Source organism: Lactuca sativa, chromosome 5 (genome assembly GCF_002870075.4).
Source record: "Lactuca sativa cultivar Salinas chromosome 5, Lsat_Salinas_v11, whole genome shotgun sequence".
NCBI lineage: Eukaryota > Viridiplantae > Streptophyta > Magnoliopsida > Asterales > Asteraceae > Lactuca > Lactuca sativa.
Genome location: NC_056627.2, coordinates 91,417,100 through 91,489,188, shown reverse-complemented (window position 1 = coordinate 91,489,188; position 72,089 = coordinate 91,417,100). Strand labels below are relative to the sequence as shown.

The 72,089-nt window shown below is 39.3% G+C and overlaps 2 protein-coding genes across 3 annotated transcripts in view; one reads left to right on the top strand and one right to left on the bottom strand.

The window, feature by feature from the left end:
- Positions 1 to 1,480, top strand: part of LOC111917540 (uncharacterized) — a 4,297-nt gene extending 2,817 nt beyond the window's left edge. For both annotated transcript variants that reach the window (XM_042902506.2, XM_023913216.3), the window contains 6 exons: positions 74 to 157; positions 256 to 320; positions 412 to 601; positions 692 to 780; positions 1,050 to 1,164; positions 1,251 to 1,480. In XM_042902506.2, the coding sequence (XP_042758440.1) occupies positions 74 to 157; positions 256 to 320; positions 412 to 601; positions 692 to 780; positions 1,050 to 1,164; positions 1,251 to 1,295 (588 nt within the window). In that variant the 3' untranslated portion in view covers positions 1,296 to 1,480. The remainder of the gene's footprint in view (positions 1 to 73; positions 158 to 255; positions 321 to 411; positions 602 to 691; positions 781 to 1,049; positions 1,165 to 1,250) is intronic.
- A 34,961-nt stretch (positions 1,481 to 36,441) lies between these two features.
- LOC111917539 (uncharacterized) lies at positions 36,442 to 42,918 on the bottom strand. The gene is made up of 18 exons (XM_023913215.3): positions 42,647 to 42,918; positions 42,375 to 42,527; positions 41,972 to 42,131; positions 41,566 to 41,887; positions 41,337 to 41,474; positions 41,070 to 41,262; positions 40,851 to 40,981; positions 40,558 to 40,770; positions 40,306 to 40,472; positions 39,885 to 39,963; positions 39,247 to 39,747; positions 38,470 to 38,876; positions 38,245 to 38,382; positions 37,983 to 38,159; positions 37,816 to 37,884; positions 37,265 to 37,462; positions 36,973 to 37,176; positions 36,442 to 36,903 (listed from the first exon to the last, which is right to left on the bottom strand). The coding sequence occupies exons 1-18, from the start codon at positions 42,741 to 42,743 to the stop codon at positions 36,573 to 36,575; spliced, it is 3,678 nt and encodes a 1,225-aa protein (XP_023768983.2). The 5' UTR covers positions 42,744 to 42,918; the 3' UTR covers positions 36,442 to 36,572.
- Positions 42,919 to 72,089: the final 29,171 nt, after the last annotated feature.

The window sequence follows — 72,089 nt, the reverse complement described above, 5'->3', positions numbered from 1 at the left end:
ATATATAGCTTCTAATTTATTTTAATGATATTTTTATTTTATTTTTTTCAAAATTTGTTGGTTGTATTTGTAGGTGTCTTCAGTTACTGATCATGTTACTGCACAAGACACAGGAGCAAAAGCAGCAGACTTTGATGATGATGATGGTGGAGGTTTGGTGAGTCCATATACTTCCAATTTATTTTTTTAAAATTTATTTATTTAAAGCAATCTTGCTTTTAAATTCATTATTTTTTTTTTTTTTTAAATATATAGGCACTAAATGCTCAATCAAGAGCTATGCTTATGGCAAAACTTGATCGCAGTGGTATTACCACAGGGTATGTTTTATGATCTTCAATCAGTGTTTGTTTAGTTACATGGGTCAGGGGCATTTTCGTCTTTTTGTCATTTTTGGATGGTTATTTGCAGTATTCCTGGGGCTATCGGAGCACCTATAGTTAATGGATCTGGTCCAATTCAAGGAGGTGGTTTAGGCATGAATGTGGCAGCAGCAGCAGCAGCTACAATTCCAATTTTGCCCCCACAAATTGTCTCAGAGCCAATTGGAAACCCTAGTGAGTGTTTGCTGCTAAAGAATATGTTTGACCCTGCTACTGAGGTATGCTCTTTTCTTTCTCAAAAATAAAATTTCACACAATATTATTTCTTGGTTTGGAAGAAATTTATTTATTTAATTATTTTTTTGCAGAGTGATCCAGAATTTGATTTGGACATCAAAGAGGATGTGGGAGAAGAATGCTCTAACTATGGAAGGGTGAAGCATATTTATGTTGATAAGTATGTCTTCTAACGTAACATTGTTTTTTTTATTTGTTTATTTATCTGTTTCATTGTATATAAGTTGTCAAAAATATGCATCATTATTCATTATTTCATATTCATATTATCACCTAATGAAAAAAGTATATATATATATATAATTGGATAACAAATCAAGTTATTATGTGAACAAACCAAACCGTCTAAAAAAGATAGATAATCTAAACAAGTTGGCTATGCAAAGAAGAAATAACCAGGGGCAAAATTGTCATTTCCTTTTAAAATAGGGAAAGTGCTGGCTACGTGTATCTACGATTTGAGAGTGTGGAGGCAGCCTCACGAGCTCAACAGGCAATGCATAAAAGATGGTTTGCCCGCAGATTGATTTCAGCCATTTTCTTGGTATTATTATTATTATTATTATTATTATTATTATACATTCAACTATTTTCTTATTAAGGCATTGTTTGTTGTAATGAAAACTGCAGCAACCATATGAATATGAGGCCAAGTTCAAAGGTGTTGCTGCTTGATGAAGAAGATAAAAGTTTTATTATTATATTATTATTTTCATTTTAAGGTTTTGGTTTTTGTTTAGGAACCTGGAAACTGTAATCTATGCATGTATAATGAATGATTCTGAAAGTTTTATTTTTCTTTACATTTATGTAAGAATCATATTCAGGTTGCTTTATCATATCTTTGATTAAGCCCTGCATTTGCATGTATCTCAGATAAAGATGCTTAAATCATTTGTTAAAGAGTAAGTTACAGTTGTATGGAAAACCAAGATTTTGTAGAACATGAGGGCAAAACGGTCATCCTTATAAATTGCTATGAATCAACTTTAAGATGAAATCACAAACAATCAAAAATAACAAAAGCTTTGCTGTATTCATTTAAACACTCACAATACCAAAAGAACAAAACGATAATCTGATGGTTTGCTCTTTGGCAAGGTATGAGATACCAGATTTCTCACAAAGTAGATGATATCTACATACCATCTACCCTCTTATAAACACTGATGCAACAAACTTAATGTAATAAATACCCAAAATACCCCTCCCACATAAAATGCTCTTTATTTTGATGATTTCCCGTGTTATCTCTATCTCAGTTATTTGTCTAATTAGGGGTGAGCAAAAATCGAACCGCAAACCAAAAAAACCGCATAAACCGAAACCGAAAAACCGAAACCGAAATGAAAACCGATGGTACGGTTTTTAGTTTTGCAAAAACCGAAAATACTCGGTGCGGTGTGGTTTCTAGTCTCGCAAAAACCGCAAAAAACCGAACCGCACCGTATATATATATATATATATATATATATATATATATATATATATATATATATATATATATATATATAAAATGTTGATATTTGTAAGAACTTATGACAATTAAAATTTTTATAAATGTAAATATCTATCTTATCTATCGGAGGATGATTGTATATTTTTAAGCATACATTCAGTGGTATTTACAATAACAAATAATGTTTATGACATGTTTTTAACATTTAAATATGAAGAGTACTAGTGATATAATATCATTTTTATGAATACATTAATTGATATTATCGTATGTATTTGTGAAACAAATATTATATTAAATTCGCATTATATTGAAGCATTAGAAACATGTTGAATGAGTGGTTAAGTAATTTGATTTCAAACCAATAGGTTGTGGTATGAATTTATCTTCAATAAATGATTACCACTCCTCATTTGAGTCAAAGTAACTCGCTGAGTTACTTGAGTTTTAGTAAAAAGGCAAAATAGGAAAAAAAAGAAAAAAAACCCCCGCAACAATACCGAACCGCAAAATACCGCAATGAAAAACCGCAAAAAACCGAACCGCATAAAACCGAACGGTGCAGTTTCTAAATTTCAAAAAACCGAAGTTGCGGTTTTCGGTTCGGTTTTTGCCAAAAACCGCACCAAACCGCACCATGCTCACCCCTACGTCTAATATTATATTGGAGGTATAACAATACCCCCCCCCCCCCCCCTCCCCACCCCCACCCCCACCCGCACCCCAAAGAATCACCTTGTCCTCAAGGATGGATAAAAAGTTGTATAGCATCCAAATTCTCCCATGTTACCTCTAAAAAATCTATATGCTTATGAATTATTATAGAATGATATTTACTAATAACATATGATCATATTGGATCATATCTTATATCTGATAGAAACTTATTGATTATTTACTAGAATTTGGTTATTAATAAATATTATCAACTCTTGTATTTAATTGGAAATTATAATTTTATGAAACTAATATTTTCCAAGAAAGAACAATTAATAACTCACAAGGTATGATTTATATGTTGTGTACACTATTTTACACTAGTTAAAGTTCATTTATATAATATTACATGACACATACACATGCTAGTTAAAGAGATGGAGTAAAAGATACTATTCTTTGACTTTTTTTAGTCAAAACCGTGGTCGTCCCTATGATGGGAGAGTATTGCTTGTGAAGTAATGTCTTGTACTCTCATGCTTCTCTTTTGAGCCATGCTTTCATTTAATTAAGGTATGGTCCATAGTACATGCATGCAACTATATAAAGAGATTAAAGGATTGCCAATAAGTTCGATTATTCCTTATCTTTTATCCCTAGAACCGTGGGTTCTTCTTCATTCTCATTGGTTTCCTTTGAAGAACTAGTGAGTTAGTTGGTGATAAATAAGTGCTTCTCCTTAAGGCTAATTCGGTATTAGTTCTTAAAGGTTTAAGAAGTACTTAATACTAGAGGAGCTCTACTTTGGACCTCTCTTGTCATCTTCATCAACTTTCAAGCCTCCAATTGAGGAATCAAAGTCTACAAAGTTTGTTATTATTTTCATTTTATGTTTGGTTTAATATTTATGTGTTTGCAAAATGATCATTGGTGGGTATAAAATGATTTTAAGTTTAATTTAAATCTTCAATTGCCGTTTTTAGCATTTTTAGAAAAACCGTGTTTAAATAAAACTCAATGATTAGTATCAAAGCCATTTTTGCATGCATGGTTATATTGTAAGATTATTTGGTATAATCTTTGTTTTTGAAAAACATTTATGATTTTCTTTTAGAAGAAATATCATACATATTTTCTATGACAATTTTAAAATGCATTTATGGTTATAAAAGTTGTCATACAAAAACAAAGTGTTGTTTTATGTGTGAATGAACATATTTAGCGCATAAACTAGCTATGAACCATTTGTGATGATGTTTGTGTTGATTTGTTAAAATAGTTGTAATATTTATTTATTCATATGGTATGTAATAATTAAATAAATAGTGTTCATTTTGTTTATATTTGTAAGTAATAAATTAGTTTTAGAATAATTTATTTTATAAAAATGTAACAAGATTGAAGATGATGCCCATTTTGAAGATCAAATGTACATGCACTTGATTTTAGTAAAGTTTTATAAACTTTACAAATCATTTCATGAAATTGCTATAAAATGTTGAAACAAGTGGGAGCATGAAGTGTTGGATCAGGTGTCTAAGCTCATAATTATAATTGATATAAACTTGAATTGATAGTAGCACAATCCTTTTGGGTTGCCCTCAAACCTAGCAATTGTACATGATGATTTTTTTATAGAGAGGTTGATTTATTATTTGATTAATAAAGTTGAAATAAATAAGTTGTTAATATATTATGAGAATAATATATTAATTAGAAATAATATCATTTAATTAATAAATAATTATAAATTAATTGGAATTAACTTTGGGATTAATGAATTTAATTAAAAGTACAAAGTCTAAAATGAAATTATTCAATAGTTGAACAAAAGGCTCCAGAACCTTCCACCAGGATGGTGGATGGTTTCTAGGGGATAATATAGGGTTTCTAGATTATCCCATGTGGATAAATATGGAGTCGGATAATTACCAATTTGAAATATTATTATTATATTCAAATTAGGGTTATCTAGGGCTTCCTTGTACCACTATATAAAGGACCATAGCCCTTTATATTTCTACCACTCATACTCTTAGAGAGATAGACGCAAAATTTTCATCCCCTCTCCTCTCTCCATAATCTTCTTCTTGCTAGCTTGGGTGTGAGCCATTAGAAGCACGGTATTTGTGGTGCTTGTTTTCAAAGGTTCTACAAGTCAAGGATAATTATTATTTACTATAATAACAACAAGGTATGTAATCCTAAAACATTTGTTATGTTTTTCGAAAATTATCTAGGGTTTCTATGGTTCTTATTTTGACGTTCTTAGTTATAGGCTCAATAAAGAAAACATAGTTCATGTTTTAGGTCGCATACACACTTAAGAGTTTTAAGTAGGTTTTTGTTATGCCTAAAACCCATCAGTGATATCAGAGTGAGGCTTGCTTTCAATTGAATTTGCTATAATTGTTGAATTGATCAAATTGGGGTTTATGGAAATTAAACCCTAAAAGGCTTAAATTTTCGAAATTAGGGTTCGGGTTTTGAAATCCTAACCTTCCTCCCTAAGTTTCGAAATTAGGATTAGGGTTTTGAAACCCTAACCTTCCTCCCCAAGCAATTTCGAAAATTGATAGGTTATTAGGGTTTTTCAAATTTTAGTAATTATCATTTTACTTGCCTAAAAAGAGATAATTAAAATGGGATAAATCCAATACTGTATATTTTCGAAAATTTAGAGGGTATGGATTAGGATTAAATTAATTAGTTAATCCTTAATTGATTTAATATATTTAATTAATTGTTAATTAATAGATAAATATTAAATCATTTGGTTTATTTTTTAAATTTAAATTATTTATTAATTTTCAAAATTTAATTATAAACCTAGTATTTTGAAAAGTTTTAAATTACACCTTATACTATATGTAAAATTAAAAGTTTAACAATTACTATATGTATAAGACTAAGTCAGTCGAACCACTAGTACGTCTCATTCACGAAGTTAGTCTATAAGGGGGTATAAGGAAACTGCCTATAAAATGGTAGTTAAATGGGTGTCCACTCTCGCTCACCGCTTCCTCGATTAGTAGAGGGTCGTTAGCCAAACGGGTTTGATAGGACAATTAATTCCCATTAAAAGTACTAGAACCTTCTTTTATTAAAATCTCAAATCTAGTTACTTTAGGAAAAATCTGAATTTATATATTAACCAATGAAATTGCACATTACACTTTATAAGTCGTTAATAGAGCGTGTGTGGTTAACCGGCACATTAGTAGAGACTAATAAAGAGTTGTAATGGGTATCTCATAAATTATCATTGTTGATGGAGCATGTGTGGTTTACCGGCACATCAATTGTGATGATAAATGACAATGAGGTTACCAAGCACATTTGCATGGTTATTCACATCTTGTTTGTGATCCTCGCTATCCCATTCACAAATAGAAGAGCATAATCAGATATTAAAATGCCATTGAATAGTTTCAATAAATCTCAAAAGATCTAGGAATTTTATCAAAACTTAATTTCTTTTTAATTCTGTTTCTTGTTGGTGGAATTGGTTAATCGTCATTTACCTATCTTTATATAATTTACAATTAGATTACGACATCCATTTTCTATGTTATGAATTATTTAGTTGGATCCTAGCCTTAATATTTCATTTTTGGGTTGCTATATTAAGGATTATTCTTATCTAACTAAAACTACCTTCCTTTTATAGATGTCTACTCCAAATGATGCTTTTGGTTTCTCGTCCTCCAATCAAAACTTCTTGTTCTTGAACATCAGCTCAAAGGTGACATTGGATGGCACCAATTACAACGACTGGATGTGCAACATCAAAATGGCCCTTCTTAGCACATAACCAACTATCATGCCTCATAATAAAACTTCAGTTGGTGTACCACATAACATGAAATGAGCCAGCCTTGGTGTCTTAGACCCATTGGTATGGTGAGGAGACTCACCTTTGTCTGTTGAATCTGAAAGTTGCTCTCCTAACAGTCTGTAACCACCCGTGCTGAACAATAATAACATTACCAAAGGTTAGGAGTGAACACAATCCAATTGAAGAACCCAAACCCAAGTCCTTTCATAATGGCCCAAAAGTCCTCCTTTGCTAATGAGCCTAAAGTCTATGTCCAAAATCATTAATGGGCCTCATGGCCCAATAAAGCCCAACCATAGTTCCCATGGCCCAAAACAGATAAGTTGGCCCACTAACTCCAAAACGTGACCAATCCTAATGACTAATTAACTCCCAAAAGCTTACAAGCCCAAAACAATTACGAGCCCTTCTGAGATGTGTACGCCTTGCGTACCACACTGGTACGCGCAGCCTACTGAGTCCATGGATTGTACGCACGGCGTACTCTAACTTACGCCCAACGTACCAACAGATTAAGCACTTTCTTCCATTAAGTGCATAACACTCGATGTTCTAACGTCCAATATCATATTTGAGTTCATTAAGACGTCCTAGGGCATAAAGTTGGCAACTTTATGCCCTTGCATGCTATATAGGACTTAAAAACTTCATTCTTCACATTAGAACATTATATAAAGATTCAAATTCATTCATGGAGTCTAGATACTCTTTAAGCTAGCACCTTTATGCATCTAGCATGCTCACAAAGTTCAGATCTAACCATTTCATCCTTTGGAGTTGCTCAACTCTCAAGAGAAGGTCCAAAACTAACTAAAGGGACAAAATAGAAAACCCTAGCTAGATCTAATGAATAAGATGGTAAGAATAAAGCTTTATGTCACACCCCCGAACCATCAGAAAAACAACGGCGTAAACGTCCGGGGGCGGGTGACGTCATACGTAGTATCACAACAATCGTATCATAGCAATAAAAGTAAACTCAACCATTACATTACAATATGAATATTTACATTTGTTAGAGAACATAGTTTGTATACATCGATATAAACAAACCACACCCGAATTTCCATCCGATAAAGGGCCGGCCTTGGTGCCGTAGACCCTGTCGATATAGTGAGAATAACTCACCTGCAATTGCTGACTGAAAAGATAAGACCAAGCTGCTCCGATCTCCGACACGATCGCCGCCACTGAACACTACCAAAGAACCAATTTGTCACACCCCCAAACCAAGGATGGCGGAAACGTCCGGGGGTGGAGGACTTCATGTATAGTATCATAACAACAAATGCAATAGTGATTTAAGCAAACACAAGCAACATATATATAATTGAAAAGGTTACATCATTGTATGAATTACATATTTCCAAATCAATTACAATATGTTGACAAAATGTGAAAAGTTTGACGCCTTAACGTCCCATCCTCAAAAGCACTTGGTTACCTGTTTAGTGATTTCCTGAGAATACAAGTTGTTTGAAAAAGTGTCAACACAAAGGTTGGTGAGTTCATAAGCATTTGTAGACAGTTTATGAAAAGCTTTTTCTTATAAAAGAAGTATTTGTTTCAGAAAAATCCAATATTTTCCTTAATATGTAAAAGTAGTTTTCAAACCCAAAGACCGAGGTGTACAAGAAATTTGTTATGCTTATGATGAAATATTGCAAGTTTAAATCTACGTAAACTCGTTTGATCTACATGAATTCCCCGTAAATTCTATGTTTGTTAATACTTAATGTGAGCTATTATAACCATACTATGACCTAGTTGGCCTGAAACGACGTTCTTCAGGCGTCGGAACTGTTATGACATTTGTCACCACAGACCTGTCGGTCTCGTTGTTGCAAGCAGATCAGGTGTGGGTTTGTCAATCCCAATATAGATATATACACAACTATCACGCTCTCCCTCCAGGAGACTCTGGTTACAATACATGACTTATTGGTAAAGTGAAGCGAATGTCTCACAAAAGCCATTAACGAATTCACGTGTAATGTAATGGAAAATTCCCTTTTTGTATGAATGTACCCTTTTTGTATGAGTGTGTTATGTGATGTATCATAAACTATACCTATTATAGTTTATCAAAAAAAGGGTAAAAGTGGTAATGTACATAAACTATACTTAACATAGTTTATTCAAATGTTTGTATGTAATAGATGTACTTTGATTATAACAAATTGTTATTTCTATGCTTTGTCTAGAGAAAATCCATTTGTTAACTGATGTATGTCTACTTACTAAGACAATATTGTCATTTATTGCAATAACATATAATCACATAAATATATACACCTTGCTCAACATGTTACAAGGTGAAATGAAATTGATAGCATTTTTCTGTTGTTAACATTTTGATTTGTTGTTCTTAGAAAATTTATAAAAAATCATCAAAGGTCCAAATCAGAATCCAAAAATTCTTAGAGTTTGGAAAATGAGTCTAGTTTCTCCATAATTTTTCTCATGATTTTTAATGACCTCTAACTTGTGTGAACAAGTCCATAATCGCAGACTGGTCCGGATTGATGTTTGAAATGATAGGCAGTTTTGTAAAAATCACCATAAATTGTAGAAAAATCGTATGGAGATGTGCAAGTAGTCATTTTAAAGTTAAGAACTTGAACTATTTGCAACTAATACAGTTTTGAAAACTAAAATGTTTAAGTTGTCCAAAACAGTCCGTGAATGGAGTCCAACTTTTCTGATGAAGGCTGTTAGAAAAGTTTAGTTATGTTCTTGGTGTTTTAACTTGTATTTCCCCCCTAAAAACTTGAGAAAACATGAAAATGTAGGGGTATGAACTCACCTTGAGTGATTTCAGTAGATGATTGTTGAAGAATGGAAGTGTTTAACTCAATAACACTTGAAGATGCCTTGAAGATTTTCGAGAATCTAACATTAAAGTGATGGAGTTTGAGTAAGCAATGGATGATTGGAGTAGAATGAAGGATAGTAATCTCATGGAGGATGTTAATACTTACCAAAGGTAGAAGAAAAGCTTGGAGAATGGCCTTGAATCTCGAATTTTAGAGAGAGGAGATGAGAGAAAATGAAGTTTGATCTTGACGGAAGAATGAGAGAAGTTAGGAGAGAGGATGGGTGTTCCAGCCTTATGGACGTGGGGAGGGCTGGTAAATGAGTGGAAAGGACATTGAAGTGACCTAGGTAAGGTGGGGAGGTGTGGCTGGTCATAGAGTGGGTGTGGGGGTGGTTGCTTGTATCATAAGGTAAGGCAAAGTCAACACTCAACCTTTGTACTTCACCCACTCATTTCTTGGATAATATTTATATTAAAAACGTGATTAATCTATATGTAGGGGGCCTTATACGTTAAAATAAAGTTTTGGGTGAAAATCCCGCGTTAAAACGATGAAAAACGAAGCTAAAATGAAGTTGTAGTCGAAAACCGGGAAAAACTTAGTTTTCTGCGAGGCCTCTCGGTCCTGGCAGAGGTTCGGTCCTCCTGATGCTAGGCCCAAACGTGAAATGGAGTGAAAGCAGCTAGGAGCGAAATGGAGCGAAGATGACTTTGGTCCGAAGGGGAGGGTTCGGTTCCTTATGCGAGGTTCGGGCCCGAGAGGACTTTCGGTTCAGCAGCTTTCGGGTTCGGTCCAAGAGGGTTCGCTTCTGATGCCTTCGCTTCTGACAAGTTCGGTTTCTAAGAGGGGTTTCGGGTCCTTAAGAGGGTTCGGCTCCTTAAGAGGGGTTTTGGGTCCCTAAGTCCTTTTTATCCGTTTTTGCCCCGTTTTAAGCGTTTTTTTACTTGGTTAAGGGTCGGGGTGGCCCGAAATACTACAAAAAGTTTAAGGAACTTTTGAGAGAGATTTGGGAGAGATTTCTCATACAAAGAGAGATTTGGGAGAGATTTGACATACGTGGAGAGATTTGGGAGAGATTTCACATACGAAGAGAGATTTGGGAGAGATTTGACATTCTTGGAGAGATTTAGGAGAGATTTGACATTCTTGGAGAGATTTCACATACGGAGAGAGATTTGGGAGAGATTTCACATTTTTGGAGAGATTTCACATACGGAGAGAGATTTGGGAGAGATTTGACATTCTTGGAGAGATTTGGGAGAGATTTCACATACGGAGAGAGAGATTTGGGAGAGATTTCACATTCTTGGAGAGATTTCACATACGGAGAGAGATTTGGGAGAGATTTGACATTCTTGGAGAAATTTCACATACGGAGAGAAATTTGGGAGAGATTTGACATTCTTGGAGAGATTTGACATTCTTAGAGAGATTTCACATATTGAGAGAGATTTAGGAGAGATAGAGTGAATACGATTGAGTGAGGTTTCGATTGTGACATTTTTGAGTGTCCGACTTCGCAATGTAAGTTCCATAAACCCCATTAAGCCAGGTTTTAGGATCTTACATTCTCCCGATGAGTATGCAACATCGTTTTATCATTTTTGTTCATTGTTTAGCACTAAGGCTAAGGAAAATTAAACACACGAATTTTCCAAGTGATGTTTTCTCAATAAAATAGTGAGTTATACAGTAATTACATAACGTAAACCCTAATATTCAAGGTTTAATTGAGTTGACCAGTTGACTCGCTGACTTTGATTAACTTTGAATTGACCCGAAATTGACTATCGTCACACAATTCCATAAATACCAATATTACCAGAGTACCCTTGGAAGTCAAAATGGTCAACTCTTAGTCAGAGTCAAAGTCAACCTTCCTGGGTGACTCTACTCTCCGAGTCACCCCGGCGACCCGTCGAGTTCCCATACCCAGAAAACTCTCATAACGCAACCTAACTCGACGAGTCATCCCAAGACTCGCCTAGTCCAACGACCACTGAGTCCCATCCTGTCCGGCTCACTGAGTCGCCAACCGCCTCACTTAATCCAAGGCTTTAACCAAAAGAGGTTGGGATTCTGCGACCTAACTCGTCGAGTCCAAAAACAGACTCGTCGAGTCCAAGTCAATCTTCAACAGACTCGCCGAGTTGTTCTTCCAACTTGCCGAGTCCAAGCTTATCATCATACTCCTCGCCGAGTCACCCGTGCGACTCGCCAAGTTACTACGCGACTCAAAGTTTGATCCTTTGCCCGACTCGCCGAGTCATCTCCCAAACTCGCCGATTCCATTCGTGTATTCCCATAATCTCAAGTCACAGAGCTACTCCTTTGCTCCAAACAATAGATCTGGGTTTCCAGAGTCCATTAGCAACATAAAGTTGCTACCTTTACGTGCTCTTGTCCCATAATACCAAAAACCAAGCTAGAAAGGAACTTAACTCATGGGGAAAGGCTTTTGCATAGAAACCAAAAGGGCTTTCTGCATTTTTGACCTAAATAGAGCTCGGATCTACAGTTTCAACTCCAGATCTAACTTATGCACCAAGATCTTAACATATAATCTCCAAACAAACCCTAAACTTCCATGAAAAATGGATCTAGAAAGGAGAAAGCCAAGGATAACGATTCATTACCTCCAAAACGACCTCCTACTGGAAAGTAAACTGAGTCGCCACAAATCTCCTTGACCCAAGCTTCTTGATCTTCAAGATCTCTTCACAAAACAGTTAACAATGCTCCAATTTGCTTCCAATGGCTTTCACTCATGATTATAGGGCTTCTGGATCTCACAGGGGGCTAGGGAGCTGAGGGGAGGACATTAAGTCCTTTAAATAGGGTGCAGCCCCGAAGATTAGGGTTTTCCTCGTCCAGCACTGACTCAGCGGGTCAGACCACATAACCACGTGCCTGGCACCCGCTTTGACTCGACGAGTCCAGAGGCCTATTCGCCGAGTCCCTTCCTTTTTTTCACCTAGCACCCTTCAACTTCTTGCTTTCGAATCGGGGATGTTACAATTCTCCCCCACTTAAATTAGGCTTCGTCCTCGAACCCTGCGGCAACACAAACTTTCGGATGATACTCTCACAATGCATCCACTGATCTCAACCGACCCAAATTTCTTCAAACACTGCTATCGAATCCTAAAAATTAATCTCTTACCTTGCGGGGTCTTGATAATCGCTTCAAGCCGGCCACCGACGTCTCCTTCCTGATAACAACACTCATCGACCAAATGCCACCAGAAGACATTACCTTACTTCCGACTTACGCATTCATTCGCCACCTGCGAAAAATAGATACCATTCTACACCACCGGGCCTTGACCTGGTGTCAGCTCACTATCTATCACCCAACTGGCGCCTCCTTTATCAATTGTACCGATGGAAACTCATCATGTTTCCTCCCTGGATCAAATCCCTTACCATGCTGACATGATGAAAAAATTCACAGCTTCTGAGCAACCCTCCTGAACACCCAGCTATAATGTTCATACACCTCGTACCTGCCCCAAACAACCTCGGGCTGAAAAACCAGGCACGCCTACGATGGTCTAGCCATCCCTAGGATGGAACACCACTACGTCCATAGCTCATGACCACAACCATACTAGGAACCAAGGATCTTATCCTTGCATCACCCTCGAACCCTTCGGTTCTACTCAACGGAGTGCAACCTACTCACACCTCCCTATCACGACCTCTAGGTCCTTGACCTCCGACTATAATATCCTCATACAGTCCTCAGCACCGGTCCAGACTACTCCCGAGTCTGTTAACCTGCTGTCTCACCTTCCTTTGTCCAAACCTCCAATCTGGAACCAGCATCCTCCTCCTGTCCCAAGGAGACTGAAAACATGCCTGCGCATCATCCAACATTGCTACAACCTCAATGGGCATCCAACCCGTAAGTGCTCCCATATATTTGGTACAACCCCAGTTCTTAATATCAATAACTGAAGTACTTTCGATCATCCATTCACACTACTGTTTTCCTTTCAGAGGACCCACACTCCTTATGGAGCTGTATACCTTCCCTTTCCAGGGAATCTACTCAACAATCCTTGCCACACTTGCAAGTGCCACTGTGCTAAACTCCACTCTACACTATCCATGTAGAGAAACTGCTATTCTCGAACTCCCATATACTCCGAATCCGATCACATACTAACTAGGCCCACGCACGGCCTCCAGCCAACTCCATCATCATGATCAATACTTGGGTCCAGACCATATCGATTACCATCTCATGGCGACATATTCACTTATACTCCTCATACCGACCCAATAACACATACAGAGTCTTCAGCATGACTGGACCGCCTTCCCAGTCCTTCAGCCTATCTGGACCACTCTCGGAACCTTCAACATGTCTGGACCGCCCTCCTGGGCCTTCAGTATGTCTGGACTATTCCCCGAGCCTTCGGCCTGACTGGTACGCCTTCCGGCCTTCAGTCTATCCGGACCGCTCAAAACTATCGTACGCCACCCTGAACCATTCTTCCTGGGAATCTCTCCCATGCAGTTTGTTCTAGCCCTCTAGGGGTTCCAAACTCTGAATCTGTCCCTTGAATTTTTCCCCGACCTAAACCCAGGCCTCACATCGATCAACTACCTTATCTGAACCCATGGTCTGCTCCCTGCCCTATGCGTCTATCACATACGCTAAATAACCCGCATACCCGTGCTGCAATGTTGTCGAGCCCTGGCAGCTATCTAGAAGACGTGATACACATAATAGGGAGTTTTACCGAACCCCCCGACTCACACAACCCTGAACCAAGCAGCCACTAGGGCCTCCATTCTCCTTATCAGGTTATGAAACTTATCCCCGTTTCAAAACCTCTCCTGCTTCCGCATCGTGGGGTAACACTCCCCCACTTAGATTTGACTAATCCTTTCATAATACATGAAAACTGGAGGATTCTCAATCCTTCTCACTTCCCGACGACCGATCTGAGGCCGACCAAATCTTTCCCACTAGTGTTCCATTACTAGCCCATCCTGAATGATCACACACCTCCAAGAACCAGATGAGAACTTGCTAAACTCTAGAGTACCCGTCAGCCACTAATGCTTGAGCGACCCCACACTCATGCCCTGAAGGCCAAGAGATAAATGCTCCAACTAATACCTCGGCAATGAACCCCTTTTCGTTGGCGCTTTCGTCCGTCAATCACGAATGGTTGCTAATACCACTGAGTCCCGAAAATGCTGAATAACCATCCTGAGAAACCCTACCTGTGGACTTCCCACATAATACCCCTTTTTTCCAAAGGTGTTCCAATAAACTTCCCGCTCCCAGGCTCTAGAATCAGTCTCTTCAGAGTTCGCACCCTGACCCAATTATTGGCTCAAACATCCATAGCTGAACTGCAGCAGCTGAAACAACCTCTACCCTAAATCGGGCTACAACTACTCCCAAGGCATAATCTTCACTCCTAATGTGCAATAGATTGCACAATCAATCCTTACCGTCTGATGCAAGAGATCCAAGGCAAACTGGACTCCACATTTACTTATGCCAAGTCGACCCACCTGCACTTACCGGTGCTCGAATAATGTTGCAAACCTCTGCAACCAACTGACCCTAAGCTGGAGAACAACCTACCCCGGGTCACAAGTCTACTTGCTCCTTTGAGCTCGAGAAACTGAGAGGGCACAATCCTTTCCCTACCAAACACCAATCCAATTCATCAACTAGCCATTTCACTTCTAGCTGCAAAACCCCAGCTGAACATAATCATCACTCCTTTCCAGTGTCCTTGAGCCCTTGGAGGTTCCGCTCCTTCCTGACCTTCTCCTGTAGTCCTCAAAGTGGCCAGTGCTGGAGCCTGCACCAGTCTCGCAACAAGCTGTGGACAGTTGAACCTCAAGTGTCCAACCTGATGAAAATGATAACAGATCCTCATATCCTGAGTCGGGACCGACTAACGACAATCCCTCGCATAGTGCCCTGCTTTCCCCCACTTGCGACATGCGTCACCGGACCTACAAACTCCGGCATGACCCTTCCTGCACTTCTCACAGGTGCGGCTGCTCTGACCTCCAACCCTATAGTCAATGGTTTTGGACCGTTTTGGCGTCGGCTGCAACTGCACCGGGGCCTGCCTCTGCTCTCATAACTGCAACTCCATCTCTAACTCCTGCCACCTGGCGGCCTCCTGCAGCTCTATCAAGGTATCACAACTCTGCGTGGACATAACTGCTTGATGTCCCTCTTGAGCATACTCAGATATCGGAACATCTGAGCCTGATCCTAAGCAAACTCCAGGCAAAACATCACCCTCTCAGTGAACATCCTGGTGATCTCCGATACCAACTCTGAATCCTGCTTCAGCTCCAGGAACTCCTGAGCCAACCTCTCTCTCTCAACCCATGGAACACAGCGAGTGCTGAACATCTCTCAGAACTGATCCCAAGTAACCGTAGCCCACTGCGCATTAGAATAAGATCCCGTAGTCAACTTCCACCAATCCTTCACCCCGAGCCTCAAAGGTTCAGAGCACATCTCACCCTCTGATCCACAGGGCATGAACACGTGAAGAAGCATCCGTCCACGTCTGACAACCATCTCATAGCAATAATCGGATCCTGAACTCCATTGAAAGTAGGGGGCTTCGTATTATCGAAGTCCCGATACTGAAACCTCGACCGGTTCCTCCCCCTACCGTCGTTACAGCTGCCAAATTTGTCGCGGCAACTGTCTCCGTAATGTCTGCATGACGCTCGACAAGATACTCAACCATAGCGGTCTTGACCGACCCAAACATCTCCGGCAACTCAGCCTGGAACATAGCAGCAACCTCATCATGCAGGATCTCACGAATCATGGCATTCAACTCATCCGTACTCATCTGACCAATAACCCGAGGTGGTACTGATCCATCCTGATCACCCTAACCTGATCCCGATCCCGAACCGGATCCTACCCCGAGACGTCTCATAATCACCATACAGAAAATACACCACAAGACATTAGGCATTCCTCATAATAACCCTGAGAACTAGCTCCCAACAAAACCCTAGGGGTTGTGACTTCCTAGATACGCGTATGGGTCTTGTGCTTTCAGTAGTACGGACCCATACTACCTTCCACACCTACCCATATTTGTATCAAGTATCACCACAACACCCTAACAATAGCATATACATAAAGAACACTCGATCCCCACTCCTAGAGGAGCACCATTATCCCATAGTCGATCTACCGGTCTCGCGCAACCCTCCCATTCATGAAACTTCCACCAACCCTGTAGCACTAGTGTATGCTAGTCATACATAACGCTGGACCCTATAGACATTCGAATATACCATCCTACCCTAAGCTCCCAATCATACAAGAATAGAACATAAGGCCAAATCAAACATTCTCAAGCTATAAGATCTTAATTATGTATAACCATGATGCATACACTAAATAACTACAGTAATGATGTCAATTTCATACAAAGGAAACTAGGCTAGCAGGCATCATATAATCAGGCAGTTCTATCATGCATCTCCTGAAGATCCCTAGCCTAGTACTAGCATGTTGTTCTAACATATCACATAATCAAATAACTTGTATGGTATTTTAGGGTCTACTTACTGGCTCTGGCTGATCGTACCCTCTTCATCCTCCTTTACTTATTTCGAAAACCTTTTGAAAACCATTTTGTAAATCCCTCCTTGATTTGAGACTGGATTCACACGAATGTTCCTCCAATTCCCTTAAACCAAGGCTCGGATACCAACTTGTAACAACCAAAAATTTGAGCCAATTTAAAACATTTTATTTCATTCAAAAACCATTAAGTTCATACATCTTATTTTCAAAATAGTTTAAACATCAGAGTATCCCCCAGAACCATATCACATGAATCATAAAACATGAGGAGCGGTACGATCACGCCTTTGCCTTGCCACAATCTCCTGAAGTACCTGAAACAATACGCTGAACATACTCATAACTTATCACAAATAGAACAGCCATGTACATCGGGTATACTGTGTGACTGGTCTGCCCACACCGGGCCTTCAGTCCACTTGGTCCACCCTCCGTGCCTTGGCACGTCCGCCCTCTTGGGGCCTTCAGCCTATCCGGACCGCTTGCTGAGCTTTCGAAATGTCCGGTCCGCCCTGGGTATGTTGGCCTACAGCACAAAGCAGGACCCGCCTCAACCCAACCCCCGTCAAACAACCATGTGCACATAAAACAATTAATCACATAACAATTCCTTAACTAGACAAACAGTCTAACAGATCATATAGCATATCAACATCCTAACTAGGATTCCGACTAACCGGTCACTAACATAACATTACCCTATACACCGGGTACCAACCTTAACCAGGTCACTAACATAACACCATCCTAAATACTAGGATATAGATCTAGCAAAGCAATAACATAACAAACCACACCCGAATTTCCATCCGATAAAGGGCCGGCCTTGGTGCCGTAGACCCTGTCGATATAGTGAGAATAACTCACCTGCAATTGCTGACTAAAAAGATAAAACCAAGCTGCTCCAATCTCCGACACGAACGCCGCCACTGAACACTACCAAAGAACCAATTCCATAAATACCAATATTACCAGAGTACCCTTGGAAGTCAAACTGGTCAACTCATGGTCAGAGTCAAAGTCCTCAGCCAAATTCAACCTTCCTGGGTGACTCTACTCTTCGAGTCACCCCGGCGACCCGTCGAGTTCCCATACCCAGAAAACTCTCATAACGCAACCTAACTCGCCGAATCATCCCAAGACTCGCCGAGTCCAACGACCTCTGAGTCCCATCCTGTCCGGCTCACTGAGTCGCCAACCGACTCACTTAATCCAAGGCTTTAACCAAAAAAGGTTGGGATTCTGCGACCTGACTCGTCGAGTCCAAAAACAGACTCACCGAGTCCAAGTCAATCTTCGACAGACTCGCCGAGTTGTTCTTCCAACTCGCCGAGTCCAAGCTCATCATCATACTCCTCGCTGAGTCACCCGTGCGACTCACCAAGTTACTACACGACTCAAAGTCTGATCCTTAGCGCAACTCGCCGAGTCATCTCCCAAACTCGCCGATTCCATTCGTGTATTCTCATAATATCGAGTCACAGAGCTACTCCTTTGCTCCAAACAATAGATCTGGGTTTCCAGAGTCCATTAGCAACATAAAGTTGCTCCTTTATGTGCACTTGTCCCATAATACCAAAAACCAAGCTAGAAAGGAACTTAACTCATGGGGAAAGGCTTTTGCATAGAAACCAAAAGGGCTTTCTGCATTTTTAATCCAAATAGAGCTCGGATCTGGAGTTTCAACTCCAGATCTAACTTATGCACCAAGATCTTAACATATCATCTCCAAACAAACCCTAAACTTCCATGAAAAATGGATCTAGAAAGGAGAAAGCCAAGGATAACGATTCATTACCTCCAAAACGACCTCCTACTGGAAAGTAAACTGAGTCGCCACAAATCTCCTTGACACAAGCTTCTTGATCTTCAAGATCTCTTCACAAAACACTTAACAATGCTCCAATTTGCTTCCAATGGCTTTCACTCATGATTATAGGGCTTCTGGATCTCACAGGGGGCTAAGGGAGCTAAGGGGAGGACATTAAGTCCTTTAAATAGGGTGCAGCCCCGAAGATTAGGGTTTTTCCTCATCCATCACTGACTCGTCGAGTCCAGTCGTTGACTCGGTGAATCGGACCACATAACCACGTGACCGACACCCGCTTTGACTCGACGAGACCAGAGGCCTACTTGCCGAGTCCCTTCCTTATTTTCACCTAGCACCCTTCAACTTCTTACTTTCGAACCTGGGATGTTACAATATGTAGTTTTATTAATTAAAATAAAACTACAGAAAAATGAAATCCCGTAAACAAAGGTTAGTTTATACTCATTGTGAGTCGTATAACCATACTAATATGACCTGTGACCTCCTTGACGTTTCTTCAGGCATCGCACGATTACAAAATTTGTCACCCCAGGCGTGCCCGCCTAACTGTAGCTAACAGTTCAGGTGTGGGAGTGTCGGTCCCAAATACATCTATTCACAAATTTCACGCTCTCCCTCCAGGAGACTCTGGTTATACTACCGGTGAGGATTTATTAGTACCCCGGGGGGTATAACGAAGATGAGTCTCACAATCTTGTATTAACTAGTTTACGTATCGTTCGGTTGTTCTCGAGTTCGAGATCGTTTGTAACAGTGTAGGGTATGAATAATTATAAAAAAAATAATTATTTAGCAAGACACTCTAGGTTTGTACTCGTACTAATGGATAAACTAAATCCAACATAGTTTATATGTCTGATTTTGCATGAAGTTTGAATATGTAAGACTGGTAATGAAATCCCAAACTATACCTATTATAGTTTGAATGTTTAGTTACGTTCATGAACTGTTGTTGGTATGATAACTGTTGTTGTAGGAGAATTCGACCAAGGGCAAATGGGTGTCCCACGATTTATCAAAATCAATGACACATGCTCCCAACATGTCTTCCAAGGTCTGTTGTTTCTTGGAAGGTTCCTGCGAAGATTGACCTTTTCGCTGCTTCTAGAACTTTCTCTTTTCGCCACTCTCTTTTGCTGGCTCGGGAGCGGCTGTCACTTTGTCAAGATCAACGTCGTGATCTATGAGAGTCTGCGGCAGACACTTGGCGCTATCAAAAGTATTTGGCCTGGCAGCCAAGACATTCCCTTGAGTTGGGGGTGTCAATCCCCAAATGTATCTCTCTATCTTTTTGCCTTCCGGGGTGAGCATTCCCGGGAAAAGAAGTGCTCGGTCTTCAAACCTAGAAGTGAAGGCAGCAATATCGGAACCCTTCATTTTTAGGTTCCAGAGTTCGTGTTCCAACTTCGGCATTTCGCCCCGAGGGCAGTACTCAGCAAGCATGAGTTCCTTCAGACTCTCCCAACCCATAGCATTTGCTACTGGCAGGGTTAAGGATTTAACCCGACTATTTCACCAGGTCAGTGCTCTGTTGGTGAAAGTGCAAGCAGCGAATTTCACCTTGTTAGCTTCAGAACAAGAGCAAATCTCAAAGATAGACTCGATCTTCTCGAACCATCGAGTCAGGGAAATAACACCTCCAGTACCATCGAAAGATTTGGGTTTTGCATTCATGAAGTCCTTATATGAGCACTCCTTCTGATGCCCTTGACTTCCTTCATGACTTTGAGAATGATTACCACTCCCGCAACCACCACAACCACCAGAATTTATTTGTGATAAAGCAGCAGTCACAGCGGCAGTAACGGCTGCTTGGAACATAGCGGGATCGAAGTGAGGAGGTGGTGGTGGTGTTGGATCCGTCGAGGAATTGTTGTTCTTTTTGTTGGGTCTTTTCTTTGGGGCTATCTTATTCTATATCAGGAAGAAGAATATGATAAGTCCCTTTTTACTTTAGAATCAAGAGATATGAAACAAGGTGTATCTCTATCTGATAGATAAAGTGTTCTACTAAGCAATAAACAGGAGAGAGTATTAAAACAAGTAATCTATCGCTAAGAAAGAATGAGTAGCAACACTTGAAGTGAATCTCTACAATGTATTCGGATCTGACTAAAATACTCCTATAGTATTTTTGTTGAATGTTTTGTTCTATTGATATCTTGTGGTAGGAATACTTGGTAAGTTTTAGGCCTGCTGCAACACCACAGTCACTCCCAAGCACGTGTTAGTCATGTCTCGAATGAATATAGTTGATCAGGCTATATTGACCCTAGACATGATTACATAACTGCACAGGTTTAACCGCAGTATCCAACATCCAAATACATTTGTTTTGTTCTACTATGATATTTTTTCTGGTATGTAGGTATACTTGTATACTTTTAGTAAAAATACTTATATTTTTAAAGTATGCTTTTAGTTCAGAGCGCTTCGGCCCTTTGTGTTTATACTTGTATACCATGTAAGGTTCGGTATACTTAGTACACTATAAACAATAGCTCTGATACCAATCTGTCACACCCCGGAACCGTCAGAAAAACAACGGCGGAAACGTACGGGGGCGGGTGACGTCATACGTAGTATCACAACAATCGTATCATATCAATTAAATTAAACACAACCATTACATTACAATATGAATATTTACATCTGTTAGAGAACATAGTTTGTATACATCGATATAAACAAAAGATTAAGACGAGACTCCAAAATGCTCCGTCTTCTCCAAAAGCTGGCGAATGTACCTGTCTATAGTTGCCCTGAGAATACAAGCGATTTTGAAAATGTATCAGCATAAAGCTGGTGAGTTCATAAGCATGTTTTTATATGGAAAACTAGTCACTGAGTTTGTACAAATGGTTTCTTTTCATTATAAGTAAAATGTCGTTTGTATCGAAAACCGTTGTGATCAGGTTCTGAAATATGAATGCATGTTTACCAAAAAAATATCCCATATTTTCTAACATGTTTGTATGAAGAGTATATTCCGTTTGAAAACCCTGGTTACCATCAGTATGTAGATATGTAGTTTTATTAATTAAAATAAAACTACAGAAAAATGAAATCCCGTAAACAAAGGTTAGTTTATACTCATTGTGAGTCGTATAACCATATTAATATGACCTGTGACCTCCTTGACGTTTCTTCAGGCGTCGCACGATTACAAAATTTGTCACCCCAGGCGTGCCCGCCTAACTGTAGCTAACAGTTCAGGTGTGGGATTGTCGGTCCCAAATACATCTATTCACAAATTTCACGCTCTCCCTCCAGGAGACTCTGGTTATACTAACGGTGAGGATTTATTAGTACCCCGGGGGGTATAACGAAGATGAGTCTCACAATCTTGTATTAACTAGTTTACGTATCGTTCGGTTGTTCTCGAGTTCGAGATCGTTTGTAACAGTGTAGGGTATGAATAATTATACAAAAATAATTATTTAGCAAGACACTATAGGTTTGTACTCGTACTAATGGATAAACTAAATCCAACATAGTTTATATGTCTGATTTTGCATGAAGTTTGAATATGTAAGACTGGTAATGAAATCCCAAACTATACCTATTATAGTTTGAATGTTTAGTTACGTTCATGAACTGTTTTGAAAACTATGCAGTTATAATTAGAAAACGTCCTTATGCTCTGCATACTACAAAAGCGATAAATATATCTAAATGTTTGATAGAAAACCGTTGTAATTGCATCAGTTTTTAAATTATGAAAACTTTTATGTTTGGTTTGTATTCCCCCCCCCCCTTGAAAACCTGAAAAACTCGGAAAAGCGTAGGGTATGAACTCACTGTTGGTTGGATGCAGAGGATAGAACTGGACGATCCTTGAGTTGATGTATGTTGCACTTAACGGAATCCTAATATCAAATAAATACATATTTGTATTTAAATTAGCGATATCGTTAGATAAAGTGTTAGATAAACACTTGGTTTTGGTTAAGGAATGTTATCGGGAATTGGTTGGATCGAGGAAAACAGGCTTTTTCCCACGAAAGAGTTGTTTACGGCCGTAAAGGGAGTTTAAGGCCGTGAACTGGGTTTGCGACCCAAGGGTTTACGGTCGTAAACACTTGACGAGATATGTGATTTTAGTTGTTTTAGGGTCCTTTCTAGCCTCTTGGAATTATTCTAAGCCTTGTGCAAAGCTCAAAGTAGGGTTTAAAGGCCAATAATCGACCTAAAATGGAGTTTACGGTCATTGAAGGGTGTACGGCCGTACACATGGGTTTACGGTCGTAAACCCATTTCGAGTTCATGATTTAGGTCGATTTTTAGGTGATAAACTAATGATTTCTAGTGGATATCAAGCATAGATGAAAGTTACTTACTGTAAGAGGCTTGGAATGAGGTTTTCGCCACCAAACACTAGTGTGTGTTCTTGGTGTTCTTGGTGAGAGAGAACATCTAGCAATGATGAAGTTATATGGAATGAAACATGGATTCATCACTAGAATGGGATTAATACACAAGAAAGGTGAAGCATCACTTACATTCTTGAGGGTTCTTGATCAAACTCTAAATTTTAGAGAGAGAGAGAGAGAGAGAGAGTAGAGAGACAAAGTTTCTTAGAGTGTGAAAGGGATGAAATGAAGGTTACTCATCCCTTATATAGGGTGATTTTACGGCCAGGGGTGGGAGTCCACCTGGCACTGACCGCAAACAAAGTTTATAGCCGTACACGAGTTTACGGCCGTAAACTCGCCTTGGCCGTGAACTCGTCGTTTTTTTTCGAGGGAATCGTGAGTTTTTCGCGCGATATTTCGTTTTCCGACACGCATGTAGTTATAACAATAACCCTAGTTGATTTACTTAACCCAAGGAGTTGATGGAAAATTTATAAAAATTAAATTTTATTAACAGAAGTGGTTTACAATAACAGAATAAAACTTCGGGTTGTCACATCATCCCCCCGTTAGAGGGAATTTCGTCCAATTTCGTCCGGAAATTCGAGTATGGAATACAAATCGTGGATTTGGAAAGAGATGTGGATATTTCTGTTTCATCTGATCTTCGCGCTCCTAAGGGAATTCAGGTCCCTGCTTGGCATTCCAGCGAACCTTCACTATCGGAATGCGACTTTGTTTTGTTCGTTTAGTTTCTCTATCCATGATTTCGACCGGTTCTTCCACGAAATTAAGGTTCTTGTTGATTTCAATCTCATCGAGAGGGATAACAAGGGTTTCATTGGATAAGCACTTCTTAAGATTTGAAACATGGAAGACAGGATGAACATTACTAAGCTCTAGAGGTAAACGGAGTTTGTAGGCTACAGGACCAATCCTAGCAAGGATCTCAAAGGATCCTATATATCTTGCATTTAGCTTTACACGCTTTCCAATGTGTATCATGCCTTTCCAGGGCGAGACCTTCAGCAGAACACGGTCTCCGACCTGGAACTCCAAGGGTTTTCGTCGTTTGTCGGCGTAGCTATTTTGTCGATCTCGTGAAGCTTTTAGTCGCTCCCGGATTTGTATGATCTTCTCAGTGGTTTCGCAGATGATTTCTGGACCAGTGAGAGTGTTGTTGGGGACTTGTCCATTGGCCAGCTGTGTGTCTCCCACCTCGGCCCAGCACAGAGGGGATCTGCACTTACGGCCATAGAGGGCTTCAAATGGCGCAACCTTGATGCTGGTATGATAACTGTTGTTGTAGGAGAATTCGACCAAGGGCAAATGGATGTCCCATGATTTACCGAAATCAATGACACATGCTCCCAACATTTCTTCCAAGGTCTGTTGTTTCTTGGAAGGTTCCTGCGAAGATTGACCTTTTCGCTGCTTCTAGAACTTTCTCTTTTCGCCACTCTATTTTGCTGGCTCGGGAGCGGCTGTCACTTTGTCAAGACCAACGTCGTGATCTATGAGAGTCTGCGGCAGACACTTGGCGCTATCAAAAGTATTTGGCCTGGCAGCCAAGACATTCCCTTGAGTTGGGGGTGTCAATCCCCAAAATGTATCTCTCTATCTTTTTGCCTTCCGAGGTGAGCATTCCCGGGCAAAGAAGTGCTCGGTCTTCAAACCTAGAAGTGTAGCCAGCAATATCGGAACCCTTCATTTTTAGGTTCCAGAGTTCATGTTCCAACTTCTGCATTTTGCTCCGAGGGCAGTACTCAGCAAGCATGAGTTCCTTCAGACTCTCCCAACCCATAGCATTTCCTACTGGCAGGGTTAGGGATTTAACCCGACTATTTCACCAGGTCAGTGCTCTGTTGGTGAAAGTGCAAGCAGCGAATTTCACCTTGTTAGCTTCAGAACAAGAGCAAATCTCAAAGATAGACTCGATCTTCTCGAACCATCGAGTTAGGGAAATAACACCTCCAGTACCGTCAAAAGATGTGGGTTTTGCATTCATGAAGTCCTTATATGAGCACTCCTTCTGATGCCCTTGACTTCCTTCAAGACTTTGAGAATGATTACCACTCCCGCAACCACCACAACCACCAGAATTTATTTGTGATAAAGCAGCAGTCACAGCGGCAGTAACGGCTGCTTGGAACATAGCGGGATCGAAGTGAGGAGGTGGTGGTGGTGTTGGATCCGTCGAGGAATTGTTGTTCTTTTTGTTGGGTCTTTTCTTTGGGGCTATCTTATTCTATATCAGGAAGAAGAATATGATAAGTCCCTTTTTACTTTAGAATCAATAGATATTAAACAAGGTGTATCTCTATCTGATAGATAAAGTGTTCTACTAAGCAATAAACAGGAGAGAGTACTAAAACAAGTAATCTATCGCTAAGAAAGAATGAGTAGCAACACTTGAAGTGAATCTCTACAATGTATTCGGCTCGGACTAAAATACTCCTATAGTATTTTTGTTGAATGTTTTGTTCTATTGATATCTTGTGGTAGGAATACTTGGTAAGTTTTAGGCCTGCTGCAACACCACAGTCACTCCCAAGCACATGTTAGTCATGTCTCGAATGAATATAGTTGATCAGGCTATATTGACCCTAGACATGATTACATAACTGCGCAGGTTTAACCGCAGTATCCAACATCCAAATACATTTGTTTTGTTCTACTATGATATTTTTTCTGGTATGTAGGTATACTTGTATACTTTTAGTAAAAATACTTATATTTTTAAAGTATGCTTTTAGTTCAAAGCGCTTCGGCCTTTAGTGTTTATACTTGTATACCATGTAAGGTTCGGTATACTTAGTACACTATAAACAATAGCTCTGATACCAATCTGTCACACCCCCGAACCGTCAGAAAAACAACGGTGGAAACGTACGAGGGCGGGTGACGTCATACGTAGTATCACAACAATCGTATCATATCAATCAAATTAAACACAACCATTACATTACTATATGAATATTTACATCTGTTAGAGAACATAGTTTGTATACATCGATATAAACAAAAGATTAAGACGAGACTCCAAAATGCTCCGTCATCGCCAAAAGCTGGCGAATGTACCTGTCTATAGTTGCCCTGAGAATACAAGCGATTTTGAAAATGTATCAGCATAAAGCTGGTGAGTTCATAAGCATGTTTTTATATGGAAAACTAGTCACTGAGTTTGTACAAATGGTTTCTTTTCATTATAAGTAAAATGTCGTTTGTATCGAAAACCGTTGTGATCAGGTTCTGAAATATGAATGCATGTTTACCAAAAAAATATCCCATATTTTCTAACATGTTTGTATGAAGAGTATATTCCGTTTGAAAACCCTGGTTACCATCAGTATGTAGATATGTAGTTTTATTAATTAAAATAAAACTACAGAAAAATGAAATCCCGTAAACAAAGGTTAGTTTATACTCATTGTGAGTCGTATAACCATATTAATATGACCTGTGACCTCCTTGACGTTTCTTCAAGCGTCGCACGATTACAAAATTTGTCACCCCAGACGTGCCCGCCTAACTGTAGCTAACAGTTCAGGTGTGGGATTGTCGGTCCCAAATACATCTATTCACAAATTTCACGCTCTCCCTCCAGGAGACTCTGGTTATACTACCGGTGAGGATTTATTAGTATCCCGGGGGGTATAACGAAGATGAGTCTCACAATCTTGTATTAACTAGTTTACGTATCGTTCGGTAGTTCTCGAGTTCGAGATCGTTTGTAACAGTGTAGAGTATGAATAATTATACAAAAATAATTATTTAGCAAGACACTCTAGGTTTGTACTTGTACTAATGGATAAACTAAATCCAACATAGTTTATATGTTTGATTTTGCATGAAGTTTGAATATGTAAGACTGGTAATGAAATCCCAAACTATACCTATTATAGTTTGAATGTTCAGGCGTCGCACGATTACAAAATTTGTCACCCCAGGCGTGCCCGCCTAACTGTAGCTAACAGTTCAGGTGTGGGATTGTCGGTCCCAAATACATCTATTCACAAATTTCATGCTCTCCCTCCAGGAGACTCTGATTATACTACCGGTGAGGATTTATTAGTACCCCGGGGGGTATAACGAAGATGAGTCTCACAATCTTGTATTAACTAGTTTACATATCGTTCGGTAGTTCTCGAGTTTGAGATCGTTTGTAACAAAGTAGAGTATGAATAATTATACAAAAATAATTATTTAGCAAGACACTCTAGGTTTGTACTCGTACTAATGGATAAACTAAATCCAACATAGTTTATATGTTTGATTTTGCATGAAGTTTGAATATGTAAGACTGGTAATGAAATCCTAAACTATACCTATTATAGTTTGAATGTTTAGTTACGTTCATGAACTGTTTTGAAAACTATGCAGTTATAATTAGAAAACGTCCTTATGCTCTGCATACTACAAAAGCGATAAATATATCTAAATGTTTTATAGAAAACCGTTGTAATTGCATCAGTTTTTTAGTTATGAAAACTTTTATGTTTGGTTTGTATTCCCCCCCCCCCCCCCCCTTGAAAACCTGAAAAACTTGGAAAAGCATAGGGTATGAACTCACTGTTGGTTGGATGCAGAAGATAGAACTGGACGATCCTTGAGTTGATGTATGTTGCACTTAACGGAATCCTAATATCAAATAAATACGTATGTGTATTTAAATTAGCGATATCGTTAGATAAGTGTTAGATAAACACTTGGTTTTGGTTAAGTAATGTTATCGGGAATTGGTTGGATCGAGGAAAACAGGCTTTTTCCCACGAAAGAGTTGTTTACGGCCGTAAAGGGAGTTTAAGGCCGTGAACTGGGTTTGCGACCCAAGGGTTTACGGTCGTAAACACTTGACGAGATATGTGATTTTAGTTGTTTTAGGGTCCTTTCTAGCCTCTTGGAATTATTCTAAGCCTTGTGCAAAGCTCAAAGTAGGGTTTAAAGGCCAATAATCGACCTAAAATGGAGTTTACGGTCATTGAAGGGTGTACGGCCGTACACATGGGTTTACGGCCGTAAACCCATTTCGAGTTCATGATTTAGGTCGATTTTTAGGTGATAAACTAATGATTTCTAGTGGATATCAAGCATAGATGAAAGTTACTGTAAGAGGCTTGGAATGAGGTTTTCACCACCAAACACTAGTGTGTGTTCTTGGTGTTCTTGGTGAGAGAGAACATCTATCAATGATGAAGTTATATGGAATGAAACATGGATTCATCACTAGAATGGGATTAATACACAAGAAAGGTGAAGCATCACTTACATTCTTGAGGGTTCTTGATCAAACTCTAAATTTTAGAGAGAGAGAGAGAGAGAGAGTAGAGAGACAAAGTTTCTTAGAGTGTGAAAGGGATGAAATGAAGGTTACTCATCCCTTATATAGGGTGATTTTACGGCCAAGGGTGGGGGTCCACCTGGCACTGACCGCAAACAGAGTTTACGGTCGTACACAAGTTTACGGCCGTAAACTTGCCTTGGCCGTGAACTCGTCGTTTTTTTCGAGGGAATCGTGAGTTTTTCGCGCGATATTTTGTTTTCCGACATACATGTAGTTATAACAATAACCCTAGTTGATTTACTTAACCCAAGAAGTTGACGGAAAAATTTATAAAAATTAAATTTTATTAACAGAAGTGGTTTACAATAACGGAATAAAATTTCGGGTTGTCACATCATCCCCTCGTTAGAGGGAATTTCGTCCAATTTCGTCCCGAAATTCGAGTATGGAATACAAATCATGGATTTGGAAAGAGATGTGGATATTTCTGTTTCATCTGATCTTCGCGCTCCTAAGTGAATTCGGGTCCCCGCTTGGCATTCCAGCGAACCTTCACTATCGGAATGCGACTTTGTTTTGTTCGTTTAATTTCTCTATCCATGATTTCGACCGGTTCTTCCACGAAATTAAGGTTCTTGTTGATTTCAATCTCATCGAGAGGGATAACAAGGGTTTCATCGGATAAGCACTTCTTAAGATTTGAAACATGGAAGACAGGATGAACATTACTAAGCTCTAGAGGTAAACGGAGTTTGTAGGCTTCAGGACCAATCCTAGCAAGGATCTCAAAGGGTCCTATATATCTTGGATTTAGCTTTACACGCTTTCCAACGCGTATCATGCCTTTCAAGGGCGAGACCTTCAGCAGAACACGGTCTCCGACCTGGAACTCCAAGGGTTTTCGTCGTATGTCGGCGTAGCTATTTTGTCGATCTCGTGAAGCTTTTAGTCGCTCCCGAATTTGTATGATCTTCTCAGTGGTTTCGCGGATGATTTCTGGACCAGTGAGAGTGTTGTTGGGGACTTGTCCATTGGCCAGCTGTGTGTCTCCCACCTCGGCCCAGCACAGAGGGGATCTGCACTTACGGCCATAGAGGGCTTCAAATGGCGCAACCTTGATGCTGGTATGATAACTGTTGTTGTAGGAGAATTCGACCAAGGGCAAATGGATGTCCCACGATTTACCGAAATCAATGACACATGCTCCCAACATGTCTTCCAAGGTCTGTTGTTTCTTGGAAGGTTCCTGCGAAGATTGACCTCTTCGCTGCTTCTAGAACTTTCTCTTTTCGCCACTCTCTTTTGCTGGCTCGGGAGCGGCTGTCACTTTGTCAAGACCAACGTCGTGATCTATGAGAGTCTGCGGCAGACACTTGGCGCTATCAAAAGTATTTGGCCTGGCAGCCAAGACATTCCCTTGAGTTGGGGGTGTCAATCCCCAAAATGTATCTCTCTATCTTTTTGCCTTCCAAGGTGAGCATTCCCGGGCAAAGAAATGCTCGGTCTTCAAACCTAGAAGTGTAGCCAGCAATATCGGAACCCTTCATTTTTAGGTTCCAGAGTTCGTGTTCCAACTTCTGCATTTTGCCCCGAGGGCAGTACTCAGCAAGCATGAGTTCCTTCAGACTCTCCCAACCCATAGCATTTCCTACTGGCAGGGTTAAGGATTTAACCCGACTATTTCACCAGGTCAGTGCTCTGTTGGTGAAAGTGCAAGCAGCGAATTTCACCTTGTTAGCTTCAGAACAAGAGCAAATCTCAAAGATAGACTCGATCTTCTCGAACCATCGAGTTAGGGAAATAACACCTCCAGTACCGTCGAAAGATGTGGGTTTTGCATTCATGAAGTCCTTATATGAGCACTCCTTCTGATGCCCTTGACTTCCTTCAAGACTTTGAGAATGATTACCACTCCCGCAACCACCACAACCACCAGAATTTATTTGTGATAAAGCAGCAGTCACAGCGGCAGTAACGGCTGCTTGGAACATAGCGGGATCGAAGTGAGGAGGTGGTGGTGGTGTTGGATCCGTCGAGGAATTGTTGTTCTTTTTGTTGGGTCTTTTCTTTGGGGCTATCTTATTCTATATCAGGAAGAAGAATATGATAAGTCCCTTTTTACTTTAGAATCAAGAGATATGAAACAAGGTGTATCTCTATCTGATAGATAAAGTGTTCTACTAAGCAATAAACAGGAGAGAGTATTAAAACAAGTAATCTATCGCTAAGAAAGAATGAGTAGCAACACTTGAAGTGAATCTCTACAATGTATTCGGATCTGACTAAAATACTCCTATAGTATTTTTGTTGAATGTTTTGTTCTATTGATATCTTGTGGTAGGAATACTTGGTAAGTTTTAGGCCTGCTGCAACACCACAGTCACTCCCAAGCACGTGTTAGTCATGTCTCGAATGAATATAGTTGATCAGGCTATATTGACCCTAGACATGATTACATAACTGCACAGGTTTAACCGCAGTATCCAACATCCAAATACATTTGTTTTGTTCTACTATGATATTTTTTCTGGTATGTAGGTATACTTGTATACTTTTAGTAAAAATACTTATATTTTTAAAGTATGCTTTTAGTTCAGAGCGCTTCGGCCCTTTGTGTTTATACTTGTATACCATGTAAGGTTCGGTATACTTAGTACACTATAAACAATAGCTCTGATACCAATCTGTCACACCCCGGAACCGTCAGAAAAACAACGGCGGAAACGTACGGGGGCGGGTGACGTCATACGTAGTATCACAACAATCGTAGCATATCAATTAAATTAAACACAACCATTACATTACAATATGAATATTTACATCTGTTAGAGAACATAGTTTGTATACATCGATATAAACAAAAGATTAAGACGAGACTCCAAAATGCTCCGTCTTCTCCAAAAGCTGGCGAATGTACCTGTCTATAGTTGCCCTGAGAATACAAGCGATTTTGAAAATGTATCAGCATAAAGCTGGTGAGTTCATAAGCATGTTTTTATATGGAAAACTAGTCACTGAGTTTGTACAAATGGTTTCTTTTCATTATAAGTAAAATGTCGTTTGTATCGAAAACCGTTGTGATCAGGTTCTGAAATATGAATGCATGTTTACCAAAAAAATATCCCATATTTTCTAACATGTTTGTATGAAGAGTATATTCCGTTTGAAAACCCTGGTTACCATCAGTATGTAGATATGTAGTTTTATTAATTAAAATAAAACTACAGAAAAATGAAATCCCGTAAACAAAGGTTAGTTTATACTCATTGTGAGTCGTATAACCATATTAATATGACCTGTGACCTCCTTGACGTTTCTTCAGGCGTCGCACGATTACAAAATTTGTCACCCTAGACGTGCCCGCCTAACTGTAGCTAACATTTCAGGTGTGGGATTGTCGGTCCCAAATACATCTATTCACAAATTTCACGCTCTCCCTCCAGGAGACTCTGGTTATACTAACGGTGAGGATTTATTAGTACCCCCGGGGGGTATAACGAAGATGAGTCTCACAATCTTGTATTAACTAGTTTACGTATCGTTCGGTTGTTCTCGAGTTCGAGATCGTTTGTAACAGTGTAGGGTATGAATAATTATACAAAAATAATTATTTAGCAAGACACTCTAGGTTTGTACTCGTACTAATGGATAAACTAAATCCAACATAGTTTATATGTCTGATTTTGCATGAAGTTTGAATATGTAAGACTGGTAATGAAATCCCAAACTATACCTATTATAGTTTGAATGTTTAGTTACGTTCATGAACTGTTTTGAAAACTATGCAGTTATAATTAGAAAACGTCCTTATGCTCTGCATACTACAAAAGCGATAAATATATCTAAATGTTTGATAGAAAACCGTTGTAATTGCATCAGTTTTTAAATTATGAAAACTTTTATGTTTGGTTTGTATTCCCCCCCCCCCCCCCTTGAAAACCTGAAAAACTCGGAAAAGCGTAGGGTATGAACTCACTGTTGGTTGGATGCAGAGGATAGAACTGGACGATCCTTGAGTTGATGTATGTTGCACTTAACGGAATCCTAATATCAAATAAATACATATGTGTATTTAAATTAGCGATATCGTTAGATAAAGTATTAGATAAACACTTGGTTTTGGTTAAGGAATGTTATCGGGAATTGGTTGGATCGAGGAAAACAGGCTTTTTCCCACGAAAGAGTTGTTTACGGCCGTAAAGGGAGTTTAAGGCCGTGAACTGGGTTTGCGACCCAAGGGTTTACGGCCGTAAACACTTGACGAGATGTGTGATTTTAGTTGTTTTAGGGTCCTTTCTAGCCTCTTGGAATTATTCTAAGCCTTGTGCAAAGCTCAAAGTAGGGTTTAAAGGCCAATAATCGACCTAAAATGGAGTTTACGGTCATTGAAGGGTGTACGGCCGTACACATGGGTTTACGGCCGTAAACCCATTTCGAGTTCATGATTTAGGTCGATTTTTAGGTGATAAACTAATGATTTCTAGTGGATATCAAGCATAGATGAAAGTTACTTACTGTAAGAGGCTTGGAATGAGGTTTTCGCCACCAAACACTAGTGTGTGTTCTTGGTGTTCTTGGTGAGAGAGAACATCTAGCAATGATGAAGTTATATGGAATGAAACATGGATTCATCACTAGAATGGGATTAATACACAAGAAAGGTGAAGCATCACTTACATTCTTGAGGGTTCTTGATCAAACTCTAAATTTTAGAGAGAGAGAGAGAGAGAGTAGAGAGACAAAGTTTCTTAGAGTGTGAAAGGGATGAAATGAAGGTTACTCATCCCTTATATAGGGTGATTTTACGGCCAGGGGTGGGAGTCCACCTGGCACTGACCGCAAACAGAGTTTATAGCCGTACACGAGTTTACGGCCGTAAACTCGCCTTGGCCGTGAACTCGTCGTTTTTTTTCGAGGGAATCGTGAGTTTTTCGCGCAATATTTCATTTTCCGACACGCATGTAGTTATAACAATAACCCTAGTTGATTTAATTAACCCAAGAAGTTGACGGAAATCTTATAAAAAATAAATTTTATTAACAGAAGTGGTTTACAATAACGGAATAAAATTTCGGGTTGTCACACTTTATACCTCCATAAGCTCTTCAATGTGAACTAGATGCAGATCCTTGAAGCCCAATGTTACTCCAAGCTTGCTTAGAAACTCCTTCTTCTTGAATGGACACTAAAATGACCACAAATACACTCCTTAAGCTCAAAAACACTTTCACAACTTATCTCTGGTGTAGAATGGTGAAATAAGACTAGGGAGGCTAACTAGGGTTTAGTCCAAGAGGCTTAAGGGTGTTTAAATAGGTGTCAAGTCCGAGAATTTGGTTTTTGGCCCTCTGTCGCATATGCCCCATGTACCTATACGCATGCCCTGCGTACGCGGCCACCTTCCGCGATCATGCATCCTTAGTACGCTAAGCGTACTCCTGGAGTATGCCCCGCGTACTAAGGGACCTTTTATGCCATCCTTTCCTTTTCAAGGGTCTAAAGAGTAATACATGAATTGGAGTGTTACGCTCTTTCTCAAGAACAATATCAACAGCTCATTTAATTACTCAATCAAGCAAATGTCCAGCCATCTGTTTCTTATTTTGTCAACTCATTTGTGACAGAAGGCACCATGAATGTTGATGGAAAACCCTTTTCTTTTGCACATTTTCTTCTAATGTGTATAAATCTTCTGCATACCTTCAGCCATATTTATCTTTCATAATTGATATTGGAGCCACAAATCATATGTGCTCTAACAGTGATCTTTTCTTTTCCATGTCTAAATTTCCACAGCCTCATTCAATTGGGCTGCCTAATGGTAATCATCTTTCCATCTCTCATTATGGAGGTTTCAAAATTCATGATTCTATTGTTTTGCAGAATGTATTATTTGTTCCATCATTTCAGTACAATCTTGTTTCTGTTACAAAACTCAATTGTCAACTACAAACCGTTGTTTTGTTTACTGATGAGAATTGTCTCATGCAGGACCCCTCATCGAAGAGTAGCATAGCTCTTGGGATTCTGAGGAAAAGAATCAATGATCGATATGTTTTTGATTTTCATCATCTTAAACACAATCTTTCTTATTGTATTTCTGTTTCTAGTTTGTTTCCTATAACACTTTCTCATGTATTCAGTTCTTGTCCCAGTAATATGTTGTGGCATAACAGATTTGGGCATGTACCTTTGTTGAAACTCAAATCCTTATTGTCTCTTTCTTCACATGCCAATGATGCTTCTATTGAACATTGTTTGATTTGTGCTCAAGCTAAGCAATCTAGATTGCCTTTCCCACATAGTGGTTCTACTTATAAATCTCCATTTGACTTAATACATGTGGATGTACAGGGACCTTATAAACATCACACCCATAATGGTTAAGTACTTTTTAACCATTGTTGATAACTTCACACATCATACATGGTTTTATTTAATTAATCAAAAGAGTTATGCTTTTACTTTCTTCAAGCTTTCATTCAAATGATTAAAACTCAATTTAATGTTGTGGTAAATGTGTTCGAACTGATAATGCAATGGAGCTTGGTTCCAGTAATTCTTGACAATTATACTTTCAAGAACAGGGCATATTGCATCAGAAGTCTACTTCTTACACACCTCAACAAAACGTATTGGTTGAGAGAAAGCGTAGACATATTTTGGAAGTAGCAAGAGCACTATATTTTCAATCAGGAGTTGGGATTGGTTTTTGGGGAGAATGTGTGGAAACTGCAATATACTTGATTAATCGCACACCATCTAGTGTCCTTCATAACAAGACTCCATTTTAATACAACACCCTCATGGGATTTTCTTAAAACTTTTGGATGTTTGTGTTTTGCTTCATCAATTCTAGCTGGGCGTGACAAATTTATGAGTAAAGCTCATCCATGTGTTTTTATAGGTTATCCATTTGGTCAAAAAGCCTATAAATTACTTAATCTCATTGCCAAAACAATCATAGGTTCACGAGATGAGGAATTTTTTAGAACATTTTCCCACTTCATAGCCTCAAAGATTCTTCTCTCCAACACAATCCACCATCTTACATGCCTATGAATGAACAAGACATTTCTCCTTCTACATCACCTACTTCAGCATCCTCTGTTGATCATGGTAGTAATGATCAAGTCCCAAGGAGAACTACTAGAATTCGTGGACCACCATCTTATTTGCAAGATTACATTTGCAACAATGTTACTTCCACTGCTGATCTTGCTTTCTGTGCTCATACAATTACCAATTATTGTGTAAATCCATAAATTCCAAAAATACCATTTTTTTCCCATTTCTCTTAAGACCTATGCTTTTCATACTTCTACTATTAATCCTGAACCAGCTTTTTATCATCAAGCTAAAGGGATTCCTCATTGGTAAGATGCAATGAAACTTAAGTTAGATACTTTGCAAGCTAATGGCACATGGGACATTGTTAAACTACCAAAAGGGAAAAGACCAATCGCTTGTAGATGGGTTTATAAAGTCAAGTATCGTGCTGATGGCTCTATTGAAAGGCACAAGGTCAAACTAGTTGCTAAAGGTGTGTGGCTCTATTGAAAGGCACAAGGTCAAACTAGTTGCTAAAGGTTTTACACAGAAAGAGGGTATAAACTACCATGAAACTTTTTCCCCTGTGGTCAAATTTACAACGGTTGAAAGTCTTATTGCTTTAGCTATCAAGAATAAGTGAGACATACATCAAAACTTCTAACTAACTTGTTAAGTAAGTGAATAAGAATATCCTTTTCAATCATTCTCTCTCTCAAATCGATACATAAACATCGTCCAATGCTAAGTATTTAAAGTGTTCATTTGACAAAAAAAAGGTGACCAGCTTGATACATGAGCCACCAATATTTGATCATTTTAATGAACTACTTTTTATTTTTTTCGCTAAATAAAGTATGGATGAAATACTCCCTCGTAGACAATAACTAAAAAACAATTGCTAATATGACAACACATGTGGAAATAAAAAGAAATAAACTAGAAAATACGTAAAGAGTTTTGACTTAATATACACATCACCAGTTAAAATTAAATACAAAAAACATAGCAACATTTTTATACTTTTACCAATGAACGATTATGATCTCTTCAATCTTCATCATCTATGATCATTCTCAACTTTCGCCTCACACCTCCACTTTTTTGAGACATAACAGGACTTTCATTGTTTCCTAAATCCATTACTTCATCATCAACCAATTCATCATTAAGTTCATCATCATCCATATGATTAACACTTTCACTCATCATCACATCTTCCTCTTCACCATTCACAACTTCTTCTTCTTCACTATTCTTGTCATCAACTAAATTGCCTCTTTTATGTGACAACCTCTTCTTCACAACTTTAACATCATCATCATCATCATCATCATTGGGTGTCTCCTCAGTTGTAACCTTAGTATGCTTCTTTTTGCTCCTGAAATCAAAGTAAATTAGTTCCAATTATACCTATTTGTGAAAAAGGAAAGATGGATTTTATTTTTACCTGAAAGCCGAGCTTAAAACAACATCATCATCATCATCATTATCAACATCATCATCTAATAATTGGTTATTATTTCCATATGGTGTTCCCTCATTTGTGACAGTATTTTGCTTCTTTTTTCTCTTAAAAGATGCACTTAGTACAACCTTGTCATCATCTGAAATGTTGTCTTGTGTTTTCTCAATTGAGACCTTATTCTTGCTCCTAATATTAAAGTAAAAAAAAATATTTATATATTTATTTAAGAAAAAAAATGACAAGTAATAGAATATGCTAAAATAAAAAAAAGTACCTTTTCTTTAGTGATAAAAGTGTTTCACCATCTGAAACATCATCATCATCTCTCAAGTTCATTTTATCATTTGACTTTTGTTTCTTGACACGCAAGCCAAGTTGTGTCAGCTTACGTGTAATTTGTGCTGCTGTGAATGCCACGTCACCTTCTAGTGCACTTGCAATCATGTGACTGCATTTCTTGTGATCTTTAAACCTTTTTTTTAACAAAAAAACATTTTCAAATTTTTTTTAAATTTATATTACTAATCCACATACATTATAAAAGCCCAAGTTTGGCGTGCATTTAGTAAGATGGAACAAGATGGGATGTGGAAAAAGACGTAAAAACCCTCCTTGTCTCGCTGTAAATAGCAACTTTTTGTTCTATTTGATAAGATGGAACAAAGTGGGATGTGGAAAAGACGTTAATGCCCTTCTCATGACAAAAGATGGGACAGGGACTCGCTCTTGATCTGTTGTTTGTATAAAAGACGAAAATACCCTCCTTGTCTCATTAAATAGCCTTGGAAAACTTTGTTAATGCTTTAAATAAATTCAGGAACTTACTGTTCAAATAAAGCTCTGATCTTCATTTCTTGATCTTCATTAAATGCACGTACTCTTTTTCTGACAAATCTAAGAAAAAAGAAAAACAGGGATTAGCAATCTTATTGTATTAAATTCATAAACGATATTAAAATAAATTTTGCACTATTATTATCATAACTACTTACGAAGGTTGTTGAAGTGATGCATCCATGTCTTTTTCATGAATATCTTTATTAATCGTTCGCTTTTTTGGTGGAAATTTTAATCCCAATTCTTTAAGTTTTTTTGAAACTTGAGCTGATGAAACTTCCAAATTAAGTTCTGTTACTATACGTTGACTGCAATCTGGAAGCTCTTTATATCTACAATGAATCACCATATTTCAATATATAGATATTTGTTTTATTTAGAAAGAAAAAAAAAAAAAAAATATTGTAAAACACTTACTTCTCAAAAAGGTCCTTCAGCTTTTCTTCCAGCTCATCATTAAGAACAAGTGGCTTCAATCTTTTTCGTGCTTTTACAGGATTTTCCACTGTTTCAGTTCTTTGAATAAAGTTTTCTGTCCCTTCTCCATTTTCCTCACTTAAAAAACAATTATATAAATTAATTACAGGATGAGGGTATTTTCATCTTTTTGCACAATAAAAAAGGTCATCTGTTTGTTCTTACCTCTGGTCATCATCTCTATCTGTATCTCTCCAAGGTGGAATCACAACATCAGCTTCATCATCACCAAGTGCATCAGCCATGCTTTTTTTAACATATCCATATCCATATCCATTTCCACCAACATTGTCATTGTCATTGTCATTTCCATTATGGGTATTATTGTCATTTCCTCTTTTTGTATACCCATTTCTGCCAAAATCTTGTAGCATTGATTCACAGTTTATATAATGACATTCTTTACGGGACTTCCAGAAAAGAATTTCCACAAAAAGAAGAGGATTACTCTTCATTTTTCTCAGCATTCTCCTAATTAAATCTGTAAGAAATAAAACAATGTTCTTGTGTTCTTTTAATGGACTTGACTTCTGCTCTTCTAGAATGGTGTGAAATATCATAAGAAGCGATAACTGCAAAAAAAAAAAAAAAAAAAAAAAAAATCAATTATTTCAAGTTTTTTTTCTTATTAGAGCCTTATATGTTGAAAAATGGAAGTAAAGTGTTTATTTGTGTATTATTCTTACTCTCATTTCTTTTTATTACAAACTTTTTCATGTATTTGAAAAAATCTATTCAATTATAGTAATGAAAACTGACATTGCTATAATTAGGTAGATTTTTCAATACACAATATACTTTATAATTCAATGACAATGCTATAATTGGGTAGATTTTGTTAAAATTAATAAAAGAATGAAAGAAAATTGCTATTTCTTGAATTTAACACTGTAGATTACAATTCTTGCTAATTTTGATTTTTCAATTAATTGAAGGTTTTACCTGGTATAGCATAGGAGAAAGTTCCAGATCTTGACAAATTCTTGTTAGTGCAGATATAATGTAATGATTTGTTCTAACAGAATTGCTTTTGTAAAACTTCAACAGCCAACATAAATTTTGGATAATGGTGTTGTTTGCAAGAGAAGAAACCAATGAAGATGCCTTAAAGTCAACTTCATTTCTTGCATCTTGTTCTTCCTCATCATCATCATCATCAGAAGATTCATCCAACACATAATCATTGTTTCCTTCAGTTTCCTCTTTATTTGCATCAGGCTTATCAGATTCTTCATGGATGATGTCATCATCACCATCATCATCTCCAATCTTATCAGCTTTTAAACTTGGTGAAGTTTCTTTTTCTGGAATGCTCACATTTTCAGTTTTTTCATCATCATGAACAAGATCCTTGTTTTGAATGGGAATTTGATCTGCAGTATTTGCATCTTTATTAGTGGTTGAGGGTTTCTTCTTTCTTTTCCTCCTTGACTTTTTAGAAACCTAACACATAAAAAAAATGTATTCATAGCAATAATAGAATAACATATATACATACAAGCACATCCCAATTTTATTGTAAAAGAAAAGCCAAAAACATTTCAAAATTATGTAGAAAAAAAATCTTGAAATGAACATACCCTCAAAGTACCACGTGATTGAAGATTTTCCATCAGTCGTATGACTATATGAATTGTTTCAACCAAATCAGCAAGATCACTGATAGACAAACAAGATAAAATTGTAAGAAACTGATGAATTAAACAAAAATTAGCAATATTGATTCTACTGTTCTATTTGCAAAAAATGTCATTTTAAGTAACAATTTGCACTTTTTAAGCAAGACCCCTTTGCTTTAAGAAGCATGTATTCATTACTTGTTGATTATACATGCTTACTTATGTTTTCTATAATTGACTTGTGATATAGAAACTGTAAGAAGTCGTGTTTTTCTGAATTATTTCTTAGGTTTTCTTTATTAGTTCTCAACCACCTCAACTTAAAAAGTTGAGACAAAAAACTCCCTGTTTCAAGAGACTCAATAAGAGAAAAAGAACCAACCTTTTTGGTTGTTTGTGTGCATTAAATGTCTTGATCAAATTAAACAGGAAGTAAGTCATCCCTTGATCTGTCTGATCATAAAATAACTTGTAAAGAAGAACACGTGCAGTTTGAGGCTCCCTAGAATCATCTGGTGACATCTTAAGAACCAAATCTAACATGTTTATCTGCAAAAACAGAGGAAAAAACAGTTAGTAATTTTAACTAAAGCTCCAAGAATCATTTTAAGAAAGAAAGAATCAAAAACCACACCATTATTTTCATGAGAGATCCAGCAGCAGAAAGAAACTTGTAGTCATTTGTCTCCTTCAAACCATCAAATGCAGAACGCCACTTTGATACAACAAGTAGAAACATTGGCTCATTCATTGTTTCAGAAATTGACCCACATATGTTTCCTTCAAACAATGTGCTTTCAGCATCATGATCTTTAGAAGACTCAGATACATTGACTTCAGCATCAGGCTGTTAAAGCATCAAAAACCCATTAAAGAAATATATATTTTCAAGCCTTTTTGAGATGAAACCATTAATAAAGATCTCACCTTTGAAGCAAGTAACTTGTGATTCTGGAAAGACATAATAAATTCAGCAACCTGAAAGAATATAACAACATCGCTGTTTTCAATAGCATGGTGTTCTTTCTCAATATCCTCACGTATTGACTGCATTAACACTGTTGAGAATTACATATGGAATGATTAGTAATGAGTAATGACACCACGGATAACAACAGATAGTTTCATTGAGAATACAGTAATTACCATTATACCCTCCTAACAGGAACTGATTAGTAAAATCATGGAGCAACCGAAGGATATTCTTGTTTGTTGTTGGCATTCTTCCACTCTCCCATGGCATCTTTTTTGATGAATCACGCTGGTTTTTATGACCTTTAAGCAATGAATCATGAGAATCAGAACAAGGGTTTCCTTTAACTAAAACTTTGGAACCATCCTGTATATAAATCCAATTGATGAAGTTAGTAATGAATATCTGAATAGATCCACAACTACATGAAAAGCTTTTACCATAGTAACTCGGGTGAATGATCCACTGAACTTTGATCGAGCACCGATATTTAAAAGCATTGTTTGCCTTCTTTTTTCTTTTTCCTCTTCCATTAAAGACTTAAGATCAGTGGCAGTAGCTTCTGCTTCTCCCTCCACCTGATGAACCAATGAACAGAAAGTTACAATAAAGTGGAAACATTAATAGAAATGATTTAAATGATTACAATTTACAAGAATAACCAACCACCTTCATGGAAGCATCTACATGAGCTCTTGCAATTAGCTCAGGAACTTGGCACTTATATATGTAATAGAATGTCTCTAATAAAAGCAAATTATCTTGGCGAAAAACACCAGAGGAACCACCAACATGTTGTGTTAAAACTAAAATCAAATCCATCACATTCTCTTCAAACAACAATTCCAAGAATCGATCTCTAAGAAGTACAAATTCAGAAGCTAATCCAGCAACTCTCTGTTGTGTGGTGATGTCTTGAACAGCTAAAATGTTGCGAAATAAAGTGACTACCAGCTGCACCAGTTTCCAGTCATCCTCTGTGAATGAATCCCTGTTTCAAGCATAAAAAATAATTCATTAATGTGTAAAAAATGAATGCATCACAAGTTCCAAACTTGGTGTGCATACTACATACCCTTCCAAATGTTCAAGTGGGCTTTCAAGAAGGGTAACTATCACTGGGATAGCATGACTGGAAGTGATCATGGACTTCAAACCCCAAAGATATTCAATCTGTTGTGGTATATCTTTAGATGTTGGATCAATTGGCATTGTAAGAAACACCAAAACCTTCACTGCAATAGTTAATCAGAAAGATTCAGCTTTTAGTCAAATTTCATTTCAAAGTTACATGTTTGCCGAACATAATGATGAGCACAAGATATCTCAATTTTGTATTAAGAGAATTTAGGGTATTTGATGAGCAATGTCATTTTACCAAACAGATGGGATTAATGTCAATTTTGAATTTCTAATATTGAAATTGGACTCGTTTGATAGATAACTATAAACCAATAGTCAAAGACGTAAGTAATTACCTGCATTTAGCAACAACGTGGTATCATTTTGACGGTGTTGGATTATGGGCAATATATCTTTACCCACTATGTTCCATTTACAAACTTGTTTGAACACTTCTCGAGTCTCTGGATTGTCTCGCCTTAGAAATCTCAGCAAATCCTTCAAATTATCTGCCCATCGATTACAGCGATTAAAATAATTATCGAACTATGGATATCATTGTGTACGCAAATTAACTCATAAAATGTATAGCTGAAAGTATTTGAGTGTCAGCAAAGAAAAATTGTACCTAGACAGTATTCTCCTGGAGTGTACCCGATCTGATTGGCATCGTCATCCTCTTCAATGATTCCAAGACCACCGCATATGAACGACAGATTTTCCATAGCTTCTGTATATTTAGGGTTTTAGCTTTTCAGAAGAATCGGTATAATCATTCAGAAGTTATACCAAGCGACGATAAACTGGAGAACAGTGACTGATGCTCCGAGTATCGAAGGTGAAGATGTTTGATCGAAAAAGAGTAATTTAAGATCCGATTAGCATTGTGGCGCCAATTTCACTTTTTTCCCGCGCTTTTTGAAGGTCTTCGCCAATTTCACTGCCTTAATACTTTTTAATATATATTAATATTTTAATTATTTATAATTATTAAAATAAGTATAATAACTCATATTCTAAATACAAACTATTATTAGTTTATATAATAATCAAATACTAACAAAATATATATATATATATATATATATATATATATATTTAATTTGATTTATTCTATTTAAATAGTTTAACTTAAAATACATAATAATCATGTGTATGTAAATAGGGGACTCATTTGAGGGTTCCAAAGCCTTTTTACAATAATATGGCTTGCCATTGGCCTTTGAAAAATAGCTGATATGCTCTAATTTTTCTTCGAGTTTATCCGGTTCGATAGAAGGATAAGTTGGGTTAAGAAACCCATATAACATTTGGCCACCAAATCTTACCATTCCTAATTCATACATGTATTATTATGTTTGTTATACATTTAAAGTTTATCTTAATCCACTTGTTTTCTAAATAATGCAGGTTAAAGTCTATGAAACTATATTTTTTATTTTATTTTTCTCAAATTTAGTTCCTTTTTCCTTTTGATATTGTATATATATGCCTCAATTTTTGTTCCTTCCTTTTGTCATATATATATATATATATATATATATATATATATATATATATATATATATATATATATATATATATATATATATATATATATATATATATATATATATATTCCGTGTTTCATATAACACTAGGTGTGAGACTCATGTATTACATGGGTTTATTTAAAAAAAATTAAATATGAAATTTTAACAATTTGAAAAGTTTGAATTTATAAGAAAAATGAGGAATCTTTTGAATTATTAAAATTAAAGAGGCTTTAATGTATTAGATACGTTACATATATAAATTATTTCTAATAAATACATACATATATATTATCTTACATATTAAATGTGGAATTTTAATTTAATAAAATGAAAAATACAATAAAATGACAAGTGTAAAATAGAAAATTTAAAAATGTTAGAAAATAACATGTGTCCAAATGAAAGAGAATAGGACATGTGGCAAAAAAAACATTCATTTATTATAGTAGATATTAATTTTATGAAAATTATATGGAATGATTATTGACAATTTATTTAAATTCTTGTATTTAAAACTTTTTTCTATATATTTTGTAAACTTTATGGCAATAAATGTTTATAAAACTCAATTTTAGTGGTCACATGAATTTTAAAAGACCAATTTTAATTTAAAACGAAATCAAACGCAAGAACATTTTTTTAATATACCCATTAAAAAAATTTAATAACAAAAAACGCTACAATAACATTAAGTTCTACAAAACTATAATAATTTGAAATTTGTTTACTTTAAGAGTGTTTTCTTTTTATGATTTAACCATATAAATTTTGAATTTTTTAAAAAGCAGTTTGAATCAGTCGGACCGGAAATAAGGTACAACAACGATTTTGTAACGTCTCATTTTTACCACCAAAAATTTTTCATTTTTAATTAAGGTGAAACTGTTCATTTTTAAAATAAAAGCTACGAAAATCATTTATTCCAAGTTACATTTATCGAAAATCAAAGTAATATAATAACGTTGAATCATCAATGCTACTGATGAGTGTGTACAGTCACGTCTTTGTTTTCCCACGAATTGATGATACCTGAAAACAACAGCAATTGGGTAAGCATAAAGCTTAGTAAGTTTTCCCAAAATACCACACGCATTAAGACAGGTAAAAACATGTAATTGTCCAATCAGTCATTGGACTGGAATACTGTAACATCCCAAAAATAAGACCAAAAAAATCATTTTTAAATTAATAAAACCAATATCCCAAAAACATCATCATAAAGATCTAGATAAAACAAATGTATCAATCGTCATATCATATCAGAGTAAATCATAAAATGCGGAACGAGGTGGTGTGCATTCTACGATCATCTCGGGCTCTTCCCTTTGGAACCACAAGTACTTGAAACATAACCTGAAAATCGTAATCACAACGCTTAGTGAGTTCCCCAACATACCACATGTCATACATAAATAAATACATAGCGGGCCCTGCCCAATGAGTGTATCGGACCCCGTCTACACTCGCATAACAAGCCCCGCCCACTAAGTATAACGGGCCCCGCCCAAACTCACATATCGGGACCCACCCACTGAGTATAACAGGCCCCACCCAACATATAAATAATATAAGCACATACACATACAAGAGTCATACAGACATCTAGTATCTTAGCATCACTGATCATGGGTCGGCATTGATGCCTTAAACCCGCTAAACATGGTGAGGAAACTCACCTCACACTGTCGAATCTCACAGAAAGAATCCATGCCTGCTGGCACGCTAAAATCATCGCGCTAACAATTATAAAATAACACCTAATTAATAATTGGATCCCAACAGACTAAAAGTCCAAACTAGGATTAAAAAAAGACATTTTTACCCTTCCCTAACTTGGCCCAAGGCCAAAGCCCAATCTAAATATCCAAAAAGCCCAAATTCCACAATAATTACCCAAAGCCCAATTATGGCCCAACTTTCCAATTTGGGCCCAAACCCCTTTTTATGGGCCTTCGACCAATATCCAATAAACCTTTTTAACTCAAAATAGCATTTTGATGGTCCAACAAGGCCATAATCATCCATAGTCCAATCATGACCCAATATCGTGAGCCTAAACCTTATGAAGCCCAACCACTGAGTACGTGGGGGGTACTCAACCCGTACATTAAGCGTATCGCACGGAGGCTTGTACACGTGACGTATTAGCTTGTACGCCCAACGTATTCCTCAGCTTTGCCAACCTTCATTATTCAACACTTATTTGGTTAAGACTTTGACCCAAAACCTATATTTGACTTCTCTAAGGTGGTTTACCACGTAAAGTTGCCAACTTTATGTGCATGCATGGCTTAATGGGGTTTTAGAGCTCTAAATAACTTAACAATGGGTCTTAACACATGCATCGGTCCATAAACACTTCCACGCTTGCATCTTTACGAACAAGGGGACCCCAAAATGCCCAGATCTATAAGGTTAGGCTTCTGAAATGACCCTAGCTCACAAGCGCCAACCAAAAGGGACTAAAATCTCCATAAACAAGTCCAAAAGAAGATCCATACAAGGAGTTGTCAAGATAAGATCTTTATACCTCAAATGACTTGCAAAAGGAAGGATAATTCTGGATCTCTAAGCTTCACACCAAGTAATGCACCTTCAATCTTCTTCTATTCCTTCAAAATGAGTAATAAAACACCAACTTTACTTCTCAATAGCTCAAAGATACAAAATGATGGTTAAGGATCGAAATTTAGGGTTTAGGGCATATGGAGGCTGATAAGAGACCAAACTTATGGGACTTAATGAGCTTATATAGGGGTTAAACCCTAAAAATTAGGGTTTCAAGCTATCCAGATTACACTTAGCATAACCCTCGTATGCCCAGCGTACGAGGCTCGAACCCATGATCACTCCCTCGCTAGTACGCTAAGCGTACACTATGGTACGCCCCCGCGTACTAGCCACAAGGACAAAATGCAACATTTAAAATACGAAGGGCGTAAAAGAAAACATACCAAATTCAAGTGTTACAGTTACCCCCCACTTGAATTAGACGTCATCCTCGAAGTCCGTTGCTCCAAAGAATTTCGGGTGGTGCTCCCTCATCTCATCATCCGGCTCCTAAGTCCACTTTGAATCCTTGTGGTGCTACCATTCCACCTTTACCAACTCAACAACCCTGTTTCTCAAGGTTTTCATCTTCCAGTTAATAATCGTCACCGGTCTCTCAATATAGTTCACACGGTCATCCACCTGAATATCCTCCAATGGTACCACTACAGAATCATCCACTAAGCATGTCCGCATATGAGATACATGGAATGTGTTATGAATCTAACTGAGCTTATTTGGAAGATCCAAGCGATATGCAACCCGACCCACCCAAGCCAAAACCCTAAAAAGGACCAATATACTTGGGGCCTAGCTTTCCCCTCTTTCTGAATCAGATGACACGTTTCCAACGTGACACCTTCAGGAGAACCATATCTCCCACCTAGAACTCTAAATCCGACGAGCGTCGGTCGACATAACTCTTTTGCCAACTCTGAGCTATCTGGAGCCTACTATGAACCTGCTGAATGTGACAACCGTCAAATTCTGGTCAAGTCAAGTCAACCAAAGTCAACGGGTCAAACTGCTAAACTCGGATAGTGCTTGTACGATAGGGTTTATTTCATGCTTTCTAATGTACAACTTTCTATCATAATACAAAGTGTCACTCAAAAGTTTCAAATGTTCATAAATTCTAAACCCTAGCCAGGGTGAGTGATGTAATGACTCTATAAAGCACTATTAAGCACCATTCGGGGGTGTAAAACACTCATAACAAGGCATAATGGGGTTACGAACCTTGAATTACGGGGCCAAACACTAGCGAGGGCTACATGCAAAGTCTCTCTCAATCTCTCCCACTCTATCTTTATCTCCCCCAAATCTCTCTCAAAATCTCTACCAATCTCTCTCAAAACTCTTGATAAGTGAAAACCACATTTTTCAATGCTTATATGGTCATCCGTACCATCACGAGCCTTCCCTTGGTCGATAACAGCTTAAAACGGAAGAAATAAGTCAAATTGAAGGCTGAATGCTCACAGGGTGCTGTTCAAAATCTCTCTCATGCATGGGGATGGGTTCGGTGATTGTTCGGCCCCAGTAGCGAAATTGGTTTGGATTGGTTGGTGCAGACCTATATGAGTTGGCTGGTTTTGAGATCTCGAGGGTTTTGCTCAAGGTCGTGCATTCGAGTCGCGGGACTCAAGGATAGATCAACCGTTATGATAGGTTTGGGGATTGTAGTTGGAAGTACAATGGTTGATTGATGGTTTGGTATGTCGCTATCAATAGCAACAATTTTGTGATTTCAGTCTTTCGGGTTCGGAGGAGGAGTGATCAGGCTTGTGAATTTCAGTGTTGGTATGTAAACCCAGCATGGGGATTGTTGGTCGAGATGTGTGGAGACAGATTGTTAACGCGGTAGTGTGCATATGGGTTGATATGATATGGATGTTGGTGATATGATCAAGGGTCCATGTTTTTGGGTGATAGGTAGGTTAGGTAACGGATTGGCGGTTGGAATTACAAGCAATGAGTGTATGTTTTGGATCATAAGTCGATATTGGTTTATGCTCTTGTAAGGGATCCTCAATGTTAAGTGGTAATGATTGGGAAGTTCAAAGGTCTTCAGCTGAAATTCAAGATTCTCTTAGGATTTGCTCGATCCTTATCTGGAAGGTCGCACTGCGTATGTTATGCATTCCAAGGTCAGAGGTGGTTATACATGGTTGATCCGGTTCGAGTTATGGTTTGGTTATAACACCTGTGTATGGTAGTTCGAACCCTAAGCGGGGGAGAACTGGGTATTCTGCTTGGTGGATCATGGACATTTTCGGATTTGTGGTGTTGAAGAATGTCTTTTGGGTTATGCGGCGTGAGTGTGTAGGATCTTAATTTAGGGTCTAGCCAATGAAGATGTATATAAAGGTGGGTAATCAAGGAGCTCGTTGCAACTATTGTTTCTTTTTTGGGGGGTGCTCATGGATAGATAAGGAGCCGCTGGGATTACTTAGGATGGAAATCGGCGATGGAAGGAAATTGCCATTTGGTGGTATGGATTTCTAATTATAATCTAGCTTGGGAAGAGATCGATTAAGGAATCAGTTTCGGAATTTGGTACGTTCACGATTATTGGTCACATTGTTTGTCTTTCAGTGAAGGTTCTCTGAAGGATTTGAGTTGTGGCAGTTGAAGTTCTATGGATGTGTCCACATATCCTCAAGATTAGTATGTTTTATGTTCATCTGGTCTCTGGGTATGCTTACCCTTAATGGCGATATAAAATTTTAGTTCATAGCAGGGTTGGGTTTGGTGACACTCAGGATCACTTTAGAAGTCTTCTCAAGTTGGTTACGTATTCGTGGAACCTATTCAGTCTCAATCAAGTATGGAATATTGTTTCGATCAACCATGAGGGTGTCTTCCGTTAACGATTGAGGTTGGTCGTTTGATTGAGCTTTAGTATTTATGCCCTTTTTGGATGAGGTTATAGTTTACCTAAGGGTATGCATCGTGGTATTTCATTGTGTGTATGTGGGCTGGACAAGATAACATTCCGGTTTGGATCGAATTATTTGCATGGTTCTTCTGGGTGATAGCCTTTGAGTTGGATCAAGGGTGCAATTGTTATCCTGTTATTGGGTCGTAGGCAACCAAGATTTCGCAGGATTTTGCATTGGTAGCAAGTTGTTTTGTGAAAGGAATTGTGTGTGGTTAAATTTCGACATTGTTCTGCTCGGTTGACATCGAGAGGGACGTTATTTATGGCCCTATAAGGCAATGGAATGAGGTGAGTATCTTTAGGCCCGGTGCACCAGGTGAATGATGTAATGACATCAGGATCGATGTAATATCGGTGGCAATCCGTATCTATGATGAGGACCTTGTAAGGGTATACCAGACATAGGTTGTGGGCCCAGTGATCATGATTGTTGGGTTCATTCGAGTATTGTACTTTTCGGTATTGGTGCATTAATGGAAGTCGGGAGACACACAATCAGTTGGTTTGGAAAAGAAACAATTAAAGGTTGTTGGGAGTATCAATCGTATATAAGAAAATCTCTCTAAATGTTGCATTATAACCCTTTTTCCCGATAGCTTTTATGAGGGGTTGATTGGCAAGGTTGGGAAGTGGTCATGAGGTCTCAAATCAAAATTTCTTCCTTAATGCATCGAGTGTTTTACATGATGGGGTACACCTCAATTGTCAAGGATTGGAGGCAAATGTGGAATTCCTGGAATTTTCATCTCTACTCATAGGAGCAATGGTTGGAATGACGTATCAGGAAGTAACGGTTTAATTAAAGACTTTTGGTGCATCTTATGGAATTAAGATTAGTGGAAAATTCGTAATCGATGTGTTTGGGTTCTTTTCAGATAAAGTATTGAATTCTTGGTTTTGGAACTGAGTAGTGATGGTTGTCCTTTATTAGTTAATGTCAGTATGAATAAGGATTCGTTCGTCGGTATGAGAATTCGGATTTGAATGGGTTCGATCAATGGAAGGCCATCATGTGTTAGAGTTGATTTTTATCAAGGATCTGGCAGGTGGTCGAGGGTATATGTTTTTGGGTATCTGTGAATTCGTTCAGGCCAGATGGGTTGTTCGGTTCGGGTTGTACGGTTGAGTATTTGCGGGAGCAGTTTTGACTGGTTATGTTTGTCTTGGAGGTCAACATTATTCAAGGTTTTCAATTTCAGGTGTAGCAGTTGGTTACTCGTTGACTTAAGGAAAGGTTGAGATTTATGGTTCGATAGGGCTCATAATATCTTCTATTTTTGGATTCGACATCAGTAAGGGTGGGTGGTCATCAGAGCGAGGTGATTTCCCCAGTCGTTTTTGGGATTCATGGAGTCCAATCATGATCATTTAGTTTGGTAAATGAGATAGTAAGGAATATTTTTTAGGACAAAATATAATTTAAGTGGGGGAGAGTTGTAACATCCGAAAATTGAGAAACAATTTTGGGGAAAGAATCACCTTTTGAGAATTTGACACGACGTATTGGAGGAACCAACACGGTGTGTACATATATGAGGAAGTGCATATTTTATTAAGGCAACACGACTTGCTGCCTCATGGAACATAACGTGTTGATGGCTAGTGATGAAACCCTAATCTTCCATGTTTTGCTCCCTATTTAAAGGAATGTAGAGGCTAGGGTTTGTTCACCCTCAGTCCCCATCATCCCCTCAAGCCCTGAAAGAAACCCTAATCATCTTTCCCTCCGATTTTTTAGATAGTTGGTGTTTTTGAAGCTAAAGAAGGAAGAAAGTGGAGGAAGGAAGAAAAGATCCAACAAGCAAGCCCCCAATTTCAGTTTGGCACTCTTCTGGACTATTGTAAGTGTCCAAGACTCGATTTATCATTTGAAGTTGTTAGATCTTGGGTTTTGTCCCTTTTTATTCTTGTTCTTGAATTTTGGAATGGTTGGATCTCATAATGTTTGCAACTTTATGAATCTCTAGGTCAAGGTGACCTAATAGTGTCTTGGATCTGGTCTTTAATCAAGTTTTGATGCCATGCATAGATATTAGGTCATAAATCCTCAGTTTGACCCAATATGGGTTCAAGACATACATTGGACATGTATGTTTTAAAAGCACCAGTCTTTGAGATGGTTTTGGTGTTAGAATCACTTATGGAAAGGATAGATTTCAGACCTTAAGGATTAAGTGATTATTGGTTAAGCCCTTGCATTTTAAGATTTATGAATTAGGTGTTGGACCTTTTTGGGTAGTCCCAGATAAAGTTGGAAACTTTATCCTTATGGATCGTATTTCGGACTAGATCTGATATTTGAAGCTCTTGGAATCAAGGAAAACGACTTAATGTATTAAGATTTTGGAACTTCGGTAAACACGACGTGTTGGCCGGGATTTTCCCGACTGCTTGGATGCAGGTGGAACACGACGTGTTTCTTAGTCAACACGAATTGTTGGAGTCAACATTGAATGTTGACCTTGACGGACTTTGACCAAGTTGGACCTTGAGGGTATTTTAGGATTTTGATGGAATTGGTTACTTGGTGGAAACAAGTATCGGTTAGAGAGATGAGATTCGAAGTCGGTCCTTATTAGCTATGGATCAGATCGACAAGTGAGTTTTACTCACTGTACTTACGGGTCGAAGCACCAAGGCCGGACCTTTGGATTGTTATTGTAACGACCTAAAATACGACCCAAATTTTTGTTTGTTTTAATATTACTAAAAATCACATCATCAAATGTCATATATAATAAGAATCATGGAATGAGTAACTCAAAAGTCATAGTAACCGTGTCAAAACAAATATGTATCAATCATATCAAAATATCCGAATAAAACTCCCAGGATAAAACTGAATCTGTGGTGTGTGCGATGCCATCAACCCGAGTTCTTCTCTTTGCTAGCGGAAGTACCTGAAACCAAAACTGAAACTGTAAGCACAAAGCTTAGTGAGCTCCTCCAAACTACCACATACCATACAATAACATATAAACAACTATTGGGCCTTGCCCACTACACCGGACCGAATTCCGGAAACTGCATCGGACCGAATTCCGGAACTAACCAGGGCCTTGCCCTCTGCATCGGACCGAAGTCCGGGAACTGCATCGGACCGAAGCCCGGAACTGACTGGGACCCCGTCCCCTGCATCGAACCGAAGTTCGGAACAAACTGCATCAAACCGAAGTCCGAAACAAACTGCATCAGACCGAAGTCCGGAACCGACTGGGACCTTGTCCCCTGCATCGGACCTAAGTCTGGTAACTGACCGAACATAGCATAGCATACACATATCAACTAGCATGAACACATATACTGCACACTGCATCGGACCGAAGCCCGGAACACATAACACAAAACATGTAAAACATGCTTGAATCATAAAGACATCAAGCACTCTAACTAATGCATCAGACTGAAGTCCGGAACTACTGCTAACTAGACGGGCTGGCATTGTGGTCGTAGACCCTTTCCTACTAGAAGGAAGACTCACCTCGTAATGTTGGTTGCTGAGAATTGAGATACTGACTCTAAAACTGGTTGACTGCTGCTCCGAAACTCTCCGGCTACAATCCCATAAACACTAAATCAGATACTAATAATTGTTCCCAGGGTAAAATGACTATTTTACCCTTGGTCAAAGTCAACTTCCAGTTGACCGGACTTGTCGAGTCAGGGCGTAGACCCGTTGAGTCCCTCCATCACTAGATCTGAACTCTAACTCACCGAGTCCATTCTCACTCACTGATTCGCCCTAAACTCTCAAACGGGGAAAAATCGGGGACTCGCGACTCGACTCGTCGAGTCTGAAGAACAACTCGCCAAGTCCCAAGCATGCCATTACTATACAATCGATTTTGCTCGATTCCAATGCATTCAATTCATATATCTGGGTTCCTAGGACTGATTTCACACGTAAAGGTTCTAACTTTACGTTCATGCATGCTCATAAGAAGCTAAAATGCCTAATAAAGAGCTAAAAGAGGAGATCTAGGTTTGGAATGGGTGTTTAGCTCAATAAAGGTGGCAACGTTGAGCTTAAGGAGTCCTGAAATGCTTAGATCTGAAACCCATTCATCTTAACTACCGTTAAATCGACCTCAGAGTCTAGAAAATGGCTCAAAAACAAAACTAGCAAGCCTTTAAGGAGATCTACATGATGACAAGCAAAGATTCGAGCTTTATATATTAATGGAAACTTGAATGACACAATAAACTCAGATCTTCCTTGCTCCTATTGAAAACCCCTCTTCTCTCTTCTTCTTCTAACTTCAAAATGCACCAAAATCCTCCACAAAATGAGAAATACTCCAAGAACGCTTAAAGGGAGGCTGAGGTTTAGTAAGGGACGTTCTGAGGGTGATGAAGGTTGGTTTGGGGCGCATAATATTGTTTAAATAGGGTGCAAACCCTTGAAATTAGGGTTTCATCCAGACTGGCAGACTCGCCAAGTCCAAGAATATGGACTCGTCGAGTAGCCAACTTAAAACGTGTGCAAAACCCGTCACTACTCGACGAGTTGGGCTACAGACTCGTCGAGTACCCCTTAAGAATTGAAAATTAATTTATTTAAATCACATACCAGAAGTGGGGCGTTACAACCCTCTCCCACTTGTCTTAGACTTCGCCCTCGAAGTCTGCTGCTGCTGAATCTGAGAATAACTCTGGATAATGCTCCCTCATCTCCTCCTCGGTCTCCCACGTCCACTCTAAACGCTTTCGGTGCTGCCACTACACCTTCACTAACTGAACCACCTTGTTCCTCAAGGTCTTCGTCTTTCGATCTAAGATCGTAACTGGTCTCTCAATATAATTCAGGCTACTATCAACCTAAATATCCTCCAAGGGTACAACTGTTGACTCATCCACTAATACACTTCCTCGACCGAGAAACATGGAAAGTGTTGTGGATCTAGTTAAGCTCTGATGGGAGATCGAATCGGTAAGCAACCCGACCCACTCGGGCCAAAACCCTAAAGGGACCAATAAAACTGGGGCCCAGCTTGCCCCACTTTCGGTGTAACAGCCCGGATTCCCAGGTGTTATTTATTCTTATAATTTTTGGTGATTTGTGAGGATACTCGGCGAGTTGGAGCTCAAACTCACCGAGTATGATCGCGCTTTGGGCACGGGTTCGCGTCCGGACTCGGTGAGTCCATGCTGTTTAATGAAGCCCTAATTTTCAGGGTATGATACCTATTTAAAGGGGCTTATGGCCGTCATTTGCGGCCACCAACCCCATAGAGAACCCTAAAGAGTCTTTGAGCGTTTTGTGAAAGAGAAGAGGAAGATCCTTGACTATTCGTGGGTGTTTTTGCATATAGATGAGGATCAAGGCAAGAGGAGACCAAAGAAGGTGCTAATTCAGTGATTCCTGAGCTCAGAGACTTCATTTGAGGTAACCATTCGTTCCTTTCTCAGTCCTTGGTGTAAATCTTAGAGTTAGGGTTTCTTTGTGGAATGATCCATGGAATAATTGGCCTCTTCTTGTGTTGGTGCTTTAGATCTGGACCCAAAGAGGTCCAGAGACCCTTTTCCCTCAAGCTTTATGAGTGTTAATGGAGGCCATGAGCTTAGAATAGCATTCTAGGGACCATATCATCAAATAAGGCCTTTGGACCTTTGCATGAGCGCCAAGATTGTAACTTTACGTGATGTATGTGCTTGGAAGGACTGGATCTATGAGTTATTGGAACGGATCTGACCTCGGGAGTGAGTTTGAGTTCATGCATGGCATAGACTCGCCGAGTCCGAAGAACAGACTCGGCGAGTAGCATGAAGATTGTCCATAACCACTCAGCGAGTGGTCTTGCCGAGTTAAGGGGTTGACTCAGTGAGTCAGGGAGAGTCAGAGAGGGTTGACGGGTGGACTGAGTCAAGCTGGAACTCGCCGAGTTGTTCTTGAGACTCGGCGAGTTGAGTCGTGGTAGCCCCGCGATTCATGCCAGGTGGAACTCGTCGAGTTAGGGAAGTACTCGACGTGTCAATAGAGGATCCTAGGGAGTCAGTGAACACGTATAGACTCGCCGAGTCGCTCTAGTGCACTCGCCGAGTCCGGTCAAAGTTGACCGTTGACCAGTGTTGACTTGATAGGGGTAGTCAACCTTAGTTGTGAAAGTGTTAATTAGAGACATATTGTGTTATAGGAGGATTATAGCTCGGGGGATCGAGCGCGAGTGATTTCCGGGATTTGCGAGTTATCGAGATACGCGAGGTGAGTCTTCTTACTATACTTTACCTTGAGTAGGTAATTAGAGTTATGTGACAAAGTACTTGTATGCTATACGTATGTTATGTGTTGTACTGCATTATTTCTATGTGATTTATGTTGTGCATGTTTATAGAGTTGGAACCGGAAGGTTCACAGAGTTAGAACCAGAGGGTTCACAGAGTAGGGTCCACGGACCCACAGAGTTATAGCCTCGAGTGGCTAATATGTATTATGTGTGGTATTTTGGGGAACTCACTAAGCTTTGTGCTTACAGTGTTGGTATTATTTGTTTCAGGTACTAGTGATGACCGTGGGAAGGCGCCGACTTGATCAGTACACACACACGGGATTTTTATGTTATCAGATCTTGGGAATTTTATATAGCATGGATTGACTTTCAAACATTAATGTTTTTATGAATATTAAATGATTTGTGTTTTTATAAAATGCGAAAAAATGTTTTGAAATTTATGGTGTTACATTCGGAACTTGATAACACCCTTCCAGGGTGATACCTTCAGAAGGACCATGTCGCCCACCTGAAACTCCAAGTCTGAACGCCTCCTGTCAGCGTAACTCTTTTGCTGACTCTACGCAGTATGCAGTCTGCTACGAACCTGTTGGATCAAGTGTGTGGTCATGAGCACCACCTCAGTGCTCCCGATGACTCGCTGACCGACCTCACCCCAACAAATCGGGGTCCTACACTTCCTCCCGCAGAGCATCTCAAAAAGAGGGCGGTCAATACTAGCGTGGTAACTGTTGTTATACAAAAATTCCGCTAATGGAAGATACATATCCCAACTGCCACCGAAATTTAGGACACATACCCGAAGCATGTGCTCGAGAGTTTGAATCTTCCTCTCGTTCTGCTCATCCATCTGGGGGTGGAAAGCAGTGCTAAAATGAAGACGAGTCCCCATCTCGTCATGAAACCGCTTCCAAAACCTGGAAGTGAACTGGATTTCACGATCTGATACTACTATTACAGGCACTCCATGTTGTGCCACTACCTCGCAAACATAAATACCGGTTAGCTTCTCAGCTGATATACTCTCCTGGATCGGTATGAAATGCGTGCTCTTGGTCAGTCGATCCACCACGACCCAAATCGAATCAACTCCACGTGCGATCCTGGGAAGCTTAGTGATGAAATCCATAGTAATATCCTCCCATTTCCAGATGGGAATGTCTAATGGCTGCATCTCGTTCTGCTCGACCTTCCTGCAGGTCAGGCATCTCTCCACGTACCAAGCTACATCCCGCTTCATGCAGGGCCACCAATAATCGGGTCGAAGATCTCTATACATCTTCGTCGCCCCTGGGTAGATGGAGAAACGAGACTTATGAGCCTCATCCATTAACTCTTGCCGTACTCCACCCCAGTACGGTACCCATATTCTCCCATGAAGGGTCAACAATCCTCGACTGTCATAGTCAAAAGAAGCTACTCGACCCAGAATCCTCTCACACTTCTACCTCTCCTCCTTCAGGCCCTCAACCTGAGCCTCATGTTCAAAATCGGTTGATCCATGAGTATGACAACCCGAAATTTTCTATTCTGTACAACCCTTCACTTCAACAAAAGTCAGAACAATTTCTGCTAATTTTCAAAGCTTTTGGAATAAGTTTGAGTATTTTAGGATTAGCACTTTAGGAGATGTCAGGAGAGAGGATGCCCTAGAGTTATTGTGCATCAATAAAGTTCCAAAAACTCCAAGAGTTTTGAGTTTACGGCCCAAATGGCATTTGGACCATAAACCTTAATGACTATATATATGGCACTTAGCCATTTTTTTCTTCATTTCTCCATTTCAAGCTAGAGAAAACCCGATTTCTCTCCCAAGGATCTTCAAGCTTCCGTCCCAAATCTTCTCATATGTAAGTACTTCTATCCTAGAGTATATTAAGGTTTGTTATACTTCCATATATCTAGAAATCACCCAAGAAACACCAAGAACAAGGTGTTTACGGTCCAAGGTGTTGTTGGACCGTAAACCCTAAAATTAGTGCCAAAGTGTGCCCTAGTCCCTTCTAAGCCTTGGCAACTAGCATAAATCCTTTCCTTGATGAGTTTAGCACTTGAAAAACACCAAAAAAACCCATGAAGATGAGTTTACGGTTTGGGAATCTCCCAAAACCGTAAACACCCCCAAAGAGCGTTTTGATGCCCCTAAACACCTTCTAATGCTTGGACAAGAGGCTAGAACCTTGCATGCCTGAACTAGGAACACCAAAACATGAAAGGAAAGGGAAAACATGAGTTTACGGCTGTAAACTCATGTGTTTACGACCGTAAACTCCCCACGGAGTGGTCCAAGGACCGTAAACTCCAAAGAAGGGTCATTTTGAGCCCCAATCACTTCCTAAGCCCTTGATTCGAGTCTAGCATAATTCCTTGAGTACTTTAAGACATTTGAGCAATCAATGACAGCATTCCCATGAGTTTACGGCCATAAACTCATGGGGGAAGTGGTCCCTCAATCGTAATCACATATAGGGTGACCATTTGAAGCGTAAACTCCATAGTGAGAGCATACACTCCTTCGTTGCAACCCGATAGCCTCCTAACACTTTGACCAAAGTGTTTTCCTCACATTAGGATGTTTATACATTTTTAATTAGTGTTATAATCACTAATTATATATATACATATGACTTCATATGTTATTAGGATCATTGTGTGTGTCTAAGTCTTCACTTGACACCAAGCACTTGTCTGACACTTCCATCTGATCCGCTCACTGCAGGTGAGTTCATACCCCTTAATTAACCTTTTAAATGTTTATAAATGCTTTATGGGGGGGGGAATACAAGTTGAGGATCTAACTATACCAATGAATCACTAATACATTGTGATAGTTATATTGGGTATACATGATCATAGTAATGTGGATGTTCACGTCTTGCATAAATGCAGGTTCGTGTTTGGTTCCCAAAATCTCTTGATAGAGAGCGTATAGTACGGGTTCTAGCCATCACATTATGCCTTAACCCTCAATTAAGGCAAATTAGTATAAAGTAGTCACTTATTACAAATACTACAGTACTTACACGTTGCATACGACAATTGCAAATGGATTAAAAATTCGGTTAATATATTATTAATACCTTTACCATGTGCCACATTCACATAATCGATGAGGTAGAAAATAATATTAATAGGCATACAGTCGGGTCTTGGTAGAAGGCTACTTTCAAAACAGTTAGGTCTTAGTAGAAGACTACTTTTTATACTAGTAGAAATCATAGGGATTTTCTAGGGTTTTCAAACGTTTTCAACTACTTACAAACATTTTCATACTTATACAAACTTTTCTCCAAATGTTTACAAGTCTTTACTTTCCAGTTTTACAAATCAAAGACACATTAATACTTATGAATTCACCAGCTTTTTGGATGATACTCGCTTTCAAAATAACTTGTATTCTCAGGTCACAAATAGACAAGTACGACGACCAGGTTGTGTGAAGACGAAGAAATCAAGACTCCTCTTTTATTTTGATTAAATATTATGTTGTATTATACTATGAAAGAACACACTTGTAATTAAAATTATACTATTAATGCAATGGATGATGTTGTTGCTTGTTTACTACTTTGCATTGTTGTGATACTTTACATGACGTCCTCCGCCCCAGAACGTTTCTGTTGTTCTCGGTTTTGGGGTGTGACAATGAGGTATCTCAAACTTATGTGATCTGTGAAAATGGTACAACGGACCCCATAGAGGTGATGTCTCAAAATATTGAGGGCAAACACCATTGCCCCCAACTCTAAATCATATGTCGGATAGTTAGCCTCGTGAGGCTTCAACTATCTAGAGGCATAAGCTATCACATGCCCTTGATGCATCAACACTGCTCCCATCCCTGTGATTGAAGCATCACAATAGACTACAAAGTCATCCACTCCCTCTGGCAGGGTAAGAATCAGTGCCTCAAACAATCGCTGTCTGAGGGTCTCAAATGTTGCCTGCTGCTCATGCCCCCGGCGAAACAGTACCGACTTCATAGTCAGTCGGGTGAGCGGAACTGATATCTTGGAGAAATCCTGAATAAATCTCCTGTAGTACCCTGCCAAACCTAGGAAGCTCTGAATCTCAGATTGAGACCTCGGGACCTCCCACTACATCATGGCCTTTATCTTGGCCAGATCTGCTAGTATACCCTTCTAGTTGACGAGGTGACCAAGGAACTGCACTTCGCACAACCAGAACTCACACTTGGAGAACTTCGCAAAAACTCTCTCCTTCCTCAAAGTCTATAGCACCTCCCTCAAGTGCTCCTGAGTCTTGGAATAGACCAAGATGTCGTTGATAAACACTATCACAGACCGATCCAACATTGGTCTGCATACACGGTTCATGAAATCCATGAACGCAGCTGGAGCATTGGTGAGCCCAACTGGCATACCACAAACTCATAATGACCATAGCGGGTCCTAAAAGTAGTCTTCTGTACATCTTCACCTCTAACCCGCATCTGATGATACCCGAAGCGCAAATCAATCTTTGAGAACCAAGACGCTCCCTGAAGCTGATCAAATAGGTCGTCTATCCTTGGAAGTGGGTAACGATTCTTCACCGTCACCTTATTCAACTCCCGGTAGTCTATGCACATATGGTGCGACCCATCCTTCTTCTTCACAAACAGGATTGGGGCTCCCCAAGGTGAACTGATCGTCCTGATAAAACCCTTGTCTAGCAGCTCCTGCAGCTGCGTAGAGAACTCCTGCATCTCTAGAGGAGCCAACCAATATGGTGCCTTGGCTATCGGAGCCGCACCAGGGACCAGATCAATCCTGAACTCAACCTGTCTCTCCGGAGGTATCCCAGGCAAATCCTCCGGGAATACGTCCGAGTAGTCTCGCACTACCGATACATCGTTGATTGTCGCCTTGCCTTTCTCCTGGAATCTAAAACATAGGCGACGAACCCCGCGTAACCCTGCTGAAAGTAGCGCCTCGCTCTTGCTGCTGAACAAAGAATTGGTCCGCGATGTGGCCTTTCGCCCTGAATCACTAACTCTCCCCCACTGGGAGTGCGAACCCTCACTAACTGCAGTTCACAATCAATCACTGCCCCATTGGGGCTCAGCCAATCCATACCTACTATAACCTTGTTCCCTCGCAGATGAATAGGAACCAGGTTTACCGAAAACTGCTCATCGAATAACCGAAGCGAACACCCCTTATGCACTCTCGCGACCCTGACGGTCCTGTCATTAGCTATCTCAACCTCAAGTGGATAATCCAAATCCCCCGGAGCTCTACTAAACCTCTTGCTAAGCGCAAGCGAAACAAATGATCGGGTAGCCCCCGAATCAAACAAGACTGTAGCTGAAATGTCGTTCACTAAGAACGACCCCGTCACCACATCAGGAGTCGATCGCGCCTCCTATGTTGTCATCTGAAAAGTTCTACTCTTCGCCACTGGCGCCTCACTCCGGCCCTGACGGCCGTCTGTAATCCTCAATGTTGCAGGGGCAGGTGCTACCACCTTCCCTGCTGTTGTCAAACTCGGACACTGGGACTTTTTATGTCCCCTCTGATTGCAATGGAAGAAAATCAGATCAGAAGTTATGGTGGTATTAGTAGCTATACAATCTCTATTCATATGTCCAGTCCGACCGCACTTGTAGCAACCGACACTACCTTCCTTGCACGCCCCATCGTGCAATCTCCCACACTTGCCTCACCGACTGTGGCTCTGTTGTCCTCTGGATCTATGATCAGATACCTTGGGCTTTTTGCCCGAACTCCCAGTGCCAGATGCCGCCTCTGGCTTCCTCTTCTTGTCCATCTCTAAATCAATCTCTCTCTCACGAGCCCTAACAATCATGTCATCCAGCGTTTTACAGCTGGACCGGCTCACAAACTGGCGGATATCACTCCGCAACATCTCATGATAATGGGCCTTCTTCATTTCCTCATCAGCTGCGTACTGAGGAACAAGAAGAACCCTCTCCCTGAACTTGGCGGTAATCTCCGCCACTGTCTCTGTAGTATGAGTAAGATCCTGAAACTCCTTGGCTAACTGTTGCACCTTAATAACCGGTGCAAACTCGGCTTTGAACCTGGTAGTAAAATCAGTCCAAGTCATCGCATCAAGTGTTGCGTTATCCCCGATGACATGCCCAATCTCCTCCCACCAATCGCGTGCCCTGTCCTTTAGAAGACCTGATGCTAGTCTGACCTTGTCCCCCTCAGGACATCTACTGGTGCGGAATGCATTGGCGACATCTGCCAACCATCTAGTACTCGCAATGGGATCTCGCGCCCCATGGTAGTCGGGAGCTCCACAAGCTCTGAACTCCCTGAACGTGAGTGTGCACGACCCCAACATGGTTGCCACCTCAGCACGGAATGTGCTCAACCTCTCATCCATCAGCTCCAAAATACCCTCCTTGATCGAACCAAAGATCACAGGAGTCTGCTCAAGTATGATACGAGCAATCTCTGAAGAGAAAAACTCCCTCGTCTGCTCATCCAAATGCTCGGCCCCCGAGCCTGATCCTGATCCCTCACCGGCACCAGAACTACCGCCTGTTGGTCTAGGGCGTAAAACCACCATTCTGAAAACACATCACATCAAACGTTAGAAACACTGATATATCTCAAGGGATCGCTACTACTACAGGTTTCCTAGTCTCACCTCGGCCTTCCTTGATTCAAGTACGGATCCTCTGCTTTCAGTAGTACGGGCCCATACTACATTCCACATATATCCGTACTTTCCTCAAGAACCGCCTCGACTCCACCAAGTCACTACTACTGCTACTAATCTCTGCTACTCTCATCCTAGGCTTACCCTAGGGAAATCTTCGACCCAAACCAGTCCTCAGCTGCTGAAGGCCTCCTTGTAATGCCAATTAGCCATCACCTGAATACTATCACATGTGACGAGGCTCAGATAATCCTTCGAGTAAAAGACTCGTCCCCACAACGGTTAGACTCAAACGAGAGCTGCGCAATAGGGCCAAGTCCACCACTTTGAGATTATTCAACCATGATCACATGTGACGTGGCGTATTCACCTAATGGCTAACTCCCATCACCCAGAGTCCCACAAAGCACAAAGCAAGCAACATTCGAACACAGGAACTACTCAAACAAATCTATTCTCATAACAAGAAACTGTACTAGCATACAAGGCTAAGCTCATACTATCAGGCATAACCTAAACAGGCTATCCTACTACTGTTTACCCAATACTAGCATGCAATTCTCATAAAGCTGAAACACATATAGCAGGCACATAAGGCATCATTCCTAGATCACTGGTCCTATTCTAACATGATGTTCTACTGAAACTGAAACTAATAATCATAACATAAAGTTGTATGGGTAATTTGGGAGTACTTACTTGAGCTCGACTGATCGCATGCACCACACCCTTTTCTCTTTTTAAGAAAACTCTTTTTCTTTCTAAGTTGTTTTTTTTAATTCTTTTTGAAAATGTTTCTCTTTTGAAAATCTTTTACCATTTCCTTAGTTTGAGTTCAGACACACCCGAAAGTGTGCCCGAATCCCTCAAACCAAGGCTCTGATACCAACTTGTAACGACCCAAAATACGGCCCATAATTTTTTTGTTTTAATATTACTAAAAATCACAACATCGAATGTCATATATAACAAGAACCATGGAATGTGTAACTCAAAAGTCATAGTAACTGTGTCAAAACAAAACTATATCAATAATATCAAAATATTTGAATAAAACTCCCAAGATAAAACTGAAGCTGTGGTGTGTGTGATGCCATCAGCCCGAGCTCTTCCCTTTGCTAGCGGAAGTACCTGAAACCAAAACTGAAAATATAAGCACGAAGCTTAGTGAGCTCCCCCAAACTACCACATACCATACAATAACATATAAACAACTATTGGGCCTTGCCCACTGCATCAGACCGAATTCCGGAAACTGCATCAGACCGAAGTCCGGAACAAACTACATCGAACCGAAGTCGGGAACTGACTGGGACCTTGTCTCCTGCATCGGATCGAAGTCCGGAAACGGATTGAACATAGCATATATAGCATAAACATATCAACTAGCATGGACACATATACTGCACACTGCAACGGACCGAAGTCCGGAACACATAACACAAAACATGCTTGAATCACAAAGACATCAAGCACTCTAACTACTGCATCAAACTGAAGTCCGGAACTACTGCTGACTAGACGGGCCGACATTATGGCCGTAGACCCGTTCCTACTAGAAGGAAGACTCACCTCGTAATGCTGGCTGCTGAGATACTGACTCTAAAACTGGCTGATTGCTGCTCCGAAACTCTCTGGCTACAATCCCATAAACACTAAATCAGATACCAATAACTGTTCCCAGGGTAAAATGATTATTTTACCCTTGGTCAAAGTCAACTTTCAGTTGATCGGACTCGCCGAGTCATGGGCGTAGACCCGCCGAGTCCCTCCATCACTAGATCTGAACTCTAACACACCGAGTCCATTCCCACTCACTAATTCACCCTAAACTCTCAAACGGGGAAAAATCAGGGATTCGCGACTCGACTCTTCGAGTCTGAAGAACAAGTTGCCGAATCCCAAGCATGTCATTACTATACAGTCGATTTTGCTCGATTCCGATGCATCCAATTCATAGATCTGGGTTCCTAGGACTGATTTCACACGTAAAGTTTCTAACTTTACATTCATGCATGCTCATAAGAAGCTAAAATGCCCAATGAATAGCTAAAATAGGAGATATAGGTTTGGATAGGGTGTTTAGCTTAATAAAGGTGGCAACCTTGAGCTTAAGGAGTCATGAAATGCTTAGATCTGAAACCCATTCATCTTAACTACCCTTAAATCGACCTCAAGGTCTAGAAAATGGCTCAAAAACAACACTAGCAAGCCTTTAAGGAGATCTACATGATGACAAGCAAAGATTCAAGCTTTATACCTTAATGGAAACTTGAATGACACAATAAACTCAGATCTTCTATGCTCCTCATGAAAACCCCTTTTCTCTCTTCTTCTTTGTTGGGTCGTGTTTTGTTTTGTATTGCGTCTATTGGGCTCGCTTATTAGTCCAAGTTTTGTATCTCTGATTTGGGTCTGTCCAACCGTGAGCTTGATAGGGTTTAATATAAGTATAGGTGCTTGCATGCATCTTAAGTTAGCGATCAGAACGATTGAAAATATAGAACGATAGATCAGAAATTATTCAGAAGTTCATTATTGTTCTTGTAACCCTAAATCCTCTACAGCGGGAGTTCTTAATCGAGCTCTGCTGAGGATTGTTTGAATCAATCATTCGACATATTGTGATTCAACTTTGTCTTGTTTACTGTTTATGTTCTTCATACTACCTGTTATAAAGATCTAATCGATCTTCAAGTTTATTTAATAACTTATCAATTGGTATCAGAGCAGGAGGCTGTGTAATTCATACACTTCTTTTCTGTGAAAAAGGTTACGATTAGGGTTATTCCGCATTTACTGATATTTATTGAGCCGTCATCCTATAATTGACGTAACTCAACATGTATTTGTGTTGCCCAAATTTAATATATTACAAGTCTGGTCTTTTAAACAGGTTATTCGATCTAACATGGACGAGTCACAATCCAATCCCATCAACATCTCAAACAGCATTGGATCAACGACAAAGATTCCCATCCTTTACACCAAAGATTACGAGGTCTGGGCACATCACTTTGAAGATTATGTCATCGGGTCTGAGGATAATGGATATCTCATTTGGGAAGCTATCGTATCCGGACCATTCGCTCATTCAACAACTTCTAGAATTATTAAAACTCAGAAGGAGTATAATGATCTTTTGAAGGATGTTAAAGATATTGCTCAAGACGAAAAAGATAAATTTCAGTGTAATATTAAAGCATTGAGACTTATCAGATTCGCTCTTCAATCTGACACTTTCAGGCTAGTGAGTTCATGTAGCACTGCCAAAGAAATATGGGATAGGCTACGAGAGTTGTATTCTACGGACAAAGATCTAGAGCATTCCATTCAAACCTTGCTGTTGTCCGAATTTGGTGAATTCAAGCAGAGTCCTGAAGAAACTGTGACTCAGACGTTCGATCGCTTCAATCATCTCCTTAGTAAGATGATTAAGCATGACATTGAAAGGAAGTTGATTGAACAAAAGGTTACATTTTTAAACGGTCTCAGATCTGAGTGGAGAGCGGTTGTGTCCACTGTTAAAGCGCATGAGCAATTCAAATCTTACTCTTTGGTGAAACTGGTAGGCATCCTGAAATCTCAAGAAAAGATCGTGTTACAGGAGAAAAATGTGGTTTCAAGCTTGGGATCATTGGCCCTTCTGTCCAAAAGCAAAGCTGTGATGGAAGATGAAGACCTCAACCTAGAGGATTATGACCTTACCTCTGAAGACTATGCAATGATGGTCTCAAACCCAAAGAGGTTCATCAAGAAAAGGTTCCTTACAAACAAGAACCGAAATTGGCAAGGAAGTTATAACTCTGAAAAGGTTAGGGAAGAACCGAAAGCAGAAGAACCAAAGAAGGAACCGAAAGCTGAAGGAGATTCGGGTGTGAGCTGCTATTATTGTGGAGGCAAGAACCACTATGCTAAAGATTGTGTTCTCAAGAAAATGGCAGAAAAGGATGAGGAAAAAGACGAAGAAGCTGTGCTATTGAAAAATCTGGAAGAGATCAAGAGAAAGAAATCTACTGCTAACCCCTCTATGAATGCTTTAATCGTGCAGGGTTCGGTAGCGGATGATGAGTTCGGTGGCGTGGAAGTTTGGTCAACCGATTCTGAAGACGATGAAGTCAGGAAGCCATCTCATGGAAAGGCTTATGTGGCGAAAGATGAGGCTAGCGGAGGAAAGTGCTTGATGGTGTCTGATGTATCTCAGATGAGGGGATACAATACAGATGGTGGGAATGAAGACGCAAAGGAGCGAGAAAAATCATGCTTCACAGCAAAACCGCTCAGCGTGCAGTTCAACGAACTTGATGAATTAATCAAGAAGCTACAATCCGTTTTTATTGCATTCAAAGTCCCACAAAGTTCATATGAAAAAGAATTAAAAAATGTTAATTCAGGAATCTCTCATCTAGACAACAGTTTAACTCAAACCCGTGTCACCAATTCTAACCTAACTGACCAAATAAGCAGGGTATCTTCAAAGAGTGAGGAACGGAGAATGTGGATCGAGCTAAAGGATTCAGAGTTAATCAAAACCAAGGATGGAAACATTTATTTGCAAAGAGACAATTTAAAACTTTTAAAACAGAGAAATGTCTTTTGTTTAATTGCTAAGCGTCTTTATACTAATATCACTCAGCTTCATTTGGACTGTGAAATAGGGTAGAAAATTCATCGCACGATTTTACCCTTCCTTGAGTTTAAGGAGGATGAAATTGACGCTGAAGCATATAACTATGAAAGTGTTGTTTCGTCTGAGGATGTTAATCCGACATATATGTATGGTCTAGACAAAATCGAATCTTTCATAAAGTCCAAGGACCATAAAGACATGCTTAAAAATCTTTTGGATGAAAATGATAAACTTAAACTGAGAACCGAAACCATACAAAAGTTTGACTCATTGAATGCCAACCTAACCTCAGAAAATAAAATTGATGTTGAAAACGCATCTGAGCTCAATGAGGACGATGATATGAGTGAAATTTCTGTTGAAGACACAGTTGACTATTCAGAGTTTGTCAAGAGCGAACCCGAAAACCACAAGAATCTCATTTCAGAAAATTCAGTGGAGTTTGCTCGTTTGTCCCAACAAAAGTCCCCAATCCTTGCAGAAAAGGCAGTAGTATATCAAAAGGTTAGAACCACTCCAAATCAGGTGTATAAAGTCACAGGCGTAACAGAACATAGAACAGCCGAACTCACAGCTATTGTAAACGAAGACAATACTGATGGTTGTGACGAGTTCTTCTGGTCTGCTCCTATCGACAATGCTGACAAAACAGTTGGTCTGTCAGAAAGTACTTCATGGAAAACCAAAGGCAGATATGTGCCAGAGCCTTTGAACAAGCCTGATAGCTTCGATGTGCCAAGTACCAGTGGTACAAAAGATGTTCCTGAAGAAAAAGGAGTTCCTGCAAAAGAAGTCACTACTTCAAGCGAAACTTCATATGTTCAAAGTGAACCTGCTGACCGAAAGCAAAAACAAAAAGCGAATATCCATCGTCAGCCGAAGCAGGTGAGAAATCAGAAACATCAAAGAAATCAAAGATACAAGAAGAATCTCTCTGAGAGAAAACAGTTCTGGCGATCTCAAAATGCCCATTTCTCTTATCCTGACAGAAATTTAAAGTCAGACAAAAACATTGTTAGGTCACAAGAGAGTCGTAACAACCGAAAGGAGAGGTTTGGTTATGAAGGTCAAACCAACCGAAAGGATGCGTTCGGTTCTGAAAAATTTGACAACCGAAAGCAAAGGTTCGGCTCAAAAAACACTATCAACCGAAAGCAGAGGTTCGGTTCCGAGAGCAAAAGAGACCAAAGATCTAGGTTCGGTCCCACTAATGATCAAAAACAAAAGGGTCACTTAGAATCTCAAGTCAAGAAATCATCTCAGTCTAACTTCTCTCGTTCTTCTTTTAATTCTTCTAATCCTCTCAACCTCATTCTAAATCCAATTCTTTTAATGCTTAAAATCCAAAATCTTCAACAGATTTGAAAGGAAAATCGAAGGTTTCCTCATTCAAAACCGATCAAAAGCATTCCAAAGTCCCAGTGCCTAAACCAGAAACCAAACCGAAAGTAACAAATCCTAATAAAATTAAGGTTTTCACCATTAAAAAGAAAGATGAAACAACTTTAATAAAAAGAACATATTTTGTTGACATCTCTCTTACTATTCCTGTTCCTATGAAAAGCTCACGTGGACCCAATAAACTTTGGGTTCCTAAATCTGCTTAATTTTTGCAGGTTATCAGTGACGAGCATTTTGACGAAGAATGGTACATTGACAGTGGCTGCTCGCGTCACATGACAGGAAGGAAGGAGGAACTGAGGGAGTTTCGGTCTCTTTCAAACGGTGGAAATGTCAAGTTCGGGAACAACTCCTTTGGCACCATCAAAGGCTATGGAATGATTACAAATAGTGATTTCACGATAAGGAAGGTTGCATACATAGAAGGACTACAACACAACCTCATCAGTGTATCTCAGCTTGTTGGAGGTACCGGTCTCAAGGTTTCATTTGATGATGAGGGTTCGGAGATAATTGAGAAGAAAACGAAAAGAGTTATTCTCAAATCAGAGCGCAAAGGTGAAATGTTTCCCCTGAACCTCAAACCCATCAAAGGTAATCCAGCTATCTGCTTGTTATCCAAAGTACAATCTGACGAAAGCTGGTTGTGGCACCGAAGTCTCTCTCATCTCAACTTCAAAGATATCAACAAACTTGTCACAGGTGGTCATGTTCGAGGTCTTCCATTGCTCAAATTCGATCGAGAACATTTATGTGCTGCGTGTGAAATGGGAAAGCAGAGTCGTCAAAGTCATCCATCAATTATAAACACTAAAGTTGTCGAACCACTAGAGTTACTTCATATTGATTTGTGTGGTCCATCATCTATCGAAAGCATCGGCGGTAGCAAGTACATCCTTGTTATTGTTGATGACTTTTCGCGTTTTACATGGGTGTTCTTTCTGAAGTACAAATCTGAAGCGATACTCAAACTGAAGACGTTTATCAAGCAGATTGAAGTACAACTAAAGAAAGTCGTTCGTAACATCAGGAGCGATAATGGTCTAGAGTTCAAAAATAAAGAATTCGAAGAATTCTTAGCCGACAAAGGAACCAGTCAAAACTTCTCAGCTCTCTACACTCCTCAACAAAACGGGATTGTCGAAATACGAAGCCGATCGTTGTGTGAGGCGGTCCGAAGCATGCTAAGTTTTTCTTCTTTACCTTTATATTTTTGGGCTGATGTTATTGCTGCTGCTTGTTTTACGCAGAACAGGTCATATCTCAATAAGCGATTCACTCTCAATCCTTATGAGATCATCAACAACAGGAAGCCAAATGTCAAATTTTTCCATGTGTTCGGTTCACGGTGCTTCATCTTCAATTCTAAAGAACACCGCAACAAGTTTGATGTCAAAGTCGATGAAGGGATATTTTTGGGCTATTCTCTCACTTCTAAAGCCTACATGGTATTAAACAAGCGCTCGAGGAAAATAGAAGAAACTTATTACGTGACTTTTGATGATAGCTATGTCAAAAAGCTAAAGGCCAACGAAGACACAGCTGGAGAAATCTTTCCTCAAACTGGCCAAGTCACAGCCTCAATCGCAAATCTCTTTGAGAAGTTTGTCGAGTTATTTGATGAACCAGAGAAGGCAACTCTCTCAGAAGCGAGTGCAGCAGACAACAAAGTAGATCATATGAAGCAACTCATCGATGATGTTGCAAAGAGAATGAATGAAGGAGGATCAAGTTCTGACGACCCTCCACAACACGATACTTCAGTTGAGGGGGAGGGCATATCTTCGTCATCACAGACGAGCTCACATGTTGAGGGGGAGAACTGTTCTCAAGCTGCTCCCGAACGCACTTCACCAACCGAAAGTGCCTTACCACCCGAAGGTGCATCAACACCCGAAAGCTCGACGCCACCCGAAACCCCTGTAGCTCCAGAAACTCAAGACACATCAGAAAGCTTATCTGTCGAGGGGGAGAATGCTAATATACTTGAAGACGATGGTAGTCAATCTGAACTAGAAGAGATGGTAAACGCTGAATTGGATCCATCTTATGATCCAAATTACCCTCCTCTCGTCAAATGGACCAGGGATCATCCTGTGTCGCTGGTTGTCGGTAATGTCTCTGAAAAGGTCCTGACCCGATCACAACTAAAGGCAAAACAAACTTCCCTATTTTCAAAAGTCGAATTCTGCATGTTTAACTCCTTCGTCTCAAAAGTTGAACCAAAGACAGTTAATACTGCTCATGATCACTCTGATTGGGTTCAAGCTATGCAAGATGAACTAAATGAATTCGAAAGGAATAAAGTTTGGCGTCTCGTTCCAACTCCTCAAGATGCCTCAGTTGTTGGTCTCAAATGGGTCTTCAGAAATAAGATGGACAAGGAAGGCAACGTAATACGAAACAAAGCTCGTCTTGTAGTAAAAGGATACTGCCAGGAGGAAGGAATCGACTATGAAGAAACTTTCGCTCCTGTTGCTAGGTTGGAATCCGTCAAAATATTTCTTGCTTATGCTGCTCACAAAAACTTTGATGTCTACCAAATGGATGTCAAGTGTGCATTTCTAAATGGTGAACTTGAAGAAACCGTATACGTGGAGCAACCTCCTGGATTCGTCAATGAAAGGTATCCCAATCACTGTTACATTTTGGATAAAGCTGTATATGGACTGAAACAAGCTCCAAGGGCCTGGTATGAAACGCTAACCAAGTTTTTAAAGATGTCCAAATTCAAACAAGGTTCGGTTGACCCAACCTTCTTTCGTAAGAAGGAAGGTAACCACCTTATGATTGTTCAAATTTATGTCGATGATATCATCTTTGGCTCAACGAATCCTAGCTTAACGGCTGAATTCAGAAAGCTGATGGAGACTAAATTTGAAATGAGCTCAATGGGTCTAATTAACTTTTTTCTTGGTTTAAATATTAGACAGGGACCCGAAGGCATCTTTATTAATCAGGAAGCTTACACAAAGACTCTCCTTGCAAAATTTGGCATGATGGGAGATTCAAAGGTTAAAGTTCCAATGGCGTTCGGTACCAAGCTTACTCCATCATTGGATAAGCCAGCAGTTGATATCACACAATATCGTCAGATGATCGGTTCACTGATGTATCTTACTGCTAGCAGGCCTGATATCATGTTCTCTGTTTGTTATTGTGCTAGATTTCAGGCGAATCCACGAGAACCTCATATGCTTGCAGTGAAGAACATACTCCGGTATCTCAAGCGAACTACCTCTTTAGGCCTATGGTATCCATCCAACTCAGGCTTCTTTGTTCAAGCCTACTTAGATGCAGACCTTGGAGGTTGTGGACTAGACAGGAAAAGCACCACGGGAGGCTGCCAATTTTTAGACGGAAAATTAGTTAGTTGGCAATCAAAGAAACAAACCTGTGTGTCTTTATCTACAGCTGAGGCAGAATACATTGCAGCTGCCTCCTGTACTTCTCAAGTGATTTGGATCCAGAGTCAACTCCGGGATTATGGACTTAATATGAAAAAGATCCCACTATATTGCGACTCAGAAAGTGCAATTAGGATCTGTCATAACCCAGTGCAACACTCGAAGACTAAGCATATAGCACTGAGGTATCACTTCATCAAAGATCATGTGGAAGATGGGAACATCGAAATTCATTTTGTTCGAACCACTGATCAACTGGCCGACATCTTCACCAAAGCTCTTCCTGAAGCATCGTTTAACAAAATTCTACAAGGGCTAGGTATGATGGAATCGGAATCAGTACCAAAGATTACCTCTCAAACTCAAACGTAAGAAGCGAAATAGACCGAACGTTCGGGTTCGGGTCTTGTACTAATGTACCGAAATGAACCGAACGCTCGGGTTCGGTTGAATCATCTACTTTTCGCTCATCAATTAAAGGTAGTTTTCTTGGTTGTACGTTATTTGTATAATTGCTCCTATTGCATTTCTTCTATTATCAAAAAAAAATTTTAATCTATTTTTGGTAACCGAAATAGACCGAACGTTCGGGTTCGGTTCCACAATTTTTCTTACCCGAAATAGACCGAACGCTCGGGTTCGGTTCCAAAGTTTTTTTTTTTACTTTTTATTTTTTTTCTTTTGGAACTTATTTTTTTTTTTATTTTTTTGGCTTTACTTTTATGTGTGTGTTCGTTT

Coding starts and splice junctions, on each gene's coding strand:
- LOC111917539 (XM_023913215.3), bottom strand. CDS start 42,743: ATGGAAAATCTGTCGTTCATATGCGGTGGTCTTGGAATCATTGAAGAG. Junction 41,888..41,971: donor CCACTTGAACATTTGGAAGG/GTATGTAGTATG, acceptor TGCTTGAAACAG/GGATTCATTCACAGAGGATG. Junction 39,964..40,305: donor GCACACAAACAACCAAAAAG/GTTGGTTCTTTT, acceptor TTTGTCTATCAG/TGATCTTGCTGATTTGGTTG.